Consider the following 72,089-nt stretch of genomic DNA (forward strand, 5'->3'; position numbering starts at 1 on the left):
TGAAATGATCAGAAGAACTCTTCAATGAAGCAAAAGAACTTAGGGGCTTCCGGTTCGAATACAACCAGAGACCTGGCCCAAAGGGGTTAAGCTAAGATTCGGATACGATCATATAGCCCCCAGTGGGTGTGGCGATTCCAATCAAGAGGGTACCGACAGCTATGTTCTCTTTGGTTCGAATACGACCCATGTTTGAACAGGAAGCCCCCAAGTGATTTTAAGAATTGTTTAACGACGCTGATTCGAATACGATCCACGTCGGTTCTCAAAGGGGTTAAACTATGATTCAAATATGATCAAAGAAAACCTCCCAATGAGCTCGGCACTTTGCCAATCAAATGGGTATCGATAGCTATGTTCTCTTTGGTTCGAATACGACCCATGTTTGAACAGGAAGCCCCCAAGTGACCTTATTACCTGCGGCTAGATTCGAATACGATCATAAGCCGGATCCTCCTTCAAGTTATCATGTTAATCTTGCAAAGAAAACAAACACATGCACATTTGGAGGTGAAAAAGGACAGAGGTCCTGCTTTATTGCTTATCATAATATATACATGGCTGAGAGAAATATGTACATTATGAGAGCCGGTGGCTCACGTGTAGTAAGGCCGAAGCTGAGCTATGTTCCACGGCCGACGGGTCTCTTCCTCCGACTTACGTGAATCTTTGTGCTCCCGAATGTCAATGAGGTAATACGACCCGTTGTGCAAGTTCTTGCTGACCACAAAGGGCCCTTCCCAAGGCGGGGATAGCTTGTGCGCATCAGTTTGATCTTGGATGAGCCGGAGCACGAGATCCCCTTCCTGGAAGACCCGGGATTTAACCCGGCGGCTATGGTAACGGCGCAGGTCTTGTTGGTAAATCGCTGAACGGGCTGCTGCCACATCACGCTGTTCGTCCAACAAGTCAAGAGCATCTTGGCACGCCTGTTCATTATCCGCCTCAACGTAAGCCGCCACTCAAGGTGAGTCATGACGGATGTCACTCGGGAGGACTGCTTCTGCCCCATAAACCATGAAAAAAGGTGTAAAACCTGTAGACCTATTAGGAGTAGTGTTGATGCTCCATAACACAGAGGGCAACTCCTCCACCCAACAACCCGGCGTCCGTTGCAAAGGGACCAAAAGCCGGGGCTTGATGCCCTTCAGAATCTCCTGATTAGCTCTCTCAGCTTGACCATTGGATTGAGGATGAGCCACTGAGGAAACATCAAGTCGGATATGCTCTCGTTGACAGAACTCTTCCATGGCACCTTTGGAGAGATTGGTGCCATTGTCAGTGATAATGCTGTGCGGAAAACCAAAGCGAAAGATCACCTTTTTCATAAACTGAACCGCCGTGGCTGCATCGCACTTGCTAACTGGCTCCGCTTCAACCCACTTGGTAAACTTGTCAACTGCCACCAAAAGGTCGGTCTTCTTATCCTTGGACCTTTTGAAAGGCCCAACCATATCAAGACCCCAGACCGCAAAGGGCCAAGCAATTGGGATCATCCTCAGCTCTTGAGCCGGTACATGAGCTCGTCGCGAGAACCTCTGGCAACCATCACACTTACTGACCAAGTCCTCTGCATCAGCATGAGCTGTCAACCAATAAAAACCATGACGAAAAGCCTTGGCCACAAGAGACTTTGAGCCGGCGTGATGGCCACAATCCCCTTCATGGATCTCACGCAAGATCTCTTGACCTTCCTCAGGGGAAACACAACGCTGAAACGCTCCCGTAACACTGCGGTGATGCAACTCGCCATTGATAACAATCATTGACTTAGCCCGCCGGGTTATTTGCCTGGCCAAAGTTTCGTCCTCGGGCAACTCGCCCTGGGTCATGTAAGCCAGATAGGGCATTGTCCAGTCCGGTATGATATGGAGCGCCGCCACCAGTCGTGCCTCCGGGTCAGGGACAGCCAAGTCTTCCTCTGTAGGCAACTTAACAGAAGGGCTATACAGGACATCCAGGAAAGTGTTGGGCAGCACCGGTTTTCGCTGAGAGCCCAGCCGGATTAAAGCAGCAGCTGCCTCATTCTTCCTACGATCGATGTGTTCCACTTGGTATCCCTGAAAGTGCCCAGCAATGGCATCAACTTCGCGGCGATAAGCCGCCATGAGAGGGTCCTTGGAATCCCACTTTCCTGATACTTGTTGAGCCACCAAGTCTGAGTCGCCGAAGCACCTTACCCGGCTTAAGCTCATCTCTTTAGCCAGCCGAAGACCATGGAGCAAGGCCTCGTACTCAGCCGCGTTGTTAGTGCAAGGAAACAGCAGTTGTAGCACATAATGGAATTTGTCACCTTTAGGGGAAGCCAACATGACTCCAGCCCCCGAGCCCTCCAACTGCCTGGACCCATCAAAGTGAAGAGTCCAATATGTGTTATCCGGCTTCTGCTCGGGCACTTGTGACTCTGTCCAGTCATTGATGAAATCCACCAGGGCCTGAGATTTAACAGCAGTTCGTGGCACGTACTTGAGACCATGAGGTCCAAGATCTATAGCCCACTTGGCCACTCTCCCTGTGGCCTCTCTGTTTTGAATGATATCACCAAGAGGGGCAGAACTGACCACAGTGATGGGATGACCCTGAAAATAATGCTTAAGTTTCCGGCTCGCCATGAACACACCATACACAAGCTTCTGCCAATGCGGATACCGCTGCTTGGACTCAATGAGCACTTCATTGACATAATAAACCGGCAGCTGAACCGGATGCTCCTTACCCTCCTCCTTGCGCTCCACCACCATAGCCACACTGACAGCTCGTGTGCTCGCCGCCACATATAATAATAAGGGCTCCTTATCAACCGGAGCAGCAAGGACTGGAGGCTCTGCCAGCTGTTTCTTCAAATCCTCAAAGGCAGTATTAGCTGCATCGTTCCAGACAAAGCTATCAGTTTTCTTCATCAACTGGTATAATGGCATGGCCTTCTCACCCAAACGGCTTATAAACCGGCTTAAAGCAGCGATGCGACCTGCCAAGCGCTGAACATCATTTATACACGCCGGCTTAGCCAGGGAGGTGATGGCCTTGATCTTCTCTGGGTTAGCTTCAATGCCTCTGTCAGAAACCAAAAAACCCAAGAGTTTGCCTGCAGGAACACCAAAGACACACTTGGCCGGGTTAAGCATCATCTTGTAGACCCGGAGATTATCAAAGGTTTCTCTCAAATCATCTATCAGGGTTTCCTCCTTTATGGATTTAACCACAATATCATCCACATAAGCATGAACATTGCGCCCGATCTGTTTATGAAGGCAGTTCTGCACGCAACGCTGATAAGTCGCCTGTGCACACTTGAGTCCAAAGGGCATGGACACATAGCAGAAGGCTCCAAAGGGAGTGATGAACGCCGTCTTCTCCTGGTCCTTAACTACCATCTTAATTTGATGATATCCGGAATAAGCGTCCAGGAAACTTAAACGCGCACAAGTGGCCGTAGCATCAATAATTTGATCAATACGGGGAAGGGCAAAAGGATCAGCCGGACACGCTTTGTTTAAGTCCGTGTAGTCTACACACATCCGCCAAGTGCCGTTCTTCTTGAGTACGAGCACCGGGTTAGCTAACCACTCTAGGTGAAAGACTTCAACAATAAACCCGGCCGCCAAGAGCCGGGCCACCTCTTCACCAATAGCTTTCCACCTCTCTTCATTAAACCGCCGAAGGAACTGCCTGACCGGCTTAAATTTCGGATCAACATTGAGAGTGTGCTCAGCGAGTTCCCTAGGTACACCTGGCATGTCAGAAGGTTTCCACGCGAAGATGTCCCTATTCTCACGGATGAACTCGATGAGCGCACCTTCCTATTTTGGATCCAGATTTGCACTGATGCTAAACTGCTGAGATGAATCTGCTGGAACAAAATCAACAAGTTTAGTTTCATCAGCCGACTTAAATTTCATCGCCGGCTCATTTTCCGTAGTCGGCTTTTTCAGAGAGGTCATATCTGTTGGGTCAACATTGTCTTTGTAAAACTTCAACTCCTCTGTTGCACAAACAGATTCTGCATAAGCTGCATCGCCTTCCTCACATTCCAAGGCCACCTTCCGGCTGCCGTGAACCATAATGGTCCCATTGTGACCTGGCATCTTGAGCTGTAAGTACACATAACACGGCCGTGCCATGAACTTGGCGTAAGCCGGCCGTCCAAATATAGCATGGTATGGGCTTCTTATCTTGACCACCTCAAAGGTCAATTTCTCCACCCTGTAGTTGTTCTCATCTCCAAAGGCCACTTCCAATTCAATCTTGCCGACTGGATAAGCTGACCTACCAGGTACCACACCGTGGAAAATAGTGTTGGACTGGCTGAGGTTTTTATCAATCAACCCCATACGACGGAAAGTCTCATAATAGAGGATGTTGATGCTGCTGCCTCCATCCATGAGCACCTTAGTGAACTTATATCCTCCCACCTGAGGGGCCACCACTAGGGCCAAGTGACCCAGATTATCCACCCGTGGAGGGTGATCCTCCCTACTCCACACTATAGGCTGCTCAGACCACCGCAAGTAGCGTGGAACCGCCGGCTCAACAGCATTCACAGCCCTCTTATGAAGCTTCTGATCTCGCTTACATAGACTGGTGGTAAACACATGATATTGTCCACCGCTAAGCTGCTTTGGATTGGTCTGATAACCCCCCTGCTGTTGTTGATGACCCTGGCCGGACTGTTGATGAAAGCCCCCTTGACCGTTTTGAGGACCAGGATTTGAGCCGCCGCCCGGGCCATGAAAGCCGCCGGCGCCTGAGCCGCCGCCCGGGCCATTGTAGTTCTTAAAGGCCTTCATGATTGCACAATCCTTCCATAGATGAGTCGCTGGCTTCTCTCTAGAGCCATGCCTTGGACAAGGCTCATTCAACAGCTGCTCCAGTGTCGGTCCTGACCCGCCGCCTCGGGGAGGGGGCCTCCCCTTGCGTCGCTGGTTATTACCTTGTGCGCTGGCGTTGGCTACAAACTCTAGGCTGCCATCAGCCTTGCGCTTGCCTCCTCCTTGGTTCCCCGGGTTATGCTGAGGACCCTTGCCATTGACATTCTTCTTTCCCTTCCCTGCCCTTTCATCACCTGAAGGGGGATCCTTGGTACCATCAGAATCGGCGTACTTGACAAGAGCCGCCATTAGTGTACCCATATCACTGCAGTCGCGCTTAAGCCGCCCGAGTTTCATCTTCAGGGGCACAAAACGACAATTCTGCTCCAGCATTAAAACTGCTGAGCCGGCATCCATCTTGTCTGACGAGTGTATGATCTCCTTAACCCGGCCAACCCAATGTGTCGTAGACTCACCCTCCTGCTGCTTATAGTTAGTCAAATCCACAATTGACATAGACTGCCTACAGGTATCTTTGAAGTTTTGGATGAACCGGGCTTTCAGCTCAGCCCAAGACCCGATGGAATTCGGTGGTAGCCCTTTTAGCCAAGTGCGGGCAGTCCCATCCAACATCATGGTGAAGTACTTGGCCATTGCCGCCTCACTGACCTCCAGTAGTTCCATGGCCATCTCATAACTCTCGATCCAGGTTGTGGGTTGTAAGTCAGCCGTGTAGTTGGGCACCTTCCTAGGGCCTTTGAAGTCCTTGGGTAAACGTTCATTGCAGGTAGCTGGCAATAAACAGGGGACACCTCCCGTCCTGGTAGGGATACCCACGTCGACGGAAGTCGTCGGATAAGCCGGGGGGTCTGGTAAGCCGTCAATTGAGGCACCTGCTCCGCCTCTTGCCGTGCTCTATCTTGGTCTGCTGCGTGACAAGCTCCGTTATAAGCCAGGCCATGGCCAGGGGGCGGGTCATGGCGTCGGACGTTGCTTGAGCCGGTCGCTGAGACCATGTGCCTGCTGTAACTCGGGCTCCGGCCCGGACGAGGGGTCGAGTGGATCCTATCCCGGCTGTAGGAGTACGCCTCTTGCTGCGCCAGTACCGTCTGAAGGAGTTCCCTGACCCGACGGGTTTCAATAGCCGTTGGAGAGTCGCCGTCAACTGGGAGAGCCGCCAGCCGTGCTGCCGTAGCGACCATGTTCTCCAGCGGGTTATTATAATGACCCGGGGGTGTTGGCACATACTGAGGCGGGGCAGGGGGCACCTGGGGAGGCCCCATCACTCGTGGCTGAATAGGGGGCCCAGACCCGGGCGCTATGACCCCTGGCGGGTTACTAGACCCTGCACCTGGCGTGTTGAAGAGGTTGCGTGGATCGTAAACCGGCGGGAGCCGAGATTGGGTCTTTTGATGCCTCCTCCTCATGACCTCATTGGACGCGTTCTGATCCATCGTGAGTTGGAAGGACTGCGCCTGGATCAACTGAGTTTGGGCATCGAGAGCCGCCCTCTCCGCAGCCATCCTGATCCCTTCCGCTGCAAGGTCCTCCTTAGCTTTCACTAGATCCAATTTTAACTGTGCCACCTCCGCATCATGCTGAGCTTGATCCGCCGGGTCAACCGTGCCGGTTAACAGGGCCGTCATCTTGTCCGTGAGATCCATCAGTACCTGAGCCGGAGAAGGCACCGGGTTTCCCGCTCCAGCAGCGGGGTTCTGAACAGGCTGTGCACCGGCCATAAAGATTCCCACCCGGCTTGGCGGCTCAAATAGGTCCGGAATACTGTCACCATCGGAACAACCCATGAGCCTGCCTTCTTGAAGTTGATACAACGAGTTTGACTCATCGGTGGCCGACTCGCCGTCAGAGCCGGCGGCCGTCTCATCACCAGATCCAGATCGATCAGAGAGTCCTCCGTGGATACACCCCACAAAAGCATGCCTTAAGGCAGGCCGGGCCCGGGCGGGTCGTGCACGCTGAGCCGTCTCGATGGGATCGGCGCAGAGATCCGGCTCAGGGCCCGGCTCACCAATCTTGCCAATGAAGACATGAATTCCGCCGAAGGGGACCCGGTACCCGTACTCAATTGAGCCGGCGTCGGGGCCCCAGTTTGCATCGTCGATGTAGAGCTTGCCGCGATGACTCCTGGTCATCCGGCCCACAGCGTATCCCTTGAGCCCTTCGAAGCTGCCCTTCAAGAACTCAAATCCACCGTGCGCTGGCCCCACGGTGGGCGCCAACTGTCGTGGAATTGTCACGGCAGATGTCCTCGAGCTAGGACTTAGTCGCGGAGCCATCGCTACTAGGAAGCTTGAAGGGGTTAAGCGGGACAAGGAACACGAGGGTTTATACTGGTTCGGCCCCTTACGGTGAAGGTAAAGCCTACGTCCAGTTTGCGGTGGTATTGATTAGGGTTTCGATGACCAGGGAGCTCAACTGCTATGCCTGGATCTCGACGAGATTGTTCTTGTCCCTAAACCGCCGCCGGGTCGTCCCTTTATATAGGGAGGCTGACGCCCTGCAGCTCTCAGAGTCCCGGCCGGCTCATAAGAGTGTCCGGCTCGGACTCTTAACTATTCTTGCCTTACACTACAAGTTCTACCATAATAATGATGGTAACTACGGGCCTTAAGCCATATCCGGGTCTTAAGCCCATCTTCGGCCCACCGTCTTTAAGCTTGGCGTCGGGCTTCTGGCAATGACCATTAGAGTAACCCGGCCCCTCCTGGCGGGTGACTCTAAGGTCTATATCCTCAACAGCCACCTTGGGGAAACTCGAGGATTGGTTTCAGCTGTACGTAGTGTTCATCCGGTGTGCCCTGAGAACGAGTTATGTGCAGCTCCTATCGGGATTTGTCGGCACATTCGGGCGGCTTTGCTGGTCTTGTTTTACCATTGTCGAAATGTCTTGTAAACCGGGATTCCGAGACTGATCGGGTTTTTCCGGGAGAAGGTTTATCCTTCGTTGACCGTGAGAGCTTATGATGGGCTAAGTTGGGACACCCCTGCAGGGTATTATCTTTCGAAAGCCCTGCCCGCGGTTATGAGGCAGATGGTAATTTGTTAATGTCCGGTTGTAGAGAACTTGTCACTTGACCCCATTTAAAATACATCAACCGTGTGTGTAGCCGTGATGGTCTCTTCTCGGCGGAGTCCGGGAAGTGAACACGGTCTGAGTTATGTATGACGTAAGTAGGAGTTCAGGATCACTTCTTGGTCATTGCTAGATGACGACCGTTCCGTTGCTTCTCTTCTCGCTCTCTCTTGTGTATGGTAGCCACCATATATGCTTATTGCCGCTGCAGCTCCACCTTATTACACCTTCCTTTCCTATAAGCTTAAATAGTCTTGATCTCGCGGGTGTGAGATTGCTGAGTCCTCGTGACTCACAGATTCTACCAAAACAGTTGCAGGTGCCGACGATGCCAGTGGAGATGATGGGGTCGATCTCAAGTGGGAGTTCGACGAGGAACGTGGCCGTTACTATGTGTCTTTTCCTGATGATCAGTAGTGGAGCCCAGTTGGGACGATCGGGGATCTAGCATTTGGGGTTGTCTTATTTTCATCTGGATTTTGGCCGTAGTTGGTCTATATGTTTGTATTTTGGATGATGTATGAATTATATTTATGTATTGTGTGAAGTGGCGATTGTAAGCCAACTCTTTATCCCATTCTTGTTCATTACATGGGATTGTGTGAAGATGACCCTTTTTGCGACAAAACCACTATGCGGTTATGCCTCTAAGTCGTGCCTCGACACATGGGAGATATAGCCGCATCATGGGCGTTACAAATTAGGTTCCATTGTACTCTAACTTTTTTTCTTAAGTTATTAAATGAGCTCAGTGACTTCAAAAAGTTGTACAAAAGCCTTGTTTGAGCCTTTCCGGCGTCGCTGAATGTGGGTTGAGTAGCCATTGTAAAGTTGTACTGTACTACACAGGCCTTTTTTTGAACATCAGCAATGCAACTGGGCCAACGGTAGTACACAATATCCGGGTCAACTTGTTATTCTCCGCCCCGCTGGGCTGCAAATCTTTCCTAGGAGGGATGCATTAGGCTTAACAAGAAAATGGTCTTTAAGAAATAATAAATGGGATGTAATTGTAAAAACCGGGTAGTAACTATAAAAAATGCACCAAACACGTAATTAGTTTAAAAATATATTATTATTGCAATTTGAAAATTTTAATTTCATTACTTGTTGCACGCGCAATATTTCATTGGATTTTTACGTAATACAAATTTATTTTGAAACTATATTCAATCTGACTAGAAATTTCATGATAAAAATATTTCGCATCCCATCAAAATGTGGGGAATTTTATTGAATTATGTTTTGAGCGGTTGGTTGAAATTATTAATCGTTGTCCTAGCTAGAAAATGGGATGTACTTTTAACAAACTGTAAATGGGTTGTAGGAAATTCCATTAGAATTCAAAAATGGGTTGTACATTCCTACAAATCGCAAATGGGCTATATGTTCTTTGCCACACACTTGTGGGCCTACTAAGTTGACGTGTCCCCTAAAAAAACTAAGTTGACGCGTATGCAAAGCTTTGTCAACTTATAGTCAACACACGGTTCTAGCAGAAGTGGCCGTTGGATGTCCATCCAACAGATGTCATGCTTCTTCTTCAATCCCGGAAATTCTTGCTTTAGCCACCCAAAAAATGATTCCTCCCCCTGACATTTGGGGTGCACCCTTTCGGAGGCTGACATGTGGGCCTACTAAGTTGACGCGTACCAAGGGCTTTGTCAACTTAGTCAATATAAACAATTCTAGCTACATTGACCATATGATGTCCATCCAACGGCCATCATGCTTCTTCAACCTTTGGTCTTCTTGCTCCAACCGCCCAAACTAGCGCCCGTCGTGCCGCCTGCTCCTGCCTCCCGTGTCCGGCTGTGCTGCCACCGCTGGCCATGCCATCCCTCTATACTCACCCACACCTCTTGTTATTCTCTGGTGACGGCGGCCTCACACCGCAGCCGAAGCAGCCAACCCATGTACTCCCCTCCGCGTGGGCATCCACTACCGCGTCTTCCCCACCTCCGCGTTGTTCCCTTCCTAGGCCTCGCCGTCTTCCATGCCTTGGTGCACTCGGTGCAGCGTGGTCAACATGGTCAACGAAGGACAGCCATTGGAAGAGGACTTTAGGCGGTGAGGCTGACTGCTGGACCCACTAGCTGCATCTTCGAAGACAAGGAAGTGCCTCCTTATTACTTGCAAAATAAAAATGATTCCTCCACCTGAAAGCTGGGACCGTGCAGCTATATCTTCGCATGCAAGGAAGTGCGTCCTTATCCTCCCTGACCGTTGGGACCCACCCGGTCAAAGCATACATAGTGTTGTCTGTCTGGTCGCGAACATGTACGTACATACTGGTCGATCGGTCTCTCTACAAGTATGAACGATGGCCGAGTAAGTAGCGGCACGTGTCGTTGTAGAGCACCCGACATAGCAGTTCACGCAGTCCCGTCTAAGTCCTGTTCATTTATGTATAGTCACAAGGTAAAAATACGGCCACGAACGTACATGCGGGCGGGGTCTCGAGTGCGTACTCGCGACGGACGGCCAAGACTTGTGTACATGAAGAGGCAATGGACGGCAGCAACGGTGTCCTATTCATCGGGCAGCGAACCGGCTGGGTTGGAACAGAGAAACAACGTCCTATTCATCGGGAGGCAACCGACTGGGTCGGAATGTGTCCTGTTCAATGGGAGCCAAACCGGCTTGGACGGAACTGCCGAAACGGGGTCTGGCGTACCGTAGAACGGAGGAAACGGCCTTCTGTTTGACCGGCCATGGTCAAAACGGTATCCTGTTCATCGGGAGGGGTCTGGCATACCGCAAAATGGAGGAAACGGACTTGTGTTCGAGTGCCTACAGTCGAAATGGGGTCCTGTTGATCGGGAGGGGTGTGGCGTACCGCAAAATGGAGGAAATGGACTTGTGTTGGAGCACCTACGGTGGAAACAGGGTCCTGATCATCCACCGTCTACCGCCTCGCTCCAGCCTCCACGGGATATTGTTCATCCACCGTCGAACTCCTCCACCCTCCACGGGGCTATTGTTCATCCACGGCTACTGTTCATCCAGCCTCCACCAGCTGCTGTTCATAGAGCCTCCATAGGGTCCTATTCATCCACCGCCAACCGACTGGGGTGCGGCGGCCTCCTCGGGGTCCTGTTCATCCAGCGGCAACGGCCTACTACCACGGGGTCCTGTTCATCCAACCCCCACCGGGAACTGTTCATCCACAGCCAACCAACCGGCTCGACTCACCACGTCTCGACTCGTTCTACGTACAACGCGCACGGTAGCAATAGTAACTATTCATCGAGAGGCAACCCAACACCGGCTCGATCGGCTTCGGTAAGCAGCAGAAGTGATCGCTCGGGTTCAGTAAGCAGCAGCAGCGAAGGAATTGCTCGGGTTCAGTCAGCAACAAGTGAATCGCTCGAGTTCAGTTAACAGCTAAGGGATCGATCGCTCGGGTTCAGTAACGTGCGATCGCTCCGGGTTCAGTTAGCCAATGCCTCGCACACACGCACGTACGCGAGAGAAACCCGCAAACCACAGTGCATCGCTCGGCCACAATCGACCACCCATCGTAACTGGGAACTCTGTGATATTTCCTCTCCCTCGCTTCTACCACGATTTTTTCCGTCATGGACGGCCCAGAGAATGTCATACAGCTGCGTCTCTGGCCCGCCCAGGACGAAAAGCCCATTTTCTGTCATGATCTTTTGTCATAAAAGTAGGATCCCACCACATCTATGATGATACCGGGTTTTGTAACAATTATCATCATAGAAGTGTCATAAGCATGACAGAAATAATTTCATTCGGCCCAAAATGTCACGGATGTGTCTTTTTTTGTAGTGATCACACTGGCGATTTACCTAGGTTCGGGCCACCACGAGACGTAAAACCCAACTCCTGGTTTGGTGGATTGATGGTGGATTGTGGTGGAAATGCGGCGTTCTAGCTCGGCAGGGTTGCCTCGGACGAGAGCCGCTATGCGCGTACGAGTGTACAAGGGTCCGAATCCTTTCTATGGTTGCCATGAAGGGGTCACCATAGTGGCAAATCAGTCATTATGCACTGAATAGATAGCAAACAGTGCTATCATACCTAACTCTGCAGACAGGACAGAGTGCATTAAATGCGTTGCTTAGTGTCACATCACGGCATGCCCGGCAAGCCTTGCCGGGCAGTTTGACCAGCTTCTCACCTGCCTGCTTGACATGTCTCTGGACGGGTGTCATTTGGAGGTGATTTCCATAGGATGTGGCAGCCATGTGGCAAGAAGCAGCCACTTAGTCACTTGGGGGCTTGACACCGTACCGACCGATGACTTGCATTGCTGTGAGGTGGAGCGGTGAACCCTTGGTGGGGAGGTTTGCCGTCACAGGGCCCGGTAGGCCTGTCGGGGTGGTCTTGAAGTTTGTCTTATGGGTAACCTGTACCTTGTCAGGCTTGCCTGCCCGGCAAGGAAGGTTTTCCCTTAGTGATATCTTGCTTCCTTTGGCTAGTCTTGGTCTTCTTGATCTGCACTCTAATTCCTCAAAGAGCTGATCTTTCTTGCTTGGTCTGATCTTGGATGTGGAAATCTTGCTCTTAGGCATGTGCACAGTCTAGGAAACAGACCTAGGGTTTTTTTTTGCACTGACAAATAGAAAGAATCGATGGGGCCAAGTTGGAGTTTAGGATTTTGGCATATTTGGATGGAGAAAGTGGCTGAGGGTTTTGGAGCAATGTCACTAAGCATTTGAGCAAGCAAGCCATTAAGCAACACCTCATCCCCTTTTAATAGTATTGGCTTTACTATGGACTTGATGTGATCTTGGATCACTAAAATAAAGATGCAGAGTCTTGAGCCTTTGCCAATATTTGACCTTAGCATTTTGAGGGGTCCACATTTGTAGTCCATGCCATGCCACTCATTGAACTTCCTGAAATATTTATCTTGAATGGATATTAGTTCAGTGAGCTATATGTTGTTATGAATTACCAAAACCACCCAAGGATTAGTTAGACTTTCAATCCCCCCTTTTTGGTAATTGATGACAACATATAGATCAAAGCTTCGACAAATGATAAAATGAATGAAATACATCATCGTGTTGACAAGTATGTTATATAAGCAAGAGCTCCCCCTAAATTTGTGCATTATTTAAAATTTCCGTTTGAATGCAAATGCACAATCGATTAGGATCAGGGGTCACTCTTCCATGTCACATACATCTTGGTGGAGCGCACAAAATGATAAGAGTGAAATAACATGCACGCATCACCAAATACATAAGTGAATGATCATACACAAGTAATCATAGAGATAGGTATTTAAGTGAATGATCATACTATGCTTAATATCACACATTAAGCATAGTATGATCAAACACACAACCACACAAAGTATCTCACGAGCATAAAACAATAAGTGGCACAAACCAAACGGACAAAGTAGAAACTGGCAATACAAACCAACAAGCGAAAGAACGGGATACACTCTCTCTCGAAGCCTATGATCTGTACACTTTCTCTCCCTCTAGAAACAAGTTACCAAAAAGCTTGAAAATGTATAGTGCCATACGACACTGTAGGCACGATCTTCGGGAACTCCTGAAGGGGTCTTCTGGCTTGTTGTTGCGGTTGCGTAGATGGCATTGAGAGAACTGCTTCTGCGAATGCCTCGGTTGATGTCTGTTGAGCCGGTGGAGTTGACACTGGGGGTGGCACTGTGGTGGTGGCGGCAGGTGCAGAGTGAGTAGGCCTCGTGTCTGCAACTAGCACAGCTAAAGATCTTGGTGCCCTTGGCACAGCCTGATATGTCTCAGTGGTAGTGTGCTCATTGCCATCTTCAGCATCATCTCTCAGCTTGTCCACAATAGATTGTATCTCAGTGACCTTGACATCAAGATTATACATTTTGTCTTCAACTATCTGCTCTAGGCTCTCCTCGTTCTTGGCTAAGTTGGCCAGACATTGCTCAATCCTCAGTTTCTAGCATATTTGTCAACTGGTCTTGCTTTGATTTGAGATTTACTATTGAAGCATGGGGTGCACTAGCTGCCTTTGCTTCTTTTGCTACTTTTGCTGCCTCTGCCTTCTCTTGGGACTCAACTGATTTTGGATGTGAAGCATTCATCACCACTTCATTATCTTCAAACTCTGGTCGAAGAGGAAGGTGCTCTCTGTCAAGTAGATATGTGTCTATACCAACCTTGGAGTTGATAACCATCTGGATGTGTGGTGCATACCCACATGACCTCTTCTGGTCAGCAGCAGTCCTTTTGATTGTCTCAACAATCAGGATTATGACTTTGAATTTCTATGGAATATCAAATAAGTGGAGCATGTAGGATGATGCAGTGGCCACGGATCATACTCTCATCTCCAGATTTGGGCAACAAGGTATGCCTCAAGATGTAGTTTATGGTGGCCAAACCAGCAAGCAGAAAGTAAAATAGGGCCAAACTTGTGTGTCTCCACAGCCTCATCAGGAATGGTCTTGTACATGTGTGCCATAGTGTTGTGATCCATCCTGGGCTTCCCATAGACATCAATGTCATTTTCATCTTCCTTTGGGGCATTGATGAGAGTGGCCAACTCAGAAATAGTTGATTGGTATCTAGTGCCCTCAGTCATCCACACTATTCTTCCATATGGATAAAAGTGTGTTGTGGAGTAAAACTGCATCACCATCCCATCATTCAATTTGGTGAGCTTTGGTCCAAGAAAAGCATCAACACATGTCAGCCTGAAGCTCTCATGAACATGGGGGAAGTAGTCTTCATTGGCATCTATGTACTTCCAATCCACCCATTTCATGTTGCTTATGATGGGCTTCTTTTCAAACAACACTATCTCAAAGAAATCATGTTGTTCTATGGTATGGAAACAATAGTCACGTGTTGTCCTCCTCCTTGCAGAATATGGATCAACTTTCCTCCATTCTCTCAATCCACTATCCTTCCCAAGCTTCATGTTTTCAGCCACTGGATGTCCATCATCATGGTCTGGACTCTTTGGCTTCAATTTTCTAAGCACTTGTGGCTCTTCATCCTCCTGAACCTCTGGCACTGGGGCCTTGTTCTTTTCAGCAGCGGGGATGTTTCTTGTGGATCTCTTGGGAGCAGTAGCCTTAGGTGCAGGCTTGGGCTTAGACATGGAGGGTGCACCCTGCAGACTTCATGGCATCTGCCATTAGCTTTTGAGACTTGGCAGGGGGTGCAACTAGTTCCTCTTCCTCCTCATCTTCATCATCCACAATTATGGATGGTGCCGGTGCAACAAACCCTGGGTCCGTTGCCCAGACTGTGCACAGGCACAAGATCAAAATCGAAGCACCAGCTTAAGTCAGAGATTGAAGGACCAAGAGATTTGAAGAACCAATATGCAGCTCAGAAAGATCAAGATCAAGCTAGAGGAGCAAGATACCGGTAAGAGAAGGGCCTCCCTTGCCGGGCAGGCAAGCCCGGCAAGGGGCAAGGCCACCACCAGAAGCAGGCAACCAAGGCACCCCGGCAAGGTCTGCCGGGGCTCGCGGGGGCAGAACCACCCCACCGACCACTCAAGCACGACCCACGTTGTCGATCAGTGTGGTGTCAAGCCGCAAGCTGATTAAGTGGCAGCCATTCGCCACATGGCAGCCATTTCCTACAGAAGAAACCCACAGATGACACCTGTCCAGTGACATGTCAAGGGAACAGGCGCGGAGCTGGCGAGATAGCCCGGCAAGCCTTGCCGGGTAGCCAGTGATGTGACACTAAGGGGTGCATTTAATGAACCCTGTCATCCTGCAGAGTTAGGTATGATAACACTGTTTGCTATCATATCAGTGGATAATGACCACTTTGACATTGTGGTGACACCTTAATCTATAAAAGGAAGCCCATGGCACCCGTAGGAGGGGCTTGAAACTGGACAAACCCACACACCCATACGTGCGTAGTGGCTGCTGCCCTATGGCAACCCAGCCGTACAAGTGTACTGCGTTTCACCATTCCCATTCCACCATCCATCCACTAAAGTAGGAGTAGGGTCTTACACCCCGCGGCGGCCTGAACATGGGTAAATTGCTTGTGTGCTCTCTGTCATGCTACCATGCGCTGGTCTGCTCTTTGTGCAACGCGCCGTCCCCCTGCCGAACCAGCAAGGGTCCTCCTGGTCCCATAGGTGGCCGTGGATATCCCGCGACATCTTTGGCGCGCCGGGTAGGGGAAGCGCTTGCGCGAAACTGAAAGCGTGCACAGCACGTCATCTTCATCGCCATCTTCATCTTCGACGATTCCATCGACCATGGCGCCTAAGAAGAAGAAGTCCAGTCCTTCGGCCCACCCATCCACCTCGAAGGCTCCGCCGCCCGCAGCCTCTAATGTTGCGGGGGATGCGGAGACAAGCGAGGACGTGAGCGCTACTGGGGGCATGATTGGAGCAGGTGGCACCATCACCAATTCCCCCGCGGCCGGCACGGGGGCTGAAGACATCGGAGGAGAACAACATCAGCAACACCTTGGAGGTCACACTCCACAAGGTGCGGGCGAGGGGGTCACTTTGTCTACACCCTCTCCTCCCACCACGGGAGCGACCACGGCCCATGTGCCTCCTCTCGGACGAGTCGACTAGACCGCCGTGCTCGACGGAGCCGCCGACCCTCGAGCACAACCGCCGCGCGACCCCGCTACCAGGGTGGTCGTCCCACAACTGAGTGGACACGGCACCCCCCTGTCGCCGCCGCTGGCACTATCAAGAGCCGGGCGACGGTGCTGTCGTGGAATTGTCATGGCAGATGTCCTCGAGCAAGGACTTAGTCGTGGAGCCATTGCCGCTAGGAAGCTTAAAGGGGTTAAACGGGACAAAGGACACGAAGATTATACTGGTTCGGCCCCTTACGTTGAAGGTAAAAGCCTACTTCCAGTTGAGGTGGTATTGCTTAGGGTTTCAATGACCAGGAGCTAAACCGCTCTGCTTGGCTATCGATCTGATCTTACTTGTCCTGAACCGCCACCGGGTCGTCCCTTTATATAGAGAGGTTAACGCCCAGCGGCTCTCAGAATCCCGGCCGGCTTATAAACAGTGTCCGGCTCGGACTCTTAACTATTCTTGTCTTACACTACAAGGCACGCCTTACGGCGGTTTACCACTACGGGCCTTAAGCCGCCTCTGGGCCTTAAGCCCATTATTGACACGCCATCTTCGAGCTTGATTCTGGGCTTCATGCGATGATCGTCTCAATGTAACCCGGCCCCTCCTAGGCGGGTGACACCAGTAGTTATATCCCCAACATTAGGCCCCAGATTGATTTGAACCGGTTCATGTCAATCTTCAATACCTTAAGAGAAAATCTTCCGGCTTCTGTTTGCGCGAAGGTTATAACCCGCCATGACGTCATCTTCTGGATTCTGGGTAACCCGCCGTGACGTCATCCGCCATTAATGCACGTTCCGTCCAACGTATCTCAACGGATCCTTATCTTAATAACTATCCCGAAAATCGAGGCGCCTCTGCAGCTAGATAATCATGTCCTCAGCCTCCTCGTTTCTCGCGCCCACTCATCAGCCGTCCCTTATAAATAGGCCCGGCCCTCAGGTCTTCATCACTCTTCTCTTTCCATCGTCTTCCTCCTCTTGACACCCCAGAGCACGAGCTCCGCCGCCGCCGCCGTGCATCCCGTCTACACCAACCAAGGCCACTGTGTCGACCTGTCTTGACCAGAGAACCGCGACGCATCTCCGCTGCTCGTCAGCACCAGTAAGTCCTCGCCGTCGCGTATACTAGATCCACATTAGGGTTCGCATGTTCTTCTGTGTTCTTCGTGGTTCCTCGCGATTCCTTCGCAGTTCTTCCAAGAGTAATGCACAACTCCGGCGGTAGTCGTTTCACGCCCATTTTCCATATTAGCAGACCCCTTTTGCTTGCAAAAAGACCTCATTTAGAGCTTATGAACTTCTCCGTATCAGTTTTTAGGTCTAGAAATTTTTCTTTTCTGGACGATCGTTTGATCCAAAATAATCCATGTAATCTGTGAAACTTGTTTGTGCAACACTTAGGCAAAAACTGCATCTGTTAACCATGGTGGGTCATATCACCGGCTTAAAAGAAGCCATGCTTTGTGAAATTTCTGGATCATTCATAATAGAGTTCCATCTTTCACAGCGGCTTAAATAACTTAATCGCTCATGATATCCACGGCGGCTTAAATAACCTGACACAATTAATCATATATCATTAGGCCCTTTCATAAGCTGCCATCTTGAATACTGAACTGAAATTTTCCCCCGGCTTAAATTTGAACCGGAAATTTTTCTTTCTCATAGGCTTCCATCTTTCACAATGCCACCTAAGGCTCCCAAAGCATCCATCACATGCAACTGGGTTAGATCCAACGTCACCGACAGCATCCTAGCTGACTTCGTGAAAACGGGTTATCTGCCAAAGAAAGAGGTCATGTCCTATCGTGCTCCTGACCCGTCAGAAGAGAGGCCTCAACCCAAGGATGGGGAAGTTGTCATATTTACTGATCATATGAACCGGGGCTTTGCTCCTCCCGGCTCAAAATTCTTCAGAGATGTCCTGCACTTCTTTGACCTGCGACCTCAAGACATCGGACCCAATTCCGTGTCAAACATCTGCAACTTTCAAGTGTTCTGTGAGGTGTACCTCGGAGAAGAACCCAACTTGCTGCTCTTTAGGGAGTTATTTTACCTGAACCGCCAAAATGAATGTCCCAACGGGCCTAGCTTGGAACTTGGCGGAATTTCAATCCAATGACAGAGAGATTGTCTCTTTCCTTATGCTGAGCCACCAAGCCAACCTAAGGATTGGAACCAGACATGGTTCTACTGCCAGGACACTTCTCCGGCTGACGAGAACCCTCTGCCCGGCTTTCGCGCCCTGCGTCTGGAACCAAATCACCCCTTGCCAGAAAAATTATCTCAAGCTGAACGTCAACCACTTACACCCACCATCAACAAAATTAAAGCTCTTCTTGGGAACGGCTTGAATGGTATTGATCTGGTCCGGGTCTGGGTTGCCTGGCGGGTGATTCCTTTAAGCCGCCGCCCTGGCTTAATGTTTGATTACACATGCCAGAAAGATGACCCTCTACGACACAGCCCAGACGACTTACCTGAGGACGTCATTGATGACACAACCAAGTCGCTTCTAAACGAGAGCCTGGCAGATTGCGGGAGAGTGGGCTTAAGCCCTTTCTGCAAGACTAACCCGGCTCCAGCGGTAAACCATTGACCTGAATGCTTCTCCTTTCATTTTAACGATTTTGTCTTAACTTACTAACCTTTGTTGTATTTTACAGGCTAATGATAAATTCTGGAAGGTCAAGTATGACCACGAAGCTGCCAAGAAAGCTAGAAAAGTTAAAAAAGCCGCCAGGAAAGCCGCTCCCCGTAAGAAGGGGAGTAAACCTAGCGCCTCGGACCTGCTTCGTCTGGAAGACACCTCCGAGTCAGAGGTAGCTCTTGACTCTTTAGGTTCCTTTTTTAACCATCTTATTGACACGGATTATCAGCAGGAGGACACTGGAACAAGTCATGAAGTGAATGAAGAGGTAACTATAATTTCATCCGACTCCGAGCCTTTGCCAAGACGGAAAGTTCGAAGAGTAACCCGGAAAGTAAGATTTTCACATCCTTTAGCTTATCAAGATCCTCAATTTCTTTTGAAGCGACAGAAGTATGAGAGCCGGAGGCAGACCCGGACCAGCAAAGACGCAGACCTCTCCTCCGGCTTACCCGAAGCAACAAGGAAGCGCCGGACTGAGGTTATCTCCGACTTATATCCTTTTCATCCTTTGGCGGGCGTCACTCGTCAACCACTCAATTCTTATGATTCAAACTACCAGGGAACTTCACCTTCCTCCAGCGACTCAATGCAGTCTAGCTTGCCGGCCTTGAAGACCGCCCCCGGGTAATGATGATCAGCTTACTCTTTGTGCTTATCTTACTCATGTTTTTGCACTAACTCTTTGACTTTCAGTGTACAAGTAAAGCCCAGCAAGAGGGCGCAGAAAAATAAGCCGACCGAAGAGCCGGTCCTGCCTGAACCTAAGGCTTCTGACCATGAGCCGCCGTCTGCACCAGCTCCTGAAACCAACACTGCTCCATCTGATGAACAAGTCATGGAAGGCTCTGATAACCCGGAGATCCCCAGCCCGGCTCATCTAGATGATCCGGACGTTGTAATCACCCGGACAGAGTTTGTCGAACCGGGAAGACCCACCGTGTTAGCTAGATGCTCTGCCAAGGAAGAACTTCTGGAACGCCACAGGGCCAGGCTCGACATCACTGACTATGCTAATCTGAGCATTGGAGATATTGTCTCTGGCTATGTTAATCAAGTGCACAACAGCCGGGACCTGGAAATTGATATGGTGAAGCAAATACAGCAAAAATCTGAGGTATGACTCTCTTGCTTACTCGATAGTTATCCTTACCATGCCAGCCCCCAAGTCTATGACTTATGATAAAATATGTTGTAGACTTAATACCGGCTTAATAATTACTGCAAGAAAACCGGCTTACCTGGTAACACTCAAGGGCCGGCTTAAACAGCATAGTTGACCCGGTTCTTTCCTTAGTTTAATCAAGTAGTTGAGCAACTTTACACATTAGCCCCCAAGTGCCAAGTACCTTTGCCTGCAAAGTGCTTGGGGCTTATTTTCATGAACCGGCACTGTAAATAGAGCTTTTCAGCATACATTAGCCCCCAAGTGCCAAGTGTCTTTGCTTGCAAAGTGCTTGGGGCTTAATGTTGCATTATAATCACCCTAACTGTAACCCGGAATTTGTATAGGCTGCCTGTAAGAAATTTGAATCGGAAATCTCTGATCTAAAGAACGGCCTGAAGACTCAGGAAAGCGAGACCCAAAAGGCCAATTCCAAATTTTAATTCAGTGTATCTGCACAAGAGAAACTGAAGAAAAAGTTTGAAACAGAAAGAAAAGCCTGGGCGGATGAGAAGACTGCCTTGCTCAGCCGGGCCGAACAAGCGGAGGCCGCTCTTACTGAAAGAACCGCCGAACTTTCCGGCTTAAAACGCCATGTATCTCAGATGGTCTCCGCAATCTTCGGTAAGTTACTCTGTAAGTTTCTAACTAGTTTACATCGTTCATTTCCCATAAGTATCACCATTGCCATCAACTCACCTGACTTTGGAATGCAGGTCCCAGAAGTTCCAATCTCAATCAGAACGTGCTGACCAAGGTGAAGGCGGTTTATACCTTGGTAGAACAACTATACACCGGGTCACAGCGTGCCTTAGCCGTTGTGGCTCTGTCAAATGAGGTTCCCACTCACCTGGCAGATGTACTCAGGCGGCTTGCCGTACTTCCTCAATGCTTCCAAGAGTTGAGACGGGCTTCTGCAAGAGCCGGAGCCATAGCCGCTCTGAGCCGGGCCAAGGCGTTTCTACCGGAGCTAGACCCGACCAACATCGCTCTTGGATACCCCAGCTTGAAGGAAGACGGCACCCCCTTTGACCAGAAAGACTTAGCCGCCTATGTGAAGAGCGTGCGCCCGGTGGCCACCTTGATTGGTAATGATACAGACCTTACCAAGTATCAACCGGGCTATGACGCGGAGAATCAGAGGATCCCAACACCACGCTATGAAGCAGTCAGCCTGATTCTTCCGAGTCGTAAGCATACCTTCGCCCCTGAAGTTGACCCGGCCGGGTTAATTGATGATGAGGCTCAATTTGAAGCCTTGAGTGGCATTGACTGGAAATCATCAACCTTCCCGGTCATGGACACAGCCGGAGGAGCGGAGAGGGATGACCCGGAAACCTTAGGCCAACAACGCCCTTGATCGCACAGGCGGCTCATATGATGTCTTAAAAGACGATGCCTCACCTTTCGGACTCGGGGAGTCATGTAATAGAGTAGGACGAACACTTAATTTTGTCATGCCATCATGCACATGTGTAGTGCTTAACTCCATTTAAACTGCTCTTTTATATTCTTTCGGGTTATGTTTGATCCTCTGCTTTCCTTAAGTTTAAATAGCTGCCTTTAATTGTCCTGCATAGAAAACAAGTCACAAGTCTCTAGGTGGCTTACCACACGGAGAGTCATATAACCTGGAATATGAATCTAAGTCATAATAAACCGGCTCTCAATAATATCTTCGAGATACCATAATAGCATACCTGCGAGCCTTCAAATACACCTCCGGTTTATGTAACCAGAATAATGAGGTTGAGAACTCCGGCTCACCAGCACTTATAATACTTATTATGTGCCATCAACATTATTAATCAAGGTTAAGCCGGTGGAATTAGAACCACCCTTGAATACTTTTGATATGATCAAAAGAACTTGTTTGCAACAAAAAGATGTCAAAAATTTGGAGGCTTCTGATTCGAATACGACCAGAGAACCGTTGCTTTGGCGTTGCCGATCAAGATGGTACCGACAGCTATGTTCTCTTTGGTTCGAATACGACCTATGTTTGAAGAGGAAGCCCCCAAATGACCTTGAGAGTTGTTTAATGACGCTGATTCGAATACGATCCATGTCAGTTCCCAAAGGGGGTTAAGCTATGATTCAAATATGATCAAGAAAAACTCCCCAATGAGCTCGGCAATATGCCAATCAAGTGGGTATCGACAGCTATGTTCTCTTTGGTTCGAATACGACCTATGTTTGAACAGGAAGCCCCCAAATGATCATATTTTTAACGGCTAGATTCGAATACAATCATAAGCCGGATCAACCTCCAAGTGACCATGTAATATTACAATGAAAATAACAATGATACATTTACCTTTGGAGGGAAAAAGGACAGAGGTCCTGCTTTATTATTTATCACAATATATACATGCCTATAGAAATATGTACATTATGAGAGCCGGTGGCTCAAGTGTAATAAGGCCGAAGCTGAGCTATGTTCCACGACCGGCGGGTCTCCTCCTCCGACGTACGTGAATCTTTGTGCTCCCGAACATCGATAAGGTAGTATGACCCGTTGTGCAAGTTCTTGCTGACCACAAAGGGCCCTTCCCAAGGCGGGGATAACTTGTGTGCGTCTGTTTGATCCTGTATGAGCAGGAGCACCAGATCACCTTCCTGAAAGACCCTGGACTTAACCCGGCGGCTGTGATAACGGCGCAGGTCTTGTTGGTAAATCACCGAGCAAGCTGCTGCTACGTCACGTTGTTCGTCCAACAAGTCAAGAGCATCTTGACGTGCCTGCTCATTATCCGCCTCGACATAAGCCGGCACTCGAGGCGAGTCATGACGGATGTCGCTACGGAGGACCGCCTCCGCTCCATAAACCATGAAGAAAGGCGTGTAACCCGTAGACCTGTTAGGAGTAGTATTGATGCTCCATAAAACGGAGGGTAACTCCTCCACCCAACAACCCGGCATCCGTTGCAAAGGGACCAAAAGCCGGGGCTTGATGCCCTTCAAAATTTCCCGATTTTCTCTCTCAGCTTGACCATTGGATTGAGGGTGAGCCACTGATGAAACATCAAGCCGAATATGCTCTCGTTGACAAAACTCCTCCATGGCTTCTTTAGACAGATTGGTACCATTGTCAGTTATAATGCTGTGTGGAAAATCAAAGCGAAATATCACCTTTTTCATGAACTGAACCGCCGTGGCTACGTCACACTTACTAACGGGCTCTGCCTCAACCCACTTTGTGAAATTGTCAACCGCCACCAAGAGGTGGGTCTTCTTATCTTTGGACCTTTTGAAAGGCCCAACCATATCAAGTCCCCAGACTGCAAACGGCCAAGTGATTGGAATCATCCTCAACTCTTGAGCCGGCACGTGAGCACGTCTTGAGAACTTCTGACAACCGTCACATTTACTGACTAAATCCTCTGTGTCAACATGAGCCATCAGCCAATAAAAACCATGACGAAAAGCCTTGGCCACAAGGGATTTTGAGTCGGCATGATGGCCACAATCCCCCTCATGAATCCGTAAAATTGCCTGACCTTCCTCAGAGGAAACACAACGCTGAAAAGTTCCAGTGACACTGCGATGATGCAACTCGCCATTGATAATTATCATTGACTTAGATCGCCGGGTTATTTGTCTGGCCAAAGTTCATCCTCAGGCAATTCTCCCCGGGTCATGTAAGCTAAGTATGGCACTGTCCAATCTGGGATAACATGGAGAGCCGCCACCAACTGTGCTTCTGGGTCAGGAACAGCCAAGTCTTCCTCTGTAGGCAACTTGACAGAAGGGTTATGTAGAATATCCAAGAAAGTATTAGGCGGCACCGGCTTTCGCTGAGAGCCCAGCCAGCTTAACGCATCAGCCGCCTCGTTCTTTCTGCGATCGATGTGCTCTACTTGGTAACCCTGAAAGTGTCCAGCAATGGCATCCACTTCGCGGCGATAAGCCGCCATGAGGGGATCCTTGGAATCCCACTTGCCTGATACTTGTTGGGCCACTAAATCTGAGTCGCCAAAGCACCTTACCCGGCTTAAGCTCATCTCCTTAGCCATCCGAAGACCATGGAGCAAGGCTTCGTACTCAGCTGCATTGTTAGTACAGGGAAACATCAACCGTAGTACATAACGAAACTTGTCACCTCGAGGGGATCCTAACACAACTCCAGCCCCCGAGCCCTCCAATTGCCTGGACCTGTCAAAGTGAATAGTCCAGTATGTATTATCCGGTTTCTCTTCAGGCACCTGCAGCTCTGTCCAATCATTGATGAAATCCACCAATGCTTGAGATTTGATAGCAGTGTGTGGCACGTATTTTAGACCATGAGGCCCAAGTTCTATAGCCCACTTAGCAACTCTTCCTGTTGCTTCTCTATTTTGGATGATATCTCCTAGGGGAGAAGAACTAACCACAGTGATAGGGTGGCCCTGGAAATAATGCTTAAGCTTCCGGCTCGCCATGAACACCCCATAAACAAGCTTCTGCCAATGTGGATACCGTTGTTTGGACTCAATGAGTACTTCGCTGACGTAGTAAACCGGCCGCTGAACCGGATGCTCCTTACCCGCTTCCTTACGCTCCACCACCACAGCTACACTGACGGCTCATGTGTTAGCGGCGACATACAGCAATAAAGGCTCCTTGTCGACAGGAGCAGCAAGAACTGGCGGCTCAGCTAGTTGTTTTTTCAAATCCTCAAAAGCAGTATCAGCAGCATCATTCCAGACAAAGTCATCTGTTTTCTTCATCATCTGATACAGTGGCATGGCCTTTTCACCCAACCGGCTTGTAAACCGACTCAAAGCAGCGATGCGACCCGCCAGACGCTGGACGTCATGTATGCACGCAGGCTTAGCCAGAGAGGTGATTGCCTTGATCTTCTCCGGGTTAGCCTCAATGCCTCTGTGAGAAACCAGAAAACCAAAGAGCTTGCCTGCAGGAACACCAAAGACACACTTGGCCGGGTTAAGCATCATCTTGTAGACCCGGAGATTATCAAAGGTCTCTCTCAGATCATCTATCAAGGTCTCCTTCTCTCTGGATTTGACCACGATATCATCCACATAGGCATGAACGTTGCGCCCAATCTGATTATGAAGACAATTCTGCACGCAACGCTGGTAAGTCGCCTGTTCACTCTTGAGCCCAAAAGGCATAGACACATAACAGAAGGCTCCAAAAGGAGTAATGAACGCCGTCTTCTCTTGGTCCTTAACAGCCATTTTGATCTGATGGTAACCAGAATACGCATCCAAAAAACTCAAACGCTCACAACCCGCCGTAGCATCAATAATTTGATCAATACGAGGGAGAGCAAAAGGATCAGCCAAACAAGCCTTGTTTAAATCCGTTTAATCCACGCACATACGCCAGGTGCCGTTTTTGTTGAGCACGAGCACCGGGTTAGCTAACCATTCTGGATGAAAGACTTCAACGATAAACCCGGCCGCCAAGAGCCGGGCTACTTCCTCACCAATGGCTTTCCGCCTCTCCTCATTAAACCGCCGGAGGAATTGCCTGACTGGCTTAAATTTCGGATCAATATTGAGAGTGTGCTCAGCGAGTTCTCTTGGTACACCTGGCATGTCAGAAGGTTTCCATGCAAAGATGTCCCTGTTCTCACGGATGAACTCGACGAGCGTGCCTTCCTATTTCGGATCCAGATTGGCACTGATACTGAACTGCTTAGATGAGTCACCTGGAACAAAGTCAACAAGTTTAGTCTCATCAGCTGACTTAAATTTCATTACCGGCTCATGCTCCGTGGTTGGCTTTTTCAAAGACGTCATATCTATCGGGTCAACATTATCCTTGTAAAACTTCAATTCCTCTGTCGCACAAACAGATTCAGCGTAAGCAGCGTCACCTTCCTCACAATCCAAGGCTATCTTTCGGCTGCCATGAACCGTAATGGTCCCATTGTGACCCGGCATCTTGAGCTGCAAATACACGTAACACGGCCGTGCCATGAACTTGGCGTAAGCTGGCCGCCCAAATAAAGCATGGTACGGGCTTCTTATTTTAACCACCTCAAAGGTTAGTTTTTCCGCACTGCAGTTGTACTCATCTCCGAAGGCTACTTCGAGCTCGGTCTTACCGACTGGATACGCCGACTTACCGGGCACCACCCCATGGAAAACAGTGTTGGACTGGCTGAGGTTTTTATCAGTTAATCCCATACGACAGAAGGTCTCATAATAGAAGATGTTGATGTTGCTGCCTCCGTCCATGAGCACTTTAGTGAATTTATACCCCCCAACCTGAGGAGCCACCACCAAGGCCAGGTGACCCGGATTATCAACCCGGGGAGGATGATCTTCCCTACTCCATACAATAGGCTGCTCAGACCATCTTAAATAGCGGGGAACCGCCGGCTCAACAGCATTTACAGCCCTCTTATGAAGCTTCTGGTCTCGCTTGCACAGACTGGTAGTGAACACATGATACTGTCCACCATTGAGCTGCTTTGGATTGTTCTGGTATCCCCCTGCTGCTGTTGCTGATTACCCTGGCCAGATTGCTGATTAAAACCCCCTTGAAAATTCTGAGAATTGGAATTTGAGCCGCCGCCCGGGCCATGAAAGCCGCCGGTGCCTGAGCCGCCGCCCTGCTCATTGCTGCCATTAAAAGCGTTGGATTTTTTGAAGGCTTTCATGATTGCGCAGTCTTTCCATAGATGAGTGGCCGGCTTCTCCCTAGAGCCAGGCCTTGGACAAGGCTCATTCAACAACTGCTCAAGCGTCGGGCCTGACCCGCCGGCTCGGGGAGGTGGTCTCCCTTTAGGTCGGTGGTTGTTACCCTGTGCATTGGCGTTGGCCACAAACTCCATACTGCCATCAGCCTTACGTTTGTTACATCCCTGGTTCGCCGGGTTATGCTGAGGGCCCTTGCTATTGCCGTTCTTCTTTCCCTTCCCTGTCCTTTCATCATCCGGCGCGGGGTCCTTCGTACTATCAGAGTCGGCGTACTTGACCAGCGCCGCCATCAGCGTACCCATATCATTGCAATCGCGCTTGAGCCGCCCGAGCTTCATCTTCAGGGGCGCAAAACGACAATTTTGCTCCAACATTAAGACTGCAGAGCCGGCTCCATCTTATTAGACGAATGTATTATCTCTTTGACCCGGCGACTCAATGGGTTGTAGACTCGCCCTCTTGCTGCTTGCAGTTAGTCAAATCCACAATTGACATAGATTGCCTACATGTATCTTTGAAGTTTTGGATGAACCGGGCTTTAGCTCTGCCCATGACCCGATAGAATTAGGCGGCAATCCTTTCAACCAAGTGTGGGCGGTCCCATCCAACATCATGGTGAAGTATTTGGCCATTGCCGCTTCGCTGACCTCTAGCAACTCCATAGCCATCTCGTAGCTCTCGATCCATGCTCCGGGTTGTAAATGAGCCGTATAATTAGGTACCTTCCTAGGTCCTTTGAAACCCTTGGGCAGACGTTCATTACGGAGAGCCGGCACCAGACAAGGGACACCTCCGGTCCTCGCAGGCATACCCGCCTCGATAGAAGCCGTTGGATAAACCGGGAGGGGCTGGTAAGCCGTCAATTGAGGCATCTGCTCCGCCTCTTGCCGTGCTCTGTCTGGGTCTGCCGCGTTAAAGGCTCCATTATGAGCGGGGCCGTGGCCAGCTGGCAAGTCACGGCGCCGGACGTTGCTTGAGCCGGTCGCTGAAACCATGTGTCTGCTATAACTTGGGCTCCGGCCTGGATGAGGGGTTGAATGAATCATGTCCTGGCTATATGAATATGCCTCCTGTTGCGCCAGAGCCATCTGAAGAAGTTCTCGGACCCGGAGGGTTTCGACCGCCGTTGGAGAGTCGCCCTCGATTGGGAGAGCCGCCAGTCGCGCCGCCGCGGTGACCATGTTTTCCAACGGGTTGGCATAATGACCCGGTGGTATTGGCATGTACTGAGGCGGGGTAGTGTTCACACGCGGAGGCCCCATCACTTGCGGCTGAGTCGGCGTTCCAGCCCCGGGTGCCATGATCTCTAGCGGGTTACTGGGCCCTGCACCAGGCGTGTTGAAAAGGTTTCGAGGATCGTAAACCGAAGGGAGTCGAGATTGAGCCTTCTGATGCCTCCTTCTCATGATCTCATTGGATGCGTTCTGATCCATCGTGAGGCGGAAAGACTGCGCCTGAATCAGCTGAGTCTGGGCGTCGAGAGCCGCACGCTCTGCAGCCATCCTGATCCCTTCCGCTGCTAGATCTTCCTTGGCTCTTGGTATATCCAGCTTTAACTATGCCACCTCCGCATCATGCTGAGCATGATCCGCTGGGACGACCGTAGCGGTTAATAGGGTCGTCATCTTATCTGTGAGATCCATTAGCGCCTGAACCGGCAAGTGCGCCGGGCCCCATGGCCCAGCGGCGGGGTTTTGAACAGGTTGTGCACCGGCCATGAAGATTCCAACCCGGCTGGGCGGCTCAAAGGGGTCCGGAATACTGTCGCCATCGGAACAACCCCTTAGCCTGCCATCTTGAAGTTGATATAACGAGTTGGTCTCGTCTGTGGACGACTCGCCGTCAGAGCGAGCGGCCGTCTCATCGCCAGATCCAGATCCTTCAGAGAGTTCTCCATGGACGCATCCCACGAAAGCACGCTTCAAGGCAGGCAGAGTCCGGGCGGGTCTTGCACGCTGAGCTGTCTCGATGAGGTCGGCGCAGAGGTCCGGCTCAGGGCCCGGCTCGCCAATCTTGCCAATGAAAACGTTGATTCCGCCGAAGGGGACCCGGTACCCGTACTCGATTGAGCCGGCGTCGGGGCCCCAGCTTGCATCGTCGATGTAGAGCTTGCCGCGATGACTCTTGGTCATCTGACCCACAGCGTATCCCTTGAGCCCTTTGAAGCTGCCCTTCAAGAACTCAAATCCACCGTGCGCTCGCCCCACGGTGGGCGCCAACTGTCGTGGAATTGTCACGGCAGATGTCCTCGAGCAAGGACTTAGTCATGGAGCCATCGCCGCTAGGAATCTTAAAGGGGTTAAACGGGACAAAGGACAAGAACATTATACTGGTTCGGCCCCTTACGTTGAAGGTAAAAGCCTACTTCCAGTTGAGGTGGTATTGCTTAGGGTTTCAATGACCAGGAGCTAAACCGCTCTGCTTGGCTATCGATCTGATCTTACTTGTCCTGAACCGCCGCCGGGTCGTCCCTTTATATAGAGAGGTTAACGCCCAGCGGCTATCAGAGTCCCGGCCGGCTTATAAACAGCGTCCGGCTCGGACTCTTAACTATTCTTGCCTTACACTACAAGTCACGCCTTACGGCGGTTTACCACTACGGGCCTTAAGCCGCCTCTAGGCCTTAAGCCCATTATTGACCCACCATCTTTGAGCTTGATTCTGGGCTTCATGCGATGATCGTCTCAATGTAACCCGGCCCCTCCTGGGCGGGTGACACCAGCAGTTATATCCCCAACAGGTGCCGTCGTCATCATCAACATCTATGCCAAGCACATCCATAGAGGATATGCCGCTAGCTCAGTTGCTGCTGAGGTATCCTCCAGTGGCCGAGCAGATGGATGAATGGCGTGCCACCATCCAGAGCCTGCTCGGTTTCGCCGAAGCTAGGGGCTCATGGCGAGCTGGCCCGCCACGACCTCCCCAAGTGACACCAATCGCCCGTACTGTTGGCCGAACGGAGGGGGTCGTCCCCATGGTGCAGTCCCCACCACGGCAGCCGACGCGGGCGCAGCTGAATCAAGACCTCGACGACGTCTCGATGGCCTCTTCTGACCCTCGAGCACGCCTAGGCCAACGTCGAACCCCGGAGGATAGGTGGCAGGGAGACGCGCGCGCCGTTAGATCGGCACCACGACGACCTCCGCCAGACCGCCGGGTGCGGCGGCCACAACGTTGACGATCCTGCGCTCGGTGTTGACGGGTACCTACCTTTCGAGGTCGGCTGCCCTACCTTTACACGAGAACTGCGGCAAGTCCGTTGGTCGTCCGTTCGCATGTTCAAGCCAGAGATACCTAAGAAGTACGACGGGAGGCTGAACTCGGCAGAGTTCTTGAGCATCTACACCATCGTTATTCAAGCTGCCGGGGAAGAGATGAGAAGGTGTTCGCCAACTACTTCCCTTTGGCCCTCAAGTCCAACGTGAGGTCTTAGCTGATGCACCTGTCGGAGAACTCCATTTCGTCATGGGCGGACCTGTGCCACGAGTATATCAGTGCCTTCGCCGGTGGCCACCAAGAGTCCGGCATGCCCAGCGACCTACAACTTCTCCAATAGAAGGAAGGAGAAACTCTTTGTAAGTATTTACAAAGATTCAGTCAAGTTCATAGGAATATTCCAAATATCCATCCGACAGCCATTATAGCAGCCTTCTAGTCTAATGTGCGCAACCATCGCATTCGTTCTAAGATGAATGTGTGGCTGCCCAAGACTTTGAAGGAGCTATACACACTGGTCGATAAGTGTGCTCGGATGGAGGAACGAAGGAAGTTGCCCGGAGAGGAAGATTGCATCAATGTTGATTCAGAGGATGAAGATGAATCAACCAGTCAAAGGAACAGCAAGGAGCGCAGTAAGAAGCCAAGAGATAAGGCAGTGATGACTGTAGAAGGTTCGGGCACACCTAGTACCGACAAGAAGACCAAGGCTGAGGCCCCCGGCAAGGAAGTTGCTACTTGCGCAGCCAGCCGGGAAGCCGCTGCTGCCGAGAAAGCTGGGAAAGGCGAGGGGCCGTACTGCAAGATCCATCAAACCAAGGGCCATGACCTTCAGGAGTGCTACCAGGTTGAGCAGCTTGTCAAGAGATAGAGGGCAGAATATGATAAGCGTGACAAGGAAAAAGGTCAGAATGCCGCTGGCGGAAGTGGCCGAGGCGGTGAAGCAAATCGCCCCGGCAAACCCTTTCAGAACCAAGGAAAACCCGCCAGGGGTCAAGAGAAGGAAGTGTGTGATGATGTGAGTGATGAAGGGAATGAAGAGGAAACTAGTGAGCAGGAATTTCAGAAGGCCAGTGACGCCCTATGCATTGATGGGGGTGCGTCTTTGCATGCCTCCCACCGCCAGCTCAAGCGATGGGCACGAGAGATCAATGTTGTGGAGCCAGCGCCAGAGGCCCGGAAACCACTCAAATGGTCTCGCACGCCAATCATCTTTGATGAGGAGGATCACCCTGGCCACACCATTGCGGTAGGGTGCTTGCCGTTGTTGGTCTCCCCAACAATCCGCAACCTCAAGGTCACAAAGATGCTAGTGGATGGTGGGGCCGGGTTAAATCTGATTTCCCCAGCAGTTATGAGCAAGCTTTAATTAGGAGAAGAAGAGCTAGAGGTTACCGACATGTTTCAAGGAGTTAACCCCGGCAAGAGCCATCTTAAGGGGAAGATTACGCTGCCGGTAACGTTTGGGGGAGAACTGAAGTACCAGACAGAGAAGGTTGTGTTTGATGTGGTTAATCTCCTCCTGCCGTACAATGGGACTCTTGGACGCCCGGCCCTGGCCAAGTTTATGGCGGCGTCCCACTATGCTTATAACACACTGAAGATGCCTGGGCCACTGGGAGTCATCACTATCCCATCACACGAGAAGGATGCAATTATATGCGTGGACAAGATGTACTGGGATGCAGTCGCAGCAGAGACTGCGGTAGCAATAGCTCCCGCCAAGGAAAGCAAATGAAACAAAAGGGATTGTATGTAGGACCTTCGGCAAGGAGTCCGGGAAACGTGCCCCCTCTAAGTGCACGGCACCCGTTGACGATGTGCCGGAGTGTTCCAACAGCAAGAGATCCAAGGTTGCAGCACCCCAAGTGAAGAAGGTCCCGGTAGGGCTAGCTAGCGTTGATGGTACCTTCACCAGCAGCGCCACCCTTGATGACAAATAGGAAAGTACGCTCGTTGCCTTCCTGCGGGCGAATATCAATGTGTTTGCCTAGCAACCATCTGATATCCCCGGTGTTCCCAGGGAGGTAATCAAGCACCACCTTGTTGTCTGCCCACATGCCCGACCTATCAAGTAGAAAGTCTGGAAGCAGGCCTTGCGGTAGCAATTCATCACTGAAGAGATTAAGAAATTGGAAGCAGCTGGTTTGGTCAGAGGAGTACTGCACCCCACAAGGTTAGCAAATCTAGTGGTAGTCTGGAAAGCAAATGGGAAATGGAGGCTTTGCATTGATTTCACAGATCTCAACAAGGCTTGCTCGAAGGACCCATTTCCCTTGCCGCATATCGACCAGATTGTGGATTCCACTTCAGGGTGTGATTTTCTCTCCTTTCTGGACGCATATTCCGGATATCACCAGATATTTATGTCCAAAGAAGATGAAGAGAAGACATCGTTCATCACCCCATGTGGTACGTACTTCTTTGTCCGCATGCCATTCGGACTAAAGAGTGGCGGGTCCACTTTTGCAAGGGCAGTTTAGATTGGGTTTGAGCCACAATTACATAGAAACATAGAAACCTATATGGATGATATAGTGGTCAAAACCAAGGATAAGACCACTCTTAACCAAGATTTGGAGGAGACATTTGCTAACCTACACAAGATCAACTTGAAGCTTAATCCGGAGAAGTGTGTGTTTGGTGTTCCCTCCAGCAAGCTGCTTGGTTTCTTTGTGTCCCATCGGGGGATCGAAGCTAACCCCGACAAGATCAAAGCCATCGAGCAGATCCAAGCACCAAGGACAGTTAAGGATGTGAGGTGCTTGACGGGATGCATTGCCACACTAAGCAGATTCATTTCCAAGTCTGCCGAGCATGCCCTGCCGTTATTTAAAATTTTGAAGAAAGCAGGGCCTGTGAAGTGGACCCCAGAAGCAGATACAACTCTGCAGGAGTTGAAGGCTTACCTATCATCTATGCCTACCTTGGTTGCACCCAAACCCCAGGAGCTGTTGTTGCTTTACTTGGCGGCAACCAACCAAGTGGTCAGTGCGGCCTTGGTAGCATAGCGAGAAGTGGATGAGGAAGAAAGTGCACAGATCACAGCAGTGTCAGAAAAGGATCAGAGCAGCAATGAGCATGGCAAGGAGAGCAACCCCAAGGACGCGGTAAGGAAGAAAGTGGTGTAGCGCCCAGTGTACTTCGTCAGCTCCTTATTACAAGGGGCTAGATCGAGGTACTCTGGTGTGCAAAAGTTGATCTTTGGTCTCATTATGGCCTCAAGGAAACTGCCCCACTACTTCCAAGCCCAGGAGATCACGGTTGTTACTCGTTTCCCATAGCAAAGGATACTCCGAAACCCTAAGGCTACTAGCAGAATAGTGCAGTGGGCTTTGGAGTTATCCAGCTTTGGTTTGATGTTTGAGAGCACATCAACTATTCAGAGCAGGGCGCTGGCAGAGTTTATTGCAGAATGGACGCCAACCCCTGATGAGGAAGTGACAGAGACAGCTCTCCCCAGCAAGGAATCACCCCAAGAATGGATTATGTATTTTGATTGTGCTTTTTTCCTACAAGGTGCAGGGCTGGCGTGCTTCTTGTTGCCCCCTCCGGGAGCACTTCAAGTATGTCGTACAAATACACTTTGCCCGGGAACAAGCCACCAACAATACAGCTGAGTATGAAGGGCTCCTTGTCGGGCTCAGGATTGCTGCAGAATTGGGAATCAAGAAGCTGATCATATGAGGAGATTCATAGCTTGTGGTGAGACAAGTCAACAAGGATTATAAAAGCCCATTGATCGAAGCATACGTCGAGGAAGTGAGGAGATTGGAGGAGCACTTTGACGGGTTACAAACAGAGCACGTACCCCGTGCGGAAAACAGCATAGCTGATCACCTGTCAAAGTGTGCTGCACAGAAGCTTCTGTGGAACCAGGAACTTTTGTTCTCCATCTCTCTCAGCCCTCCGTATCACCAGCCACAATGGACCGGAAAAGGAGAAAGTTGGACTACGGTAAGCCTCTCCCGGTCGAGCCGTCCGCTCCCGGTAGAGACCCTACCGGAAACAACTCCTTGCAGCATGCTGGACCACCCACTCCAGCCGGGCCTATGGACCCCATGAACGAGGCTGGTGCTCCCGCAGCAGAGGTCGTGCTGCTAGTCCTCGTTGCCGAGCCCCAGGCTCCAAGTTGGGCAAGGCACATCGTTCGCTTCCTCCAAACCGGAGAACTTTCCGGCTACCAAGATGAGCCTGAGAAAGTAGCCCAGAGGGCCCATATGTATCAGTTTGTCGATGACACTCTATACAGAAGGAGGCCCAACGGTGTGAAATTGAAGTGTGTCTGCCGGGAGGATGGAAGGGAACTGCTGGCTGAGATAGACAGAGGAATGTGCGGCTCACACATTGGATCAAGGGCATTAGTTGGGAAAGCATTCCGGCAAGGATTCTATTGGCCCACATCCCTCCAAGATGCGGTCGAGCTCGTCACGACATGTGAAGCCTGCCTGTTCCATTCCAAGAGAACACACCTGCCTGCCCAAGCCCTTCAGACAATCCCTTTATCATGGCCATTTTCGGTCTGGGGGCTCGATATCCTCGGCCCCTTCCCCCGAGCAATCGGGGGCCTTGAATTCTTGTTCGTCGCCATCGAGAAGTTTACAAAGTGGCCGGAAGTGACTGCCATGAGAAAGGTGATTGCTCAGTTAGCTATCAAGTTCTTGAAAGAGTTGGTGTGTCGTTTTGGAGTTCCGGCAAGGATCATCACCGACAACGGCACCCAATTCACGAGCCACACCTTCATGCAATATGTTCGTACCCTCAGATGCAAGATCTCATTCGCCTCTGTGCCACACCCCCGGAGCAATGGACAAGCTGAGAGGGCGAACACTGAAGTGCTACGTGGACTCAAGACAAGAACTTCCGATACGCTGCAGAAGCATGGCAGGCGGTGGGTCGAGGAGCTGCCGACAGTTCTCTGGTCCCTCAGAACGACACCTAACCGAGCTACCGGGCAGACTCCCTTCACCCTGGTCTATGGGCAGAAGCAGTTATCCCCACAGAACTCATTTACGGGTCCTCTCGAGTGCTTGCCTACGATGAAGTAGCGCAAGATCAGCACCGGCGTGACGACGCCGTGCTACTCGAGGAGAACCGTCTCCGGGCCGCTACGTGTGCTGCACGCTACCAGCAAGCCCTGCGTCGCTATCATAGCCACAGGGTTCGTGCCCGGTGTTTTGAGGAAGGTGACCTTGTCCTTAGGTGCGTTCAGTCCACCAAGAGTACAATCAAGCTGTCACCAAAGTGAGAAGGCCCTTACCGGGTGGTACGAGTCACCAGACCTGGCGCAGTCTGTCTGGAAACCGGAGATGGCACTTAGTTGCAAAACTCATGGAATATTGAGCATCTCCGTAAGTACTACCCGTAAGGCGCGAGGCTGTCGGGCACTGCCCGACAGCCACCCTTTTGTACAGGCCTTGCCTCAGCTGCATATAACCCCTTGTACAAAGCCGGGGCAATGACCCCGTGCAAGAGAAAATAAAGAAGCGCTATAGGGGGCCCCAACTAAGATTGCATGCATGCATGAGCACACCAAGATCACTCCTTAAGCATTTAATGAGCATTTGCATATGCATATAGATAGGATTGCATCCCGCATTCATTCTCATCTGCATGGAGTTCTGATAACCCACAAGTATAGGGGGTCAGTTGTAGCCTCTTTCGATAAGTAAGAGTGTCGAACCCAACGAGGAGCTAAAGGTAGAACAAATATTCCCTCAAGTTCTATCGACCACCGATACAACTCTACGCACGCTTAACGTTCGCTTTACCTAGAACAAGTATGAAACTAGAAGTACTTTGTAGGTGTGATAGGATAGGTTTGCAAGATAATAAAGAGCAAGCAAATAAAATCTAGGGGCTGTTTAGATAAAGACACAACTAAGTTAGTTTTAGTAGACAGCTTTTTGTCACACAAGAAACTTATTTGTCCCTAGGATGATATGCGATTTTATATGAGGGAGAGGCATAAGCTAACATATATACTTTCTCTCCTTGGATGATATGCACTTATGATTGGAACTCTAGCAAGCATCCGCAACTACTAAAGATCAGTAAGGTAAAACCCAACCATAGCATTAAAGTATCAAGTCCTCTTTATTCCCATACGCAAACAACCTACTTACTCGGGTCTGTGTTTCTGTCACTCACACCACCCACCGTAAGCAAATCATGAACATATTGCAAACCCTACAGCGGGGATCCCTCACGCTCGCGCTACACAGAGAGCACCATAGGACAACACCAATAATAAAACATGCAACTCAAACCAATCATGATCATCAATGAACCCATAGGACAAAACGGATCTACTCAAACATCATAGGATAGCCATACATCATTGGGAAATAATATATAGCGTTGAGCACCATGTTTAAGTAGAGATTACAGCGGATAAAAGAGGGGTTACACTGCTGCATAGAGGGGGGAAGAGTTGGTGATGACAGCGGTGAAGTTGTTGGTGTAGATCGTTGTTGCGATGATGGCCCCGGCGGCGTTCCGGTGCCACCGGGAGAGAGGAGGAGAGAGCCCCCCTTCTTCTACTTCTTCCTTGACCTTCCCCCTAGATGGGAGCAGGGTTTCCCCTCTAGTCCTTAGCTTCCAAGCGGCAGAGGGGCGGGAGCTGTCGGCGTCCTGGGAACAGGGGTCCCCAGACTTGCCTGCCTGCGGCCCACAGCGTGGCTCTACCAGCGGCCCTGTACGGCCCATCTTCACCAACAAACACTCAAGACCCTCGCTAGGGGACATGCCTCGCGAGGCGGACGACACAAGACCTCCTCAGGGACGGCCTCACCAGGCCGGCTCGCGAGGGGCGGAGAGATCAAGGCAAGGGTACCTCGCGAGGTTCATGTGACGTAAGCCATGACGACCGGAACCAGGCGGGCGCCAGCGAGCGCAGTGTCCTCGTTTCCTCTTTGGTGCTAAAGAGGCAAGCACAGGCGAGGAGTCCCGAGGCATCAGGCAAATGTTTCCATATCGATGCAACGAGACCAAGACCAGCAGGACGACAGGACGGAGGTCACCGTGGAGCCCAAGACGGCGTCACCACCAGAGCCTTTGGCAGGCGAAGACCACCTTTAGTTAGGATAACTTGTACTAGTTGTCTCCCTTTGAAATTGGCCGTTGTTGGATCCCTTCCCACTCAATATTTGGGGAGAGGACCAGGGCCTCTATAAATAGGACTAGCCACCACCATAGAGGGGAGGGATCATTCAGATCATCTTCAGCCACACACAAGTTCACCAAGCACAAGAACACCTCTCCTCAGGAGGCTATTCTTCCCTTGTAACTATTCATCCTTAGCCCAAGAGGCAATCCACCACACCAACCTAGAGTAGGGTATTACACCACATCAGTGGCCCAAACCAATATAAACTCTTGTGTCCCTCGTTCTTTGGGTTCGTCGAGCTAGGCCTTGCGATTGTTGCGAGAGCGATCTAGGGAGAGAGATCTTCGTGCGCACCCCAGTGTTTGAACCTCAAGGGTTTTGCCAGAACCTGAAATCCGCCAGGCGGGCACCAGCGCGCACAGTGTCCTCGTTTCCTCTTTGGTGCTAAAGAGGCAAGCGCAGGCGAGGAGTCCCGAGGCATCGGGCAAAGGTTTCCATATCGGTGAAACGAGACCAAGACCAGCAGGACAACAGGATGGAGGTCACCGTGGAGCCCAAGATGGCGTCACCACCAGAGCCTTTGGAAGGCGAAGACCACCTTTAGTCAGGATAAATTGTACTAATTGTCTCCCTTCGAATTTGGCCATTGTTGGATCCCTTCCTGCTCAATATTTGGGGAGAGGACCAGGGCCTCCATAAATAGGACTAGCCACCACCATAGAGAGGAGGGATCATTCAGATCATCCTCAGCCACACACAAGTTCACCAAGCACAAGAACACCTCTCCTCAGGAGGCTGTTCTTCCCTTATCATTGTTCATCCTCAGCCCAAGAGGCAATCCACCTCACCACACTGGAGTAGGGTATTACACCACATGCGTGGCCCGAACCAGTATAAACTCTTGTGTCTCTCGTTCTTTCGGTTCGTCGAGCTAGGCCTTGCGATTGTTGCGAGAGCGATCTAGGGAGAGAGAGATCTTCGTGCGCACCCCAGTGTTCGAACCTCAAGGTTGGCCAGAACCCACAATCCGACATTTGGCGTGCCAGGTAGGGGTGCGCCGAAGCTTTCCTTCCGCCGATCCGCGTCCCGTCGCTTCGTCGCATCCATGGTGGACGCCCGTCGAACCTATGCTGAGTGCCGGGCCGCCCTCGCCACCCGCATCGCTCAGACCGCCCCCGTCCGCTGGCCTCCCCGTCGTTCCGCATTGCCCGCCACCAACGCTGTCATCGGCCCGACGGGAAATAAGCAGCAAGCGTCCTTGTTGCACCCCTCGGTGCGGCGGGACAGCCGCACCGCCACTCCATCGCTAACCCCAGCCGGCTCGTCGTCTCACGCTCATCGTGCTCCCACGGACGCGCAGGCTGCGATGCTCATGGCACGCGAGCTCCTACGCTACCGCCCAGTCGACGACCACTACAAGGACTGGCTGGACCGCATCGCCAAGCTCGTCAGCGCCGCAGGGGGCTCCCCTGCGCCATCCCTCTCGCTGCCTCGCCCTCCGCCATTTTTGGGCGACGTGGCTCACGGAGTGCCTCCACCACCACTGCACCAAGACGACGCTCTGGCGCCAAGGCGCGTGGCCCCCCGGCGTGACCCACCGCATCGGGCGCCCGCGCGAGAAGAAGGAAGCTGCGAAGAAGTTCCCCGGCCGCAAGAGAATGCGCCCGCGCTCCAGCGCCACTGCGACAAGACCGCGTGCCACCTGCAGCGGCGGTGCGCGGGCATGAAGGGCAGGCTCCACATCAGCAAAGGGCCCCGGTGGCCACAGTAGGCTGCCGCGCCTTCACTCCTGAGCTGCGTAGCGTCGCCTGGCTGGGCAAGTCCAAGCCAGACCTGCCTCCTCACTACGACGGCACCCCCAACCCCGCGAAGTTCTTGCATCTCTACGAGCTGAGCATCGAGGCGGCCAACAGCGACGAAAAAGTCATGGCGAACTAGTTCCCCATGGCTCTCAAAGATGGCGCTCGCTCGTGGCTCCTGAACCTGCCCCCGGGCTCGATCTCCTCCTGGGAAGAGATGCGCGACCGCTTCGTCGCCAACTTCCAGGGCACTCGCGACCGCCCTCCGGCCGCGGGTGACCTACGCCGCATCAAGCAGCAGCCAGGAGAGACCCTGCAGAAGTACATCCAGTGCTTCAACAACATTCGCCTCAAGATCCCCAAGGTGATGGAAGAGTCCATCAATTCAGCGTTTTCTGATGGCGTCCGCGATGTCAAGATGAAGGAGGAGCTCGCCATCCACTAGGAGCTATGCACGGCTTTGGAGCTGTTCAACCTGGCGACCAAGTGCGCAAGAACTGAGGAGGGGCGCCTTTCCCTCCTCGAGCTCCCGGCTACCGACCATGAGAAGAAGAAAGCCAAGGCCAAGGACGTGAAGCGCAAGGGAGTAGCCTTGCTCGCGGCGGAGCCGGATACAAAGCGTGGCCAGGACCATCCCGAGTCGTCCAAGAGCAGCCGGCCGTTCTGCGCCTTCCACAATGTACACAGCCACAACACCAACGACTATCAAGAGCTCAGGGCCATTCGAGATGGACGCTTCGGTCGATGCCCCGAGCGCAATGACTGGGGCTACGGCCGAGGAGGAGGACGCGACGGAGGACGCTGGGACGATCGCGGCCCCCGCCAGGAGTGGCGTGACCAGCCTCGCAAGGATCGCTGGCAGGACCAGCCTCGTGAGGGCGCATGGAGGGACCAGCCTCGCGAGGACCGCCCACAGGACAATGCTGGTCTTCCTCCGCTGCCGCCACCGCCAAGAAGGAACGACGACCACCATGAGGATGAGGGGGCTGGGGGCTTCCAGGAACCGCGTGCATCTTGGGCAGAGCGTAGGCCCCAGCCTCTCAGCGTATCTTCAAGCAGTTTGCTCGCGAGGTGAACGCAGCCCTTCCCAGGCTTGAGGCCACGCGCCCGCTCAGGTGGTCCAAGTGTGCCATCACTTTTAGCTCCGCGGACCAGCTCAAGTGCGCGGCCACCGCTGGCGCCCTCCCGATGCTCTGCTCACCCGTCATCAGCAACGTACAAGTCACCAAGACCCTCATCGACAGCGGCGCAGGGCTTAACGTCCTGTCCGTCGAGACGTTCGACAGCCTCCAAGTGCCATACGATCAGCTTCAGCCCACCAAGCCCTTCTCAGGAGTGACCGACGGCTCCACCACCATGATAGGGCAGGTCCGCCTCCCTGTCACCTTCGGACAGCGCGACAACTACCGCACCGAGCTCATCGACTTTGACGTTGCCCACATCCGTCTGCCGTACTATGCCATCCTCGGGTATCCGGCCCTAGCCAAGTTCATGGCGGTGACCCACCACGGCTACAACGTCCTCAAGATGCCAGGAAGTGGCGGGATCATCACCGTCCCCTGTGAAGAAAGAGATGCAGTGTGCTCCCTCGAGCGCGCCTTCCAAGCCGCAGCGATCGAAGACCCCAACAAAAATGGAGCGCAGTACCCTCCTGAGGTCGTCCCCAAGAAGAAGAAGCAGCTGCTCCGCACAGGGCCTCAGGGGAGCGGCGTCTCTGGCGGTGCAACATCAGGATCGGCGCCCGCGCCTGGGGCGCCTCCCTCCCTCGCATAGGAAGGCGCGCTTGGCGCCCTCCTCGGGCAGGGCTTGAGGGCCCTCTTCTGGAGGGCCTCAGACCTAGCCAACATCACGAGGGAGGCGCTCGGGCACCACATGGAGGCGTGCTTTGCGGCATGTTTCCCTAAGGAGGACACCTGGCGAGGAGCGCCCGGCGCTCAGGAGTTCATCACCAAGGCCACTCGGGAGCTGCAGGATGCAAGAGCCATGCGCGGCGACCGCCGCCCACTTGGCGCAGCTCCCCATCCAGGCGAGAATGGCAGGCTGCGCGTCTGCATCGACATCCCAGGGCTCAACAGGGCCGCATCTCAGGAGCTCTTCTGGCCTTCACGCGTGGGACGTTGCGAGGGTCCACCTCACAGCTATGTTCGCATGCCATTCGGCCTGCCGAGCGTGGCAGCCGCCTTCCAGCGCAACCTGCGGAGCGTCCTGGCGGGTCAGGAGGCTAGGCATCACGCAGTCCTGGCGGAGATGGAGACGGTCCTCGAGGAGCCGCCTGCACCCTCAGAGCCTCCCGAGGCTCAGGGCCCCGGTGGCTCATGAGGAGCAACCCCTTCGCCACGCACCTTTAGCTACCGCAACATCCCTTCGACAACGGAACCAGGTGACATTTTCCAAGTTTATTTAGCTAGGAGCGCCCCTCCGGGCTGCATCATTCCCAGGCCGCGTGGGCCTGTCCCTGTGGCGTGTATCCTTTTACGTCTTTAGCTTACTCTGCTGGGAGCGCCCCCCGGGCTGCGTCATTCCCAGGCCGCGTGGGCCTGTCCCTGCGGCGTGTATCCTTTTATGTCTTTAGCTTACTCTGCTGGGGGCACCCCTCGGGCTGCATCATCCCCAGGCCGTTCGGGTCCGGCCCAGCGGCATGTATCGTTCTTGCATTTACCTAAGCTAGTTTGCTTTTCATGCATAATCTATCTATGGTTATCACCTTATTAATTGTCACCCACCATGGGAGCCGCACGTCGATTGTCTTTCTTCAGGATCCTTCACATAAGAAGGCTAGGCACGGCGGCTATGCTCGGGTCTATCCCTGCAGCGTTGATAAATCCAACGGCTGAGCTCTGTCTGGCGGGTCGGTCCTGTTCACGTCACCTCCTGGGGTCGTTGGTACTTGGCATTCTCATGTGATAACCTTAGGAGATTCGTTCGGCGCAGGTTGTCTAACCATCTCGCAGGACCACCACAGTCAACAACAACCAAGACCAGGCGCAACCCGCCTTGAGGTAGGGCCTCGTGAGTCCCGCGCTGGCTCACGAATGCCCAGACACACCTCGTCTAGCCCTGCCATGCAAGCCACGTGTCAGGGCAGGGCTGTACATGCCCCGGGGGCTCCACTCAGAGGGAGGCCTCACCCACGCACCAGTGGAAGCACCATGCTCCGCGCTGGCAGTCGACACTACCGAGGAGCAGTTATGCCCGTGCAAGTGCGGAAGCGCTATGCTCCGCGCTGGTGATAAACAACTGAGGGCGGCCCCCTGGTCGTATCAACCTCAGGGAGCTTTTGAGCTCAGTGTCTGGCCGCATCGCAACACCTCCCCCCCAGGAGAGTCGCGCGAGGGGGCTGGGCATGGGGGTTGCGCTCTGGTCACACCCAAGCGTACACCACCCTGCCAGGTCCCCCGGACCAGGGCGCCCCGCGCCCCTCCCAAGCCGAGCCTCCATGAGGGAAAAGGTATGAAGGTCGTTTGCGCGTCAAGGGGAACTCCTGAGCATCGCGACTCAGGAGCCTAACTGGACACATAGCCCCTCACTCCTTGGTCTCGTCCTGGTGATCCGGACGACCCAACGGCAGTTGAGGTATGCGCGGGGTCGGGCCTGCCGACGTAGAACACTAGACCCGTTCCTGCATCTCCTTTATGTAAGTTGTTTGCGCGTCAAGGGGGACTCCTGAGCATCGTGACTCAGGAGCCTAACTGGCCATGTAGCCCCTCACTCCTTGGTCTCGTCCTGGTGTTCCGGATGACCCAACGGCGGCTGAGGTATGCGCGGGGTCGGGCCCTGCCGACGTAGAACGAAAAGCAAATGGGAAGGAAATCACAAAATCTCAAGCGAATATTACAAGACATATTGTTCTCTCAATACCAAACGCAAGTTTAAATGCCCCCACGGGGCATGGTGCATATTGCAGAAGTTAAGCAGGAAAGGAGCCGCCAGCAAGCCATCTCGTCATCCCCGGACACCACCGTCACCCGCAAGGGATGCCTCTCCCGTAGCAGCGTCGCCATCACCTGCACCGCCTGCCGGAGTTGAAGGATCGGCAGCACCGCTGGTTGAGGGCGCAGGGGCAAAGGCGCGGAACCTCTTCAGCAGGGCCTCCGCCTGATTATTCACGGCCTCGGCAACAGCTGCGTAGTGCTCGGCATCCACAGGCTCCAGCAGCTCATCGAGGCGGGCGGCAGGATCGTGAAGATGTAGGTGGCTGAAGACGCGCGTCAACAGGGCTGAGGAAAGAACACGTGCTTCTTCCTCTGCAATGGGGCCGATGCCGCTCACGACTTCCTCAAGCGCCTCGACCAGATAGGGAAGTAGCCGGGCGGGGCCTTCCTCGTTGGTAGTCATCGGCTCCTCCAAGCCCTTCTCGTAGAGTGCCCGCAGTACCACGCGGAACCTCTCCTCGAGGAGCTCGAAGGCCGCGCGGTCCTCGGCCAGGACCTTAGCCTTGGCGTCGAGTTCGGCCTTCTCCGCTCCCACCTTCTGCTCCAGCTTATCCAGCTTGCTGCGCTCCGCGGCCTGCGGCTTCGCCAACTGCTCCAGCTCGGCATCGCGACCCTTGATGGCGTCCTCCCGGGCCTTCATCTTCTCCTCCTCCGCCTTGCGGCCTCAAGCTTCTTTCGCACGCTCGCTGCGAAGAGTCTTCAGTTCGGCCACCAGCACCCGGCAGCGATCCTGGGAGGCATCGACATCTTTCAGCGCCACCTCGCGAGCGGCCGAAGCCTGAGCAGCGTCCTGCTTGTCCTTCTCGGAGGTCGCTGCCGCCTGGCTCAACGCCGCCCGAACGGACACGTCTGAGTGAAGCCAGCCAGAGACCAGCTCCAAGCGCCCGGCTACCAGGTGTGGGTCAGCGCCCTGAAGATCTTCTCGCAGCAGGGTAATCGCGGAAAGAGCGCGCTCTAGGACGTCAGAGGAGGTGCAATGTAACGCCCCGAGACCGACGCTTTAGATGCCTTCCATATTTTACGTGTCAGTTGTGTTAATTATTTGTTTGTTGCATTCATCTCTTCATCATGAGCATTGCATCCGCATGTTTTCATAAAACTTGCATCCGCTCGTAGTTGCCGCTTCTTTCTTGTCTCTGCCAGACCCTTCTCTTCTCTCCTGTCTTCTCCGTGGCAATGTTGTCAGACCGGTTTTCTTCGTTGACCTTCTCCGTCCAACCACACTGGTGACCGCGTCTGCCTGACCCCTCTTTGCGCAGTGCATCGACCCCTCGCGTGTGCGTCCGAAAGCTGTCCCAAACCCGACCCAGGCAGTCATGATTGATTGGTCAGGATCATCCCCAAACATCTGTAAAACATCCCTTTTTTTAATTGGACTTCCTAATCTATTTTCTCTCAACCGCCCGATTACGATCGGATGGACCGGGTTAACCCACCCTATTCCCCTATCTATACCTACTAATAAAGCAAGGTGCGTTTCTTCAATTTTTTTCATCCGTTCACCGATGTAAAGTTTTTTTTCTATCCGAGGTGGTACTAAATTTTTGTGCATCCGTCTGCTAGAAAAGATAAAATAATTTCCATACATGGGCCGCACCGCTGTGGCCCGGCGAAGCCAGCCCAAATATTTATCTGCCCAGACAGCTGCGAAACCCTATTTGCCGCACGCAGCGTCAAATAGTTGGAGCTTTGCACAGGACGCAGAAGATTGGGCCGGCCCATTTTCCTTTTTTATGTGTTCTGTTTCCATTTTTCCTATTCCTTTCTCTTTTACTTTCATGATTCTTTTTTCCTACGAATTTTACATTATTTTCCCTTTTATCGGAAATTAAAATCTTGAAAAAATCGTCCAAAATTTCAATTTTGCCATATTTAGACAAAAATTCAGAATATAATTTTTTTTCCGATCTTGTAAAATGTTCAAAACTTTAATTAGTTTTGTTTACATCCTGCTCCCTCCTTCCCCTACAACCTTCGTCCTAGACCGGGTAGAACCCTAGTCTATATAAAATTTCCAACCCTAATTTTTAGGAGATCTGTCCCATCCTCCCCGTCACCGCCGCCACTCCTCTTCCACATCAGGATCCCACCTACCCAAACCACCGCCGCCATCTTCCCTTGTTTTCAGCGCCACCCAATTTACACTGCAGCCCTCTCCTGTCCGATCTATCCAATCAATCCAGCCGTCGCCGACCTCCTTCGTCTCGTCCCAGCGCCGGACGTGGAGCCGCGATTCCCGCCAGACCTCCTCCCTGCCCGAGGCTGCTGCCTCCCCATCGTCTTCCTCGAGCAGGAGCTCACGCCCGAGCTCCATCGCCACCCGTTGCCCCTAGCCGGAGCATCTCCATTGCCGGCTGAAATCCCGAAGGTCGCCGACCCCTCTACTCTCCTTCCTTTTTCTCCATCCCGAGGCTCCTTTCTTTTCTAACCTCTCTCTCCCTCCCGTTCCTCTCGCAGGAACTCGCCGCCGCTGCCGTCGATTTGGAACAGCGCCGTCGTCGAGCTTAGTCCACGGTCGCCGTTGCCCGGATCCAGCGCTGGCCGACCGGATCCACACGTTTCGCCGGCCCCGCACCTGTTCTCCGGCCTCCCGTAGCTGCGTCGCCGCCCCGCTGGTAGCAAGCTCCTCCCGCGCCATGGCTGTTTCGAGCCAAGGAGGAGACGCCCTGCTTCCCCTGCTCTGAGCGCGTTGACCACGCCCTCCCCGTCGTGCACCTGGCCTGCCTCTAGCGCCAAGTCGCCCAGCCGCTGACGTCGCCGCATCTTCTTTCCCTGCGCTGCTCGAGAACGAGCCACTCCATCGTGCGCTGCCTCCCATGTTTCTGCTCGCGAACGAGGAGGAAGACGCGCCCCTCCTGCCTGCGATGACCGAGGCCGCGCCAGGCCCAGATCCCGCCAGCGCCCGCCACGCGCGTGGGCCTCCTTGCCTCCCCTGCCACCTCACCGACCTGGGCCTCAGCCCGTGGTGAGCAGCCCAGATCCATCAGTTTCGGCCCGTGCATGTTTTTTTCCCTTGCTACGAATTCATCTAATTTTCCAGAGAAAACCTGTTTTACAGAAAAACCCTTGCTGTTCATGCATTTAATAACTAAATAACCTTGCACCATATGTAAAAACTTTATATATGTAAAATGCTTAGAATTTCATCTAGTTTCATAATATGCTGCTTTCATCCATGTTAAAAATGTTTAAATTGTTGTTTGCATTAATTTGCATAAATGCCATGTTAAAATGCTTTATTTCCCAGAAAATCCTCATGTCCATATTTTGAATTAGCTACTGTTCTGCCCTAAATCATATTTTAAAGTTGTTAAACATTAAAATAAAGTGGACCAAGTTATTCTATGCATTTTTCTACCCCATTTACATATAAAGAACATTTAAATTGGAGTTACGGTTAATTAGTTATTTGTTCTTCCGGCCTCATTTAAACTTGCGTAGATAGGTAGTTTTCATATGCTTCACCCCTTGCCATGTTTAATAACATTTAATATTGTTGGGTACATAAATGAGAGAGAACTAAATAATTGATGTGGTGTTTCGTCAATATGCAACTCGTTGCATATTGATCTCCACTTAATTTGTAGTGTTGTTTGTTGCACTTTGCCATGCCATGCCTCATTAAACTGGACATGCATTATACTTGAATGTGCATCATGCCATGTTTATGTGATGGTTGTTTACCATGTTGTTTGCTTCTTTCCGGTTTGCTTCTCTCTTTAACTTCGGTTTCGTTCCGGAGTTGTGAGGATTCGTTCGACTATCCCCGTTTGTCTTCTTCATGGACTCGTTCTTCTTCCTTGCGGGATCTCAGGTAAGATGACCATACCCTCGATATCACTTCTATCTTTGCTTGCTAGTTGTTCATTCTATCGCTATGTCGTGCTACCTACCACTTGTGTATCATGCCTCTCATATTGCCATGTCAATCCTCTAACCCACCTTCCTAGCAAACCGTTGTTTGGCTATGTTACCGCTTTTCCTCAGCCCCTCTTATAGTGTTGCTAGTTGCAGGTGAAGTTGAAGATTGTTCCATGTTGGAAAATGGATATTCTGGGATATCACAATATCTCTTATTTAATTAATGCATCTATATAGTTGGTAAAGGGTGGAAGGCTGGGCCTTATGCCTGGTGTTTTGTTCCACTCTTGCCGCCCTAGTTTCCGTCATACCGGTGTTATGTTCCTTGATTTTGTGTTCCTAACGCGGTTGGGGTTATGGGACCCCCTTGACAGTTTGCTTTGAATAAAAGTCCTCAAGCAAGGCCCAACCTTGGTTTTAACATTTGCCACCTATACCCTTTCCCTTGGGAGTCGCGCTCCCGGGGGTCATCTTTATTTTAACCCCCCCGGGCCAGTGCTCCTCTGAGTGTTGGTCCAAAACAGAGCCACTTGCGGTGCCGCCCCTAGGCAACTAGGGGTATCTTTAGTTGCCGTACGTAGTGTTCATCCGGTGTGCCCTGAGAACGAGATATGTGCAGCTCCTATCGGGATTTGTCGGCACATCGGGCGGTCTTGCTGGTCTTGTTTTACCATTGTCGAAATGTCTTGTAACCGGGATTCCGAGACTGATTGGGTCTTTCCAGGAGAAGGAATATCATTCGTTGATCGTGAGAGCTTGTGATGGGCTAAGTTGGGACACCCCTGCAGGGTATAAACTTTCGAAAGCCGTGCCCGCGGTTATGTGGCAGATGGGAATTTGTTAATGTCCGGTTCTAGAGAACTTGACACTTGACTTAATTAAAATGCATCAACCGCGTGTGTAGCCGTGATGGTCCCTTTTCGGCGGAGTCCGGGAAGTGAACACGGTTTGGGTTATGTATGAACGTAAGTAGTTTCATGATCACTTCTTGATCACTTTTAGCTTCTTGACCGTTGCATTGCTTCTCTTCTCGCTCTTATTTGTGTATGTTAGCCACCATATTTGCTTAGTGCTTGTTGCAACTCCACCTTATTACCCCATCCTACCCATAAGCTTAAATAGTCTTGATCTCGCGGGTGTGAGATTGCCGAGTCCTCGTGACTCACGGATACTTCCAAACAGTTGCAGGTGTCGATGATACCAGTGTAGGTGATGCTACCGAACTCAAGTGGGAGTTCGACGAGGACCTTGGCCGTTACTGTGTGTCTTTTCCTGATGATCGGTAGTGGAGCCCAGTTGGGACGATCAGGGATCTAGGATTTGGGGTTATCTTCTTTTCTTGTGGATTTGTCCGTAGTCGGACTATGAGTGTACTCTGATGATGTATGAATTAATTGCTATTTGTGTGAAGTGGTGATTGTGAGCCAACTCTGTTTATCCCTTTCTTGTTCATTACATGGGATGTTGTGAAGATGACCCTTCTTGCGACAAAACCACCATGCGATTATGCCTCTAAGTCGTGCCTCGACACGTGGGAGATATAGCCGCGTCGTGGGTGTTACACGGAAGGACCTGGAGATAGCAGTGCGGCAGAAGCGGGAGGAGGCGACGTCGTCACCATGGCATGGGAGGCCAGAAGCTCCTGAGCTCTGGGGACCTCGGCGACCAAGCCGGGCATTGACACCTCCGGAGCCACCAGGGCCACGGGGGCTGACTCCTCTCGGGGGTGCTCCCCCAAGCCTCGCGAGGATGACCGGGCTGGAGAAGCACGAGCGCCGTTGCTGCCCTTATCCATGGAGAGGGGTGCGACCGCAGGACGCGATCTGGCCTCGAGCAGTACCGCCTCGTCCTCCTTCCTCTTCTTTGCCGCGGGCGTCAGCCTAATTGCACAACTGAGAAGCATCAAGGATGAGCAGCAGAAGCAAGAACATGGCAGGACAAGAACACTTACTGGTCCACCACGGTGTAGTCCCTCCGCTTCTTAAGCTTGAAGCCTGAGAGCCTCGCAGCCTGAGGCGTAGGTGCGCAGGCTCCAGGAGCGGAAGAAGGGGCAGCAGTTGGCCCGGAAGCAGCTCCGGGCGGTGTCGGAGCAGAAGCGTCGTCGCGGGAAATCAGTGCTGACCTGCCCCTTGTCGGAACCTCGGCCGGTGGCTTCCTCTGGGGGCTGGCCTTGGACCTCGAAGAGCCCCCAGCCACGGGTGGCTCCCCTTTCTCTGGGAGGACTTCAGCCTCGTCATCATCATCAGGCAAGGTGTGGAGGATGTGGGCCTTGCGCAAGGGAGAAGTCTCCCCCATCCCCTCGGGGGTCGACTCCGAGTCGCGCTCCGCGTCCTCCTCCTCTTCCCCCTCCCTGCGAGAATCGCCGGAAGACACGTCCACCGGCGCCGTTGCCGTCGGGATCCCAGGAGGTGCCGGCGGCACTAGCCCAGACTCACTGAAGGTGGGCATGGCGGCCGCGACCTGCGCCCCGTCCTTACGAAGGAACAAGGGAACGAAGTCACAAGGCAGATATTCCTGGTCATCCCTGACTAGGAGGCGGAGAGCCATGGCCAGCTCTTCTCCATACAAGGCCTCCGGACTCAAGCGAAGCTTATCTTCCTCGCCCCCGAGCGTCCATAAGGGGCGTGAGCGCGCCTGGAGCGGAGCCACACGCAGCATCAGGGATTCCCTCAGGAGCATGGCCCCCGTCAACTTCGCCCCCTTCGCGTTGCCCGGCTTAAGGTTGGCGTTCATCTTCTCCAGCACCGGCTTCGCCCCGTCGTCAGTAAGCTTCGCGCAGAGCCACCCCTCGTCGGACTGGGGCATCTCCGTCGGCAGCATCAACCATGGTTGGACGCACTTGGCATCCATCATGACCCACTTGCTCCTGAAGCCATCGGCCTTCTTTCCAGCCTTCAAGATCGTGTTGGCCTTGCCGGCTGCGATGAAGTTGGCGCACCCTGAGGTGTGGCCCTCGTTGATCCGGAGGAAGAAGAAGTGGCGCAGCAGAGCCACGGACGGCATCACCCCGATGTATGTCTCGTAGTAGAAGGCGAAGATTGATAGGAGAAGAACAGAGTTGGGACGAAGATGAAGGGCCTGCAGCTTGTAATGGCTGAGGACGGCGTAGAAAAAGTCAGAGAAGGGGGGAACCAGCCCCGCAACGACGCTGCTCATGAAGAAGGGGAAGAAGGTGCTCCTCGAAGCCTCCGGCTCGGCGGAGCCGGCCCGGAGCTCGGTCTTCCCCTTCTGATTGTTCTCCCCCGCCGTTAGCAGACGAGTGGCGGCGAGGTTCTTCTCCGAGACATTGGGCGCGTCCAGAGCCGGCTCGTACCAAGCGGGCGATGAAGAAGCCTTGACCTTCCGGGGCGCCATTGGTCGCTGGCTCGAAAGGGAATTGGAGCAGATCTGGAGACTTCGGAAGCAAGGGGCGAGAAAGGGGATATGAAGTAAGACGAAGGAAAGCAATGAAGGCAAGCGTTGCCCGCGCCAGCCTTTGGTCAGACGGGCAGTTGCCGAGGAAGCGTGGGGAAGCGGAGACGCCCACGTCTAATCAATCGCCACGCGTCAAGCGGGGTCGCAGGCTGTTGGGGCCCGCGGCGCTCCGCACTTGCCCTTTGGCTTCGTCTCGAAGCCAAGTCCAAGCGCGCCTTGGGCCCGGGGGCTACTGTCGGCATCCTGGGAACGGCGGTCCCCAGACTTGCCTGCCTGCGGCCCAAAGTGTGGCTCCACCAGCGGCCCTGTACGGCCCATCTTCACCAGCAAACACTCAAGACCCTCGCGAGGGGCCAAGCCTCGCGAGGTGGACGACACAAGACCTCCTTAGGGACAGCCTCACCAGGTCGGCTCGTGAGGGGCGGAGAGATCAAGGCAAGGGTACCTCGCGAGGTTCATGTGACATAAGCCATGACGACCGGAGCCAGGTGGGCGCCAGCGCGCGCAGTGTCCTCGTTTCCTCTTTGGTGCTAAAGAGGCAAGCGCAGGCGAGGAGTCCCGAGGCATCAGGCAAAGGTTTCCATATCGGTGCAACGAGACCAAGACCAGCAGGACGACAGGACGGAGGTCACCGTGGAGCCCAAGACGGCGTCACCACCAGAGCCTTGGCAGGCGAAGACCACCTTTAGTTTGGATAACTTGTACTAGTTGTCTCCCTTCGAAATTGGCCGTTGTTGGATCCCTTCCCGCTCAATATTTGGGGAGAGGACCAGGGCCTCTATAAGTAGGACTAGCCAGCACCATAGAGGGGAGGGATCATTCAGATCATTGTCAGCCACACACAAGTTCACCAAGCACAAGATCACCTCTCCTCAGGAGGCTGTTCTTCCCTTGTAACTGTTCATCCTCAGCCCAAGAGGCAATCCACACCACACTGGAGTAGGGTATTACACCACATCCGTGGCCCGAACCAGTATAAACTCTTGTGTCTCTCGTTCTTTGGGTTCGTCGTGCTAGGCCTTGCGATTGTTCCGAGAGCGATCTAGGGACAGAGAGATCTTCGTGCGCACCCTAGTGTTCGAACCTCAAGGGTTTTGCCGGAACCCAAAATCCGACAGGAGCCCCTCCAAGATTGGATCTCTCTCTCTCTCTGTTTCCTTCAGTTTAGCGCTCCCTGATTCTGTCCTTTCACCGTTTCTTAAATTCCCGGAGATCCATAACTCCGATTGGGCTGAAATTTGGACACGATTTTTAACCGGATATTGGCTTTCTTGCAGCGTGAGAAGGGCACCAACCGCCTTATGGAGTGGCCACAACTCGGGCATCGTCTCGCGTTGATTCTTTTGCCCAAAAATCACATATATTCCAAAAAAATCTCCGGAAGTTTTTATCGCGTTTGGACTCCGTTTGATATGGATTTTTTGCAAAACAAAAAACATGCAACAAACAGGAACTGGCACTGGGCACTGGATCAATATGTTAGTCCCAAAAAGATTATAAAAATTTGCCAAAGGTATGTAAAACTTGTAGAATATTGGCACGGAGCAATCAAAAATTATAGATACGACGGAGACGTATCAGCATCCCCAAGCTTAATTCATGCTCGTCCTCGAGTAGGTAAATGATAAAAAATGTAATTTCGATGTGGAATGCTACCTAGCATAATCTTGATCATGTAATCTAATCATGGCATGAATATTAAGACATGAGTGATTCAATGCAATAGTCTATCATTTGACATTAAGACAATAATATTTCAGGCATACTAATATAGTAATCATGTCTTCTCAAAATAACATGGCCAAAGAAAGTTCATCCCTACAAAATCATATAGTTTGGCTATGCTCCATCTTCGTCACACAAAATGTTCAAATCATGCACAACCCCGATGAGAAGCCAAGCAATTGTTTCATAATTTAGTATTCTCAAACTTTTTCAACCTTCACGCAATACATGAGCATGAGCCATGGACATAGCACTATAGGTGGAATAGAATATGATGGTGGAGGTTGTGTGGAGAAGACAAAAAGGGAGAAAGTCTCACATCGACGCGGCTAATGAATGGGCTTTGGAGATGCCCATCAATTGATGTCAATGGGAGGAGTAGGGATTTCCATGCAACAGATGCACTAGAGCTATAAGTGTATGAAAGCTCAAACTGAAACTAAGTGGGTGTGCCAACTTGCTTGCTCATGATGACCTAGGGCATTTGAGGAAGCCCATCATTGGAATATACAAGCCAAGTTCTATAATGAAATTCCCACTAGTATATGAAAGTGATAACTCAATAGACACTCTATATGAAGAACATGGTGCTACTCTGAAGCACAATTGTGGTAAAAGCATAGTAACATTGCCCCTTCTCTCTTTTTCTCTATTTTGTTTTGTTTTGGTGGGCTTCTTTGGCCTTTTTTTATTTGGGCTTCTTTGGCCTCTTTTATTTTGATAACCTCACATGGGAAAATGTTCTAATAATGATCATCACACTTTTATTTACTTACAACTCAATACTAGAACAAAGATATGACTCTATATGAATGCCTCCGGCGATGTACCGGGATGTGCAATGATCTAGAGTAGCAATGAAATCAAAAAAAGGACAAGCCATGAAAATATCATGCTAGCTATCTTACGATCATGCAAAGCAATATGACAATGAATGCTCAAGTCATGTATATGAAGATGATGGAATTTGCATGGCAATATATCTCGGAATGGCTATGGAAATGCCATAATAGGTAGGTATCGTGGCTGTTTTGAGGAAGATATAAGGAGGCTTATGTATGACAGAGCGTATCTGATACGTCTCCGTCGTATCTATAATTTTTGATTATTCCCTGCCAATATTATACAACTTTCATATACTTTTGGCAAGTTTCTATACTATTTTTTGAACTAACATATTGATCCAGTGCCCAGTGCGAGTTCCTGTTTGTTGCATGTTTTATGTTTCACAGAATCCCCATATCAAACCGAGTCCAAACGGGGTAAAAACGGACGGAGAATATTTTTGGAATATTTATGAATTTTGGGAAGAAGAATCAACGCGAGACGGTGCCCGAGGGGGCCACGAGGCAGGGGGGCGCGCCCCTAACCATCGTGGGCACCCCGTAAGGCAGTTTCTGCTCTTCTTTTGCCGCAAGAAAGCTAATTTTTGGAAAAAAATCGTGGCGAAGGTTTCAATCCAATCAGAGTTACGGATCTCCGGTTATAAAAGAAACGGTGAAAGGGCAGAATCCAGAACGCAGAAACAGAGAGACAGATCCAATCTCGGAGGGGCTCTCGCCCCTCCCACGCCATGGAGACCATGGACCAGAGGGGAAACCCTTCTCCCATCTAGGGAGAAGGTCAAGGAAGAAGAAGAAGAAGAAGAAGAAGAAGAAGAAGAAGAAGAAGAAGGGGGGGCTCTCTGCCCCTCGCTTTCGGTGGCGTTGGAGTGCCACCGGGGGCCATCATCATCACCGCAATCTACACCAACACCTCCGTCATCTTCACCAACATCTTCATCACCTTCCCCCATCTATCTACAGCGGTCCACTCTCCCACAACCCGCTGCACCCTCTACTTGAACATGGTGCTTTATGCTTCATATTATTATCCAATGATGTGTTGCCATCCTATGATGTCTGAGTAGATTTTCGTTGTCCAATCGGTGATTGGTGAATTACTATGATTGATTTAATTTGCTTGTGGTTATGTTGCTGTCCTTTGGTGCCCATCATATGAGCGCGCACGTGGATCACACCCTAGGGTTAGTTGTATGTTCATAGGACTATGTATTGGAGGGCAAGAGTGACATAAGCTTCAACCTAGCATAGAAATTGATGCATACGGGATTGAAGGGGGACCAATATATCTTAATGCTATGGTTGGGTTTTACCTTAATGAACGTTAGTAGTTGCGGATGCTTGCTAATAGTTCCAATCATAAGTGCATAGAATTCCAAGTCATGGATGACATGCTAGCAGTGGCCTCTCCCACATAAAACTTGCTATCGGTCTACTAAAGCAGTCAGTTGCTTAGGGACAATTTCGTAACTCCTACCACCACTTTTCCACACTCGCTATACTAACTTTATTGTGTCTTTATCTAAACAGCCCCTACTTTTTATTTACGCGCTCTTTATTATCTTGCAAACCTATCCAACAACACCTACAAAGTACTTCTAGTTTCATACTTGTTCTAGGTAAAGTGAACGTTAAGTGTGCGTAGAGTTGTATCGGTGGTCGATAGAACTTGAGGGAATATTTGTTCTACCTTTAGCTCCTCGTTGGGTTCGACACTCTTACTTATCGAAAGAGGCTACAATTGATCCCCTATACTTGTGGGTTATCAAGACCTTTTTTTGGCACCGTTGCCGGGGAGCAATAGCGTGGGGTGAATATCCTCGTGTGTGCTTGTTTGCTTTATCACTAAGTAATTTTTATTTGGTGTTCTTAGTTGTTTTCTATCTTTAGTTATGGGTAGGAAACGTAAAATACCAAAAAAATTAGTTGTATCTGCTGAACCAATGGTTGAAGAACCACTCAAAATCTATCACTCCTGAAGCTTTTTACTTGGATCATCTTCGATCCCTATGTGCTCGTGCTGAAAACCCAACTAGCTTAGTTGAGGGCAAATCTTTAGATGAGCATGCTTGTTATGCGACACCGCATATCTCAAAAAGGGAAACTTTTACTGGATCAAATTCATCGTTTGCAATGCTATGCTTGGAATTTATGTGAAATATATGATGTTAGTTGTTGTTCTGAAAACCCTAAGAAACACCTTCCCTACCAATGTGAGTTTAGTGATAATGGAATTGTATCTTCGTATGCCAAGGGTGTTTATAATTACTATGATGTTCAACAAATTGAAGAATTTGTTGCTTTTAAGGGTGCTTATGAAATTGCTTCTTTGATTGAAAAGTATGATGCTACTCTTTACAAATCTGAAAGTTCTGCCATACTTGAATATTGTTATGATAATTATGCTTCTAATGCCTATGTTAAGCCATATATTGAGGACTCCTCCGCTGTCCAAGAAGAGACTAATATTTTGCAGGTGTCTATGGAAGAAAAAATTAATGACATTGTGAGCTCATTGGATGAAAAAGACGAGGAGGAGAGCGAAGAACAAAAAGAGGAAGAGCGGATTGATCACCCGTGCCCACCTTCTAATGAGAGTAACTCTTCAACTCATACATTGTTTAACTTCCCTTCGTGCTTACCGAAGGATGATTGATATGATGATTGTTTTGATCCCGTTGATTCTTTTGAAATATCCCTTTTTGATTATGCTTGTTGTGCTTGTGGCCAAGATGCCAGTATGAATTATGCTTATGGAGATGAACTTGCTATAGTTCCTTATGTTAAACATGAAATTGTTGCTATTGCACCCACGCATGATAGTCCTATTATCTTTTTGAGTTCTCCCAACTACACTATATCGGAGAAGTTTACCCTTATTAAGGATTATATTGATGGGTTGCATTTTACTATTACACATGATGATTTTGATAGATATAATATGCATGTGCTTGCTGCTCCTACTTGCAATTATTATGAGAGAGGAACTATATCTCCGCCTCTTTATGTTTCCAACACGAAAAAATTGCAAGAAACTGTTTATATTATGCATTGGCCTTTACTTTAGGTGCATGAATTGTTCTTTTATGACATGCCGATGCATAGGAAGAGAGTTAGACTTCGTTGTTGCATGATATATGTTACTTTGTGCTCACTACTAAATTACAAATCATTGTTAATTAAAATTGGCTTTGATATACCTTGGGATCCGGGTGGATTCATTACTTGAGCACTATAGGCCTAGCTTAATGGCTTTAAAGAAAGCGCTGCCAGGGAGACAACCCGGAAGTTTTAGAGAGTCATTTATTTCTGTTGAGTGCTTTTATATAGTTTAAAAACAAAAAAAATAAAGAGGGGAACCCAAAACTTTTCAAAAAGGAAAGTGAAAGTGAGAGAGACAAGCATTGTTGAAGTGGGGGAGCTCCTTGAACTTTGTTCATGCTCACGGAAACTTTGTGAATCCTGATTATAGAAAATTTTCAACAAAAATAATTATCCCCTTGTACAATTCCGTTGTATTATAAAAATAATGTGCCGAGGTTTTCCTTTGGGATGTTTTAGACAACTTGTTGGTTTGTGCAGTGCAGGACAGAAACTTTGGCTGAAGTGCGTGATTGTACATTTTTACTGGAATGTCAAATGGTTCTGAAAGTTTTTGCACTGTCTTTCTATACAAATTGTTTATTTTTCCTAATTTTGGTAGAATTTTTGGAGTACCAGAAGTATGGTGAATGTTCAGATTACTACAGATTGTCCTGTTTAAGACAGATTCTGTTTTTGATGCATAGTTTGCTTGTTTTCATGAAACTATCGATTTCTATCAGTGGATTAAGCCATGGAAAAGTTATATTACAGTAGATGCAATGAAAAAATATGAATTAGTTTGCAACAGTACTTAGAGTAGAGATTTCCTTTATTATACTAACGGATCTTACCGAGCTTTCTGTTGAGTTTTGTGTGGATGAAGTGTTCGAAGATCGAGGATGTGTCAATGTGAGGAGAAGAAGGAGAGGCAAGAGCTCAAGCTTGGGGATGCCCAAGGCACCCCAAGTAAATATTCAACGAGACTAAAGCGTCTAAGCTTGGGGATGCCCCGGAAGGCATCCCATCTTTCTTTAACAAATATCGATATGTTTTCGGATTCGTTTCGTTCATGCGATATGTGCAAATCTTGGAGCGTCTTTTGCATTTAGTTTTCACATTTCCTTTATGCACCATGCTGGTATGAGATAGTCCATGGCTGATTTCTAGAATGCTCTTTGCACTTCACTTATATCTTTTGAGTATGGCTTTATAGAATGCTTCATGTGCTTCACTTATATCATTTGAAGTTTGGATTGCCTGTTTCTCTTCACATAGAAAACCGCCATTTGTGGAATGCCCTTTTGCTTCACTTATATTTGTTAGAGCATGGGCATAACTTTTGTAGAAAGAATTAAACTCTCTTGCTTCACTTATATCTATTTAGAGAGATGACAGGAACTGGTCATTCACATGGTTAGTCATAAAATCCTACATAAAACTTGTAGATCACTGAATATGATATGTTTGATTCCTTGCAATAGTTCTGCGATATAAAGGTGGTGATATTAGAGTCGTGCTAGTTGAGTAATTGTGAAATTTAGAAATACTTGTGTTGAGGTTTGCAAGCCCCGTAGCATGCACGTATGGTAAACGTTGTGTGACAAATTTGAAGCATGGGGTGTTCTTTGATTGCTTTCCTTATGAGTGGCGGTCCGGGACGAGCGATGGTCTTTTCCTACCAATCTATCCCCCTAGGGGCATGCGTAGTAGTACTTTGCTTTGAGGGCTAATAAACTTTTGCAAGAAGTATATGAGTTCTTATGACTAATGTGAGTCCATGGATTATACGCACTCTCACCCTTCCATCATTGCTAGCCTCTTCGGTACCGTGCATTGCCCTCTCTCACCTCGAGAGTTGGTGCAAACTTCGCCGATGCATCCAAACCCCGTGATATGATATGCTCTGTCACACATAAGCCTCCTTATATCTTCCTGAAAACAGCCACCATACCTACCTATCATGGCATTTCTATAGCCATTCCGAGATATATTGCCATGCAACTTCCATCATCATCATATACATGACTTGAGAATTTATTGTCATATTGCTTTACATGATCGTAAAATAGCTAGCATGATGTTTTCATGGCTTGTCCGTTTTTTGATGTCATTGCTACGCTAGATCATTGCACATCCCGGCACACCGCCGGAGGCATACATATAGTCATATCTTTGTTCTAGTATCAAGTTGTAATATTGAGTTGCAAGTAAATAAAAGTGTGATGATCATCATTATTAGAGCATTGCCCTAGTGAGGAAAGGATGATGGAGAGTATGATTCCCCCACAAGTCGGGATGAGACTCCGGACATTAAAAATAAATAAAAGAGGCCAAAGAAGCCCAAATAAAAAAAAGGAGGCCAAAGAAGCCCACCAAAACAAAAACAAAAAAAAGAAAAAAAAGAAAAAAAAGAAAAATTGAGAGAAAAAGAGAGAAGGGGCAATGTTACTATCCTTTTACCACACTTGTGCTTCATAGTAGCACCATGTTCTTCATATAGAGAGTCTCTTGAGTTGTCACTTTCATATACTAGTGGGAATTTTCATTATAGAACTTGGCTTGTATATTCCAACGATGGGTTTCCTCAAATGCCCAAGGTCTTCGTGAGCAAGCAAGTTGGATGCACACCCACTTAGTTTCAGTTTGAGCTTTCATACACTTATAGCTCTAGTGCATCCGTTGCATGGCAATCCCTACTCCTCACATTGACATCAATTGATGGGCATCTCCATAGCCCGTTGATTAGCCGCGTTGATGTGAGACTTTCTTTTTTTTGTCTTCTCACACAAACCTCCATCATCATATTCTATTTCACCCATAGTGCTATATCCATGGCTTGCGCTCATGTATTGCGTGAGGGTTGAAAAGGCTAAAGCGCGTTAAAAAGTATGAACCGATTGCTCGGCTTGTCATCGGGGTTGTGCATGATGGGAGCATTTTGTGTGACAGAAATGAAGCATGGCCAAACTATATGATTTTGTAGGGATGAGCTTTCTTTGGCTATGTTATTTTGAGAGGACATAATTGCTTGGTTAGTGTGCTTGAAGGTGGGCACGGGTAGCTAATCCGATCTTCCTCCTTTTGTTCTTCGCTCTCCTCATCATCTTTTTCATCCAATGAGCTCACAGTTTCATCAATTTCTTCTTCCATAGACTCCTGCAAAATATTAGTATCTTCTCGGACAGCGGAGACTTTCTCAATAAATTCATCAATATCATAATTGTATTTATAATTCTCATAGCAATATTTAAGGATAGCTAAACTTTCAGGTCTATAAACTGAATCATCAAAATCTTCAAACTCTTTAAACAAAGATTCAATTTCACAAGCACCCTTAAAAGCAACAAATTCTTCTATTCGTTCCACGTCATAGTAATCATATATACCATTAGCATAAGAAGCTAAGGTTTCATTATCATTAAATTTGCATGAAAAGGGAAGGTGTGGAGCCTTCATCCTAGAGCAACAAGTATAATCATGTCTCAGGCATAGATCCTGAGCATACCAACGCAACATATAAATTTGATCGCATAATAGTTTCCCTTTTTGAGTCAAGCGATAATCCCTAAAGTATTCACGTTGATCCAACATGCCTCCCATTATATAATTGAATAGGGTTTTCTCAGGATTATTAAAGTAGTGCATAATATCTTTCACATAATGAGCATCGAGGGTTTTAGGAGGTTCCCGATCTCCATGAGTAGCAAGTAAACCTAATTTTTTTAGTATTTCATGTTCCATATCCATAACTAAAGATAGAGAACAACTTAGAGCAGCAAATAAAATCCACTTAGTGATAAAGCAAACAAGCACACACGAGAATACTCACCCCACATTATTGCTCCTCGGCAACGGCGCCAGAAAAAAATCTTGATAACCCACAAGAATAGGGGATCAGTAGTAGCCTCTTTCGATAAGTAAGAGTGTCGAACCCAACGAGGAGCTAAAGGTAGAACAAATATTCCCTCAAGTTCTATCGACGACCGATACAACTCTACGCACACTTAACGTTCGCTTTACCTAGAACAAGTATGAAACTAAAAGTACTTTGTAGGTGTGATAGGATAGGTTTGCAAGATAATAAAGAGCACGTAAATAAAATCTAGGGGCTGTTTAGATAAAGATACAACTAAGTTAGTTTTAGTAGAGAGCTTTTTGTCACACAAGAAAGTTATCTGTCCCTAGGCAATCGATAACTAGAGCGGTAATCATTATTGCAATTTTATATGAGGGAGAGGCTCAAGCGAACATACTTTCTCTCCTTGGATGATATGCACTTATGATTGGAACTCTAGCAAGCATCCACAACTACTAAAGATCATTAAGGTAAAACCCAACCATAGCATTAAAGTATCAAGTCCTCTTTATTCCCATACGCAAACAACGTACTTACTTGGGTATGTGCTTCTGTCACTCACGCCACCCGCCGTAAGCAAATCATGAACATATTGCAAACCCTACAGAAGGGATCCCTCATGCTTGCGCGACATAGAGAGCACCATATGACAACACCAATAATAAAAGATGCAACTAAAACCAATCACGATCATCAATGAACCCATAGGACAAAACGGATCTACTCAAACATCATAGGATAGCCATACATCATTGGGAAATAATATATAGCGTTGAGCACCATGTTTAAGTAGAGAATACAGAAGGTAAAATAGGGGTTACATCGTTGCATAGAGGGGGGAAGAGTTGGTGATGACAGCGGTGAAGTTGTTGGTGTAGATCTTTGTCGCGATGATGGCCCCGGCGGCGTTCCGGCGCCACCGGGAGAGAGGGGGGGAGAGCCCCCCTTCTTCTTCTTCTTCTTCTTCCTTGACCTTCCCCCTAGATGGGAGAAGGGTTTCCCCTCTGGTCCTTAGCTTCCATAGCGGCGGAGGAGCGGGAGTCCCTCCGAGATTAGATCTCTCTCTCTCTGTTTCCTTCAGTTTCTACACTCCCTGATTCTGTCCTTTCACCGTTTCTTAAATTCCTGGAGATCCGTAACTCCGATTGGGCTGAAATTTGGACACGAATTTTATCTAGATATTGGCTTTATTGCGGCGTGAGAAGGGCACAACTGCCTTACGGAGTGGCAACGAGGGCCCAGGGCGCGCCCCTTGCCTCGTGGACTCCTCGGGCATCGTCTCGTGTTGATTCTTTTTCCCAAAAATCACATATATTCCAGAAAAAATCTCCGGAAGTTTTTATCGCGTTTGGACTCCGTTTGATATGGATTTTCTGTGATACAAAAAACATGCAACAAACAGGAATTGGCACTGGGCACTGGATCAATATGTTCGTCCCAAAAATAGTATAAAAAGTTGCCAAAAGTATGTAAAACTTGTAGAATATTGGCATGGAACAATCAAAAGTTGTAGATACGACGGAGACGTATCAAGTTGCAGGTTCCTGTCGTGAACTTGGCTTCAGCAATGGACGGGATGATTGCACGGCACAGCGATCCCCGGCAAAGCCAAAGAGATAAGTTTCACCTCTTGTCCCTTAGTGTTCTGTAAGGCTATAACTTTGCATGAGAAAACCTCGCCTCTCTTTGGAAACTTAGGTGCTCCCATCCATGACTCGAACATTGCTTCAGTCAGGATGGTCGCAGTAGCCTTTGGTAAAAAGGAGCTGGCAGGGGGCTGGCCCCTCTATCTGTTCCCCGGTAGATGTAGCTCTCCGGCAGACAAAGAGGGTGCCGGCAGGATATCCTGCTGGGGAAAACTCGTTTATTTTCATTAAAGAGGCACTCCACCTCTGCATGGACATACACATGCATGGGTTCCCGGCAAGGTTTATCTTTTTCATTCATATGCTGATACAAGTACAAGCGTTACAGAACACAAAGATGGACTCGAGAGGTTACATTATTTGAATTAAAATTTGGCGATTGCCTACAAGTTTAAGATTGAAAAAAGATAAGTGCTCCGTAATGCCCTTTCTTGTCCCTCTCCTCCTAGGTTCAGCCATCGAAGGCGAGGAGGGCAAAAGGAGCGCCTGGGCGGAGGCCCAGCCCGCCCTCATCGGGCTCAAGGAGAGGTAGCCCGGAGGGAACGGAAGCGCGAGGGAACGCCTCGATGGAGAGCACAGCGAAAGGCGGCCCCATCGACCATCGTCACTAGGGCCAGCAGGACTCGACAGGGCTAACGAAGCTGCAGCTCAAGAGGAAGCCTACCGGAGTCCAGCTGGAAGACTGCTGGAGGAGCCCGGCAGCACCATCCGCACCTCTGCATCCAACTCCTCGGCAAATCGCACTACCGAGGAGGAGATGCAGATGCAGATGATGGTGCTGCCACCTGATGAAGATGGTGCGGGTGATGATCAGCCGGAGTCAGAGTCGTCGCTCCTCCGCCCGCTACCGTGGTCATCGTCGTCACTGTCCTCCTCGTCGCTTTCACTCGAGGAGGAGCTTTCGTCATCAGTCAAGCTCTCCGCGTAGCACCCTAAGCGACCACCTGAGCGCTCGAAGATCTTGACGGAGAGCAGGCCATTCTCCATTAATTTGAACTGGAGAACGTGCCCCTCCGATAAGCCGTGGGCACGGGCAAAGGTCTTCCAGTCGCGGCGAAGATACATCACATGAGGAGCGGGGAAGTCGACATCAACCCTCATACCTCCATTCCCGTAGCCCCTCATGTGCAGCCGCAGAGCGCATGGTTGCTTGAGCTCCATCTCCCGCGCGAAGGGAGTTGGGAGGCGAAGGTGACCACACACGGGCTTGTACAGCCTGATGACGAACTCCCGGGGTTGGTCACCAACGTGGCCTTCCATCGGGGGGAGAGCCGCCGGCGGAGGCGCCACCAAGGCACCGCCGCGCCCTCCTCCTCCTCGAGCACCGCGGCGACCACGACCATGTCCCCTTCCTCCTCCCCTTGCGGACGATTCCGCTGCCTCAGGGTCTGGGGGAGGAGGGGCGCGCTGTTGAGAACAAGACCTCATCACCGCTGCCGGAGCACCACCGCGCCCTCGCCCTCGCACCATGACTAGAAGAGAAGGATCGCGGAAGAGAAGGAGAAGTGTGTGCAGAAGAACACTGCCCCGACCCCTTTTATAGGGAAACGGGGCAGGGGGCTGGCTCCTCCTACGGGAAACGGCTGCCCCTCTCCTCCAATACGGCCTCTCTGCACCCGTTGTGGCTCTAGGGTCGAGGCCGCCCCTCTGCTCCAACCATCGACGCTCGGTTTTCTGCCATGGTGCTCCTCCCCGTGTCCTCGGCATCCACCACCTACCATGCCCAATGCATACAGAACACGTGGCGAGGTGCATGCGTAACGAGGGCGAGTGGGATGGAAGTATCCTCCATGTGATCATGGGGCGAGGCGAATCTGCGGGCCACGATCCAAGTTCTTCCATGACGCCGCGCACAACACGCGGGGAAACCGGAAACTGGCCCGAGATCAAGGCTAATGAAGCAGCAATGGAAACCTCAAGGGGCCAACTGTTGGGTAACGTAGTAATTTCAAAATTTTCCTACGCACACACAGGATCATGGTGATGCATAGCAACGAGAGAGGAGAGTGTTGTCCACGTACCCTCGTACACCAAAAGCGGAAGCGTTAGCACGACGCGGTTGATGTAGTCGTACGTCTTCACGATCCGACCGATCCAAGTACCGAACGTACGGCACCTCCGAGTTCAGCACACATTTAGCTCGATGACGTCCCGCGAATTCCGATCCAGTAGAGCTTAATGGGAGAGTTCCGTCAGCACGACGGCGTGATGACGGTGATGATGTTGCAACCGACGCAGGGCTTCGCCTAAGCACCGCTACGATATGATCGAGGTGGAATATGGTGGAGGGGGCACCGCACACGGCTAAGAGATCAAGAGATCAATTGTTTTGTCTAGAGGTGCCCCCTGTCCCGTATATAAAGGATCAAGGGGAGGAGGCCGCCGGCCAGGACGAGGGCATGCCAGGGAGGAGTCCTACTCCCACCGGGAGTAGGACTCCCTCTTTTCCTAATTGGAGTAGGAGGGGGAAAGGAAGGGAAGGAGAGAGGATGAAGGAAAGGGGGCGCCGCCCCCCCCCCCCCCCCTCCTTGTCCAATTCAGACTAGAGGGGGAGGGGGCGCGCGGACAGCCCTAGCCGCCCCTCCTCTTGTCCACTAAGGCCCATCTTGGCCCATTAAATTCCCCGGGGGGTTCCAGTAACCCCCTGGTACTCCGGTATATGTCCGAAACTCCCCAAAACCATTCCGGTGTCCGAACATAGTCATCCAATATATCGATCTTTATGTCTCGACCATTTCGAGACTCCTCGTCATGTCCGTGATCACATCTGGGAATTTGAACTACCTTTGGTACATCAAAACACAAAAACTCATAATACAATCGTCATCGAACTTTAAGCGTGCGGACCCTGCGGGTTCGAGAACTATGTAGACATAACCGAGACACGTCTTCGGTCAATAACCAATAACAGAACCTGGATGCTCATATTGGCTCCCACATATTCTACGAAGATCTTTATCGGTCAAACCGCATAACAACATACGTTGTTCCCTTTATCATCGGTATGTTACTTGACCGAGATTCGATCGTCGGTATGTCAATACCTAGTTCAATCTCATTACCGGCAAGTCTCTTTACTCGTTCCGTAATGCATCATCCCGCAACTAACTCATTAGTCACATTGCTTGCAAGGCTTATAGTGATGTGCATTACCGAGAGGGCCCAGAGATACCTCTTCGACAATCGGAGTGACAAATCCTAATCTCGAAATACGCCAACTCAACAAGTACCTTCAGAGACAGCTGTAGAGCACCTTTATAATCACACAGTTACGTTGTGACGTTTGGTAGCACACAAAGTGTTCCTCCGATAAACGGGAGTTGCATAATCTCATAGTCATAGGAACATGTATAAGTCATGACGAAAGCAATAGCAACATACTAAACGGTCAAGTGCTAAGCTAACGGAATGGGTCAAGTCAATCACATCATTCTCCTAATGATGTGATCCCGTTAATCAAATGACAACTCATGTCTATGGCTAGGAAACTCAACCATATTTGATTAACGAGCTAGTCAAGTAGAGGCATACTAGTGACACTATGTTTGTCTATGTATTCACACATGTATTATGTTTCCGTTTAATACAATTCTAGCATGAATAATAAACATTTATCATGATATGAGGAAATAAATAATAACTTTATTATTTCCTCTAGGTCATATTTCCTTCAGTCTCCCACTTGCACTAGAGTCAGTAATCTAGGTTACACAGTAATGATTCTAACACCCATGGAGTTTTGGTGCTGATTATGTTTTGCTCGTGGAAGAGGCTTAGTCAACGGGTCTGCAACATTCAGATCTGTATGTATCTTGCAAATCTCTATGTCTCCCACCTGGACTTGGACCTGGATGGAATTGAAGCGTCTCTTGATGTGCTTGGTCCTCTTGTGAAATCTGGATTCCTTTGCCAAGGCAATTGCACCAGTATTGTCACAAAATATTTTCATTGGACCCGATGCACTATGTATGACACCTAGATCGGATATGAACTCCTTCATCCAGACTCCTTCATTTGCTTCTTCCGAAGTAGCTATGTACTCCGCATCACACGTAGATCCCGCCACGACGCTTTGTTTAGAACTGCACCAACTGACAGCTCCACCGTTCAATGTAAACATGTATCCGGTTTGCGATTTAGAATCGTCCGGATCAGTGTCAAAGCTTGCATCGACGTAACCATTTACGACTAGCTCTTTGTCACCTCCAAAAACGAGAAACATATCCTTAGTCCTTTTCAGGTATTTCAGGATGTTCTTGACCGCTGTCCAGTGATCCACTCCTGGATTACTTTGTACCTCCCTGCTAGGCTAATAGCAAGACACACATCAGGTCTGGTACACAGCATTGCATACATGATAGAGCCTATGGCTGAAGCATAGGGAACATCTTTCATTTTCTCTCTATCTTCTGCAGTGGTCGGGCATTGAGTCTGACTCAACTTCACACCTTGTAACACAGGCAAGAACCCTTTCTTTGCTTGATCCATTTTGAACTTTTTCAAAACTTTGTCAAGGTATGTGCTTTGTGAAATTCCAATCAAGCGTCTTGATCTATCTCTATAGATCTTGATGCCCAATATGTAAGCAGCTTCACCGAGTTCCTTCATTGAAAAACTCTCATTCAAATATCCTTTTATGCTATCCAGAAATTATATATCATTTCCAATCAACAATATGTCATCCACATATAATATTAGAAATTCTACAGAGCTCCCACTCACTTTGTTGTAAATACAGGCTTCTCCAAAAGTCTGTATAAAACCATATGCTTTGATCACACTATCAAAACGTTTATTCCAACTCCGAGAGGCTTGCACCAGTCCATAAATGGATCGCTGGAGCTTGCACACTTTGTTAGCTCCCTTTGGATCGACAAAACCTTCCGGTTGCATCATATACAACTCTTCTTGCAGAAATCCATTCAGGAATGCAGTTTTGACATCCATTTGCCAAATTTCATAATCATAAAACACGACAATTGCTAACATGATTCGGACAGACTTAAGCATCGCTACGAGTGAGAAAGTCTCATCGTAGTCAATCCCTTGAACTTGTCGAAAACCTTTTGCAACAAGTCGAGCTTTATAGACAGTAACATTACCATCAGCGTCAGTCTTCTTTTTGAAGATCCATTTATTCTCAATGGCTTGCCGATCATCAGGCAAGTCAACCAAAGTCCATACTTTGTTCTCATACATGGATCCCATGTTAGATTTCATGGCCTCAAGCCATTTTGCAGAATCTGGGCTCACCATCGCTTCTTCATAGTTCTAGGTTCGCCTTGGTCAAGCAACATGACCTCCAGAATAGGATTACCGTACCACTCTGGTGCGGATCTTACTCTGGTTGACCTACGAGGTTCATTAGTAACTTGATCTGAAGTTTCATGATCAATATCATTAGCTTCCTCACTAATTGGTGTAGGTGTCATAGGAACCGGTTTTTGTGATGAACTACTTTCCAATAAGGGAGCAGGTACTGTTACCTGATCAAGTTCTACTTTCCTCCCACTCACTTCTTTCGAGAGAAACTCCTTCTCTAGAAAGGATCCATTCTTAGCAACGAATGTCTTGCCTTCGGATCTGTGATAGAAGGTGTACCCAACAGTTTCCTTTCGGTATCCTATGAAGACACATTTCTCCGATTTGGGTTCGAGCTTATCAGGTTGAAGCTTTTTCACATAAGCATCGCAGCCCCAAACTTTAAGAAACGACAACTTTGGTTTCTTTCCAAACCACAGTTCATAAGGCGTTGTCCCAACGGATTTTGATGGTGCCCTATTTAACGTGAATGCAGCCGTCTCTAAAGCATAACCCCAAAATGGTAGCGGTAAATCAGTAAGAGACATCATAGATCGCACCATATCTAGTAAAGTATGATTACGACGTTCGGATACACCATTACGCTGTGGTGTTCCGGGTGGCATGAGTTGTGAAACTATTCCGCATTGTTTCAAATGTAGACCAAACTCGTAACTCAAATATTCTCCTCCACGATCAGATCGTAGAAACTTTATTTTCTTGTTACGATGATTTTCCACTTCACTCTGAAATTCTTTGAACTTTTCAAATGTTTCATACTTATGTTTCATTAAGTAGATATACCCATATCTGCTCAAATCATCTGTGAAGGTGAGAAAATAACGATACCCGCCGCGAGCCTCAATATTCATCGGACCACCACACATCAGTATGTATGATTTCCAACAAATCTGTTGCTCGCTCCATTGTTCCGGAGAACGGCGTTTTAGTCATCTTGCCCATAAGGCATGGTTCGCAAGTACCAAGTGATTCATAATCAAGTGATTCCAAAAGTCCATTAGTATGGAGTTTCTTCATGCGCTTTACACCAATTTGACCCAAACGGCAGTGCCACAAATAATTTGCACTATCATTATAAACTCTGCATCTTTTGGCTTCAACATTATGAATATGTGTATCACTACTATCGAGATTAAACAAAAATAGACCACTCTTCAATGGTGCATGACCATAAAAGATATTACTCATATAAATAGAACAACCATTATTCTCAAATTTAAATGAATAACCGTCTCGCATCAAACAAGATCCAGATATACTTTGGAACCATCTCCCACGCGCATCGTCACCTCGTCCTTAGCCAGTCTTCGCTTAATCCGTAGTCCCTGTTTCGAGTTGCAAATATTAGCAACAGAACCAGTAGCAAATACTCAGGTGCTAGTGCGAGCTCTAGTAAGGTACACATCAATAACATGTATATCACATATACCTTTGTTCACCTTGCCATCCTTCTTGTCCGCCAAATACTTGGGGCAGTTCCGCTTCCAGTGACCAGTCTGCTTGCAGTAGAAGCACTTAGTCTCAGGCTTAGGTCCAGACTTGGGTTTCTTCTCTTGAGCAGCAACTTGTTTGTTGTTCTTCTTGAAATTCCCCTTCTTCTTCCCTTTGCCCTTTTTCTTGAAACTGGTTGTCTTGTTGACCATCAACACTTGATGCTCCTTCTTGATTTCTACCTCCGCAGCCTTTAGCATTGGGAAGATCTCGGGAATTGTCTTATCCATCCCTTGCATATTATAGTTCATCACGAAGCTCTTATAGCTTGGTGGCAGTGATTGAAGAATTATGTTAATGACACTATCATCCGGAAGATTAACTCCCAGTTGAATCAAGTGATTGTAATACCCAGACATTTTGAGTATATGTTCACTGACAGAACTATTCTCCTCCATCTTGCAGCTGTAGAACTTATTGGAGACTTCATATCTCTCAATCCAGGCATTTGCTTGAAATGCTAACTTCAACTCCTGGAACATCTCATATGCTCCATGACGTTCAAAACGTCGTTGAAGCCCCGGTTCTAAGCCGTAAGGCATGGCACACTGAACTATCGAGTAGTCATCAGCTTTGCTCTCCCAGACGTTGTTAACGTCGTCAGTTGCATCTGCAGTAGGCCTGGCACCCAGCGGTGCTTCCAGGACGTAATTCTTCTGTGCAGAAATGAGGATAAACCTCAAGTTACGGACCTAGTCCGTGTAATTGCTACCATCATCTTTCAACTTTGCTTTCTCAAGGAACGCATCGAAATTCAACGGAACAACAGCACGGGCCATCTATCTACAATCAACATAGACAAGCAAAATACTATCAGGTACTAAGTTCATGATAAATTTAAGTTCAATTAATCATATTACTTAAGAAATCCCACTTAGATAGACATCCCTCTAATCATCTAAGTGATCACGTGATCCAAATCAACTAAACCATGTCCGATCATCACGTGAGATGGAGTAGTTTTCAATGGTGAACATCACTATGTTGATCATATCTACTATATGATTCACGCTCTACCTTTCGGTCTCAGTGTTCCGAGGCCATATCTGCATATGCTAGGCTCATCAAGTTTAACCCGAGTATTCTGCGTGTGCAAAACTGGCTTGCACCCGTTGTAGATGGATGTAGAGCTTATCACACCCGATCATCACGTGGTGTCTTGGCACGACGAACTTTGGCAACGGTGCATACTCAGGGAGAACACTTTTATCTTGAAATTTAGTGAGAGATCATCTTATAATGCTGCCGTCAATCAAAGCAAAATAAGATGCATAAAGGATAAACATCACATGCAATCAATATAAGTGATATGATATGGCCATCATCATCTTGTGCTTGTTATCTCCATCTCCGAAGCACCGTCATGATCATCATCGTCACCGGCGCGACACCTTGATCTCCATCGTAGCATCGTTGTCGTCTCGCCAACTATTGCTTCTACGACTATCGCTACCGCTTAGTGATAAAGTAAAGCAATTACAGGGCGATTGCATTGCATACAATAAAGCGACAACCATATGGCTCCTGCCAGTTGCCGATAACTCGGTTACAAAACATGATCATCTCATACAATAAAATATAGCATCATGCCTTGACCATATCACATCACAACATGCCCTGCAAAAACAAGTTAGACGTCCTCTACTTTGTTGTTGCAAGTTTTACGTGGCTGCTACGGGCTGAGCAAGAACCGTTCTTACCTACGCATCAAAACCACAACGATAGTTCGTCAAGTTAGTGCTGTTTTAACCTTCTCAAGGACCGGGCGTAGCCACACTCGGTTCAACTAAAGTTGGAGAAACTGACACCCGCCAGCCACCTATGTGCAAAGCACGTTGGTAGAACCAGTCTCACGTAAGCGTACACGTAATGTCGGTCTGGGCCGCTTCATCCAACAATACCGCCGAACCAAAGTATGACATGCTGGTAAGCAGTATGACTTGTATCCCCCACAAATCACTTGTGTTCTACTCGTGCATATAACATCTACCCATAAAACCTAGCTCGGATGCCACTGTTGGGTAACGTAGTAATTTCAAAATTTTCCTACGCACACACAGGATTATGGTGATGCATAGCAACGAGAGAGGAGAGTGTTGTCCACGTACCCTCGTAGACCGAAAGTGGAAGCGTTAGCACAACGCCGTTGATGTAGTCGTACGTCTTCACGATCCGACCGATCCAAGTACTGAACGTACGGCACCTCCGAGTTCAGCACACGTTCAGCTCGATGACGTCCCGCGAACTCCGATCCAGCAGAGCTTCACGGGAGAGTTCCGTCAGCACGACGGCGTGATGACGGTGATGATGTTGTTGCCGATGTAGGGCTTCGCCTAAGCACCGCTACGATATGATCGAGGTGGAATATGATGGAGGGGGGCTCCGCACACGGCTAAGAGATCAAGAGATCAATTGTTGTGTTGAGAGGTGCCCCCTGCCCCCGTATATAAAGGATCAGGGGGAGGAGGCCGCCGACCAGGTGGAGGGCGCGCCAGGGAGGAGTCCTACTCCCACCGGGAGTAGGACTCCCTCTTTTCCTAATTGGAGTGGGAGGGGGAAAGGAAGGGAAGGAGAGAGGAGGAAGGAAAGGGGGCGCTGCCCCCCTCCTTGTCCAATTCGGACTAGAGGGGGACGGGCGCACGGCCAGCCCTAGCCGCCCCTCCTCTTCTCCACTAAGGCCCATCTTGGCCCATTAAACTCCCCGAGGGGTTCCGGTAATGCCCCGGTACTCCGGTATATGTCCGAAACTCCCAGAAACCATTCCGGTGTCCGAACATAGTCATCCAATATATCGATCTTTATGTCTCGACCATTTTGAGACTCCTCGTCATGTCTGTGATCACATCCGGGACTCTGAACTACCTTCGGTACATTAAAAAACAAAAACTGATAATACAATCGTCATCGAACTTTAAGCGTGCGGACCCTACGGGTTCGAGAACTATGTAGACATGACCGAGACACGTCTTCGGTCAATAACCAATAGTGGAACCTGGATGCTCATATTGGCTCCCACATATTCTATGAAGATCTTTATCGGTCAAACCGCATAACAACATATGTTGTTCCCTTTCTCATCGGTATGTTACTTGCCCGAGATTCAATCATCGGTATCTCAATACCTAGTTCAATCTCGTTACCGGCAAGTCTCTTTACTCGTTCCGTAATGCATCATCCCGCAACTAACTCATTAGTCACATTGCTTGCAAGGCTTATAGTGATGTGCGTTACCAAGAGGGCCCAGAGATACCTCTCCGACAATCGGAGTGACAAATCCTAATCTCGAAATACGCCAACTCAACAAGTACTTCGGAGACACCTATAGAGCACCTTTATAATCACCCAGTTACACTGTGACGTTTGGTAGCACACAAAGTGTTCCTCCGGTAAACGGGAGTTGCATAATCTCATAGTCATAGGAACATGTATAAGTCATGAAGAAAGCAATAGCAACATACTAAACGATCAAGTGCTAAGCTAACGGAATGGGTCAATTCAATCACATCATTCTCCTAATGATGTGATCCCATTAATCAAATGACAACTCATGTCTATGGCTAGGAAACTCAACCATCTTTGATTAACGAGCTAGTCAAGTAGAGGCATACTAGTGACACTATGTTTGTCTATGTATTCACACATGTATTATGTTTCCGGTTAATACAATTCTAGCATGAATAATAAACATTTATCATGATATGAGGAAATAAATAATAACTTTATTATTTCCTCTAGGGCATATTTCCTTCACCAACCTCTTCAGCAACCCTGCCTGTGCACTTATTAGGCCCTACCCCGATGATGCTCAGCAGCGCATTTGGGGCAGGCCCGGGGGCTTCTGTCGGTGCAACAG

Source organism: Triticum aestivum, chromosome 4D, assembly GCF_018294505.1.
Source record: "Triticum aestivum cultivar Chinese Spring chromosome 4D, IWGSC CS RefSeq v2.1, whole genome shotgun sequence".
In the NCBI taxonomy this organism is placed as follows: domain Eukaryota; kingdom Viridiplantae; phylum Streptophyta; class Magnoliopsida; order Poales; family Poaceae; genus Triticum; species Triticum aestivum.